The following is a 60,948-nucleotide window of genomic DNA, read 5'->3' on the forward strand; positions in this document are numbered from 1 at the left end:
TTGAATATCTCTAAAAACAACATTTTTGCTTGTTCCAGCTTATTTGGGATCGTGCTCTTGGTTTGCCGCTTGAAAGGCCAAAGAGTGTTACAATGGACTGGCTTGAGAACCACTGCAAGAAGGCAACAGCTTGAAATTCAACAGTTTGAAGCTCAAGTTTAGTTAATTCACACAATTTTTTTTTCCGCAATATAATAATAATTCACTACGGGTTTGATGGGTGGGTTTGATGAAAGGGATGGCATCGGAGAAGCCATCTTTTTGTAAATCCCAAAACAGATAGTTTCTACTTTAAATTTTTTCCAAATTGCGAGTTAAATACAACCATCCATGCTTCAAATGTAGTACTATTTTGAAAAAAGAAAAGAAAATTATCAGTGAGGGTTTTGCGTTCAAGGGCTGCTTGATCTTTCTCAGTTATGTCTTGGCTTCTTTACTGTGTTTTGGAGACCCTAGATAATGATATTCTGAGTAGAACCATTAAAATTGAACACGTATGGCACAATAAAATGCTGTATGAATATAAACTGAAGCTGCAAACTACTAATTAGCTCTCTTTAGGGTGAATGTTATTTTGGATGGTTTAATATTCTGAGTAAAATCAACATTGTCATTGGAACTCAGGGAAGAGAGAGACTTGTGATTGTTTAATAATCTGAAAGCTTGGAAGTGTATGTTGTAAGCTCCCCAGGAACTCCTATTGAAGGAGCTTGATGGAGTCCCAGGAGATTTTGTTTCTGTAAATTTCTGGTTTTTAATCTGGAGTTGAGGACTGTCCTTCGTCAATGAAGTATATCTCATACACCAATGATAAGTTTTATACACAAGCTTTCTGTTATGCACATGATGTACCCACATTTCTCCAATTTTTTGCTGGCAACTCACCGAAAGAGGTAGTTGTGGGTGATGAAGTTGCTAGCCAATGGTAAATTGAACAAGTCAAAGGCGTCATGTGGGAATAACGAAAACTATCCAGAGTATCCATGCCTTTAAAGATTATATACACGAACCTCTTCATACATGCTTGAAGGGTGCATAACATCAAGTAGTTATTTTCAAAAAAATCAAAGTAAAAAGATGGAAGTAGTTGGGTTTAACGTTATTGATTTGACCTTCTTTTAAAAACTTGGAAGTTCTGTATTATTGGTTTTGAATATTATTTTAGAACTTTGAAGTTTAGCGTTATTGCTTTGCAACTCTTTTTTTTAAGAACTTCAAAATTCAGTATTATTGGTTTACAACTTTTTTAGAAGTTTTCTATGCTATTCAAACTCAAAATTGGGATCGGAAATGTTTTGAGACAAATTTACTCAAAATTAAAGGTCAACCTGTTTACATGGATCTTTGAAGTTCTAACAATCAAAGGTGTACATAAAAAAAAATAAGGTTGTTGTTTTGGCCTCCAATTTGTAGTCAACTCATTTCCTCTTTTCTCCTCCACTTCATCTCATCCTTCATACGCCTAATCTCTCCCTCTCTCCACCTCACCCTTCTTCTCTAGCAAGAGGTTGTCCGTCGTTAACCTTTGGAGTTTTGTCGATGACCTTCTATCCTAATTTTTTGAATTTAGTTTTTTCTTCTTCCTCTCTCTTCTCTTTTCTCTCTTCATCTCCCTCTCTAGCCAAGGGGACCTGGAAAGGTCTGATTCCTCCTAGAAACCAGTCCTTGACGAAATCATCTCGTTTCGTCTAGAAACTAGACCTTCAACGTCTTGTTTAGGAACCTCGACAAAACCAGATCTAGAAACTAGGCGTCGGTGAAGATGCCAAGTATTTTAAATTTTAGTTCTTAAATAATCAAGCTTGTTTCAATTTCGGCCATTTACTCTGGTTGACTCAGATTTAACATTAAATCTTTAAAGTTTTGATGATAGTTCCAAGACTTTGAAGTTCTAGTTAACATGTTTTAAAATTTTAAAGTTTCAGAACTTTCATCTTTCAAAACTTTCAAGTTTCAGAACGTTATAGTTTCAGAACATTTTTGTCTAGATCTCTTAAAAGTTTTGAAAACTTGGAGGTTTTGGGACATTGAAGTTCCGGTAAAAAGGTGGCCTGATGAACTTCATAGGCCAATTCCCTGAAATATCCCACATTCAAGTCGATACGATAACATTGAAATATGTCAAGTGTTCTTTAGGTGTTCAAGCGCTCTATTTACTTGGATTTAGATTGCGCATGCGCTCGACACTGGAAAATCTAGTAGTAGTGTTTTTCTTGATGATACTCTGCTCTCATGGACTTTTAAAGAAATAATGCAGGAGCTTAGGACAGGCCAAGCCTATTGCGGTTCCAGGTGTTGTTGATTTCTTATGCTCTCGATGAAGCTGCCCTTATCTTATTTTCTCTTCTGTGGTAATTTCAACGCCAAGCACCTTGCTACTAAGCTTTGCTTCACGCTCGTATCAGGCGCATTGAAGTTGCCAGTCAAGTTGCTACTCATCTTATTCGAGATATTGTAACTAATGGGACTCAAAGCCTTATTATTCCAACTTCTTCCGATGTAAATTTCCTTGTGCATAAACTCATGCATTTTCATAAGCATGGTTCTGATTCGGAGTTAAGACTATGGCATGAAATAGTTGTTCCAAACATTCAGAAGAAAAGAGGTGTAAAAGTAGTGTCATTATATGTGTGAGTGCTCAGAGTCAGCCAATGTCAATATAATAGAATGTTTGTTCTAATAGGCTTACAACAAAATGTTGAAGTTGAATAAATTTCTTTATGAGCAGCTAGCTTGATATCCTTCAAATCCTCAAAATCTCTTTCTATCAAAAAAAGAAAAGAAACTAGCTTGAAATCCTCTCTATATTGGAGATATTAACTGATTGAAAGATATAAGATTGCTACATAATAATCAAAGTTATCATCTCAATAATTTTAAAAAGGTGTACTCTTTATTTTTTGCTAATATGTTAATATGATTTCCAAAAAAAAAAAATTCTATTCCGCACAACGTTTTGGAAGAATGAAGTGGTATTTGACAAGCCCCAGGTAATACTTAATTTGAACAATGCTATTATGACATAAATCTCATCACAAAAATCCCTATTAAAAGTGAATCCATCGTAGATTCGTGATTTCATTTCAGAGAGATACGATCATATTTACTAATATGAAATCGGATCAACTTCATACAACTTTTCCCTATTTACTTTTCACATTTATGTACACAAACAATCTCACCAAAACACAATCCCAAATAAAGTTTCCTTTGCTCATAGTTTCTTTCACCCTCACCCAATTATAAAATCACCATCAACCAGCAAACTCCTTCCACCCCTACCAAGGGACTGAGCCATAACACCAGTCCTAAGTGGGTTAGGATCTGCATCACGTTGAACACACAATGGCATAGATCCTGAACGGCGAGAGTAAGGCTCAAGAACTAGGGATGGTTCGGTATCAATGGGTATTCAACTTGTTATTTGCCCTTAACTATAAACATTGTTAGTAGCCAACTGTTGATGCTATAATCCCCTCCCCTTCTTTCTCTGATCCAATGAAACTAATTCATCAACTTTACAACAACTGAAATAACATTATCTAGGAAGAAATGACTGTCAACATTATCGACTAATAAAATTTTATCAAAATATGAATGACTCCCGTCCTGAGTCGAACCGGAGACCTTCAATGTGTTAGACTGACGTGATAATCAACCACACCACGAAACCATTTTCTTAAATGAGCTCCTTTAAGTGTAAACCTAGCTATAAAAAAATTGAAAAAAGTAATACTTAAGCTTCTCTTTTTATATCATCTATCTCCCACCATTCCACACATTCTATTTACACGAAAGTGTAGAAAATATCGAAGAAATTAAAACATTTTAGTGTGTTAGACTAACGCGATAAGCAACTGTACCATAAAACGATCGAATAATTTCTTTTTCCATTTATTCAAGAAAATGATAAAAGAAATAACATCCTGAAAACAAAAACAAAAAAAATACTTAATTTATCAAATCAATACGGGGATACATCAATTAATTGTATTGTTGATCAACACCAAAATTGAAATCACCATGAAGGAATTCTCCACCAAAATCGAAGACGAAGGAGATGATAATAATATTAGTAACATCAAGATTCATCCTCATTAATTGTATTGTTGATCAAAACCAAAACTCAAATCACCAAGAACATCATAATAATCTTTAAGGTCCAAATCTTGAGGAACATGAACCAATTCTTTACATGATGAATTCTCAACCAAAGTCGAAGACGAAGGAGATGATAACAATCCTCTACTACTATAATCAATAATATTAGTAACATCAAGATTCATCCTCATTAATTCATCAACTCTTTTGTCAACCATTTTCTTCATTCCTTCTCTCAAAAACTTCATCTCTTCCAACTCATTAACTGATTTTTCCCACCAAAACTCATCCTCTGTTCTTCCTTCTTTCATCATCTTCAATTTTCGTATTTTTTCTTCTTTTTTCTTCTCAATTTCTAATTCATTAATTAAATTGTGGTACCTTCTTTTAACAATATCAAGATACCCATTACTTCGAATTGGTTCACTTCCATTAAGAAAAGAATTAATAACAGAATTGACAGAGTGATTACTGAATGAGAAAATTTTACCAGCTGGTGAGAAAACAATAATGGCAATTTCTGCATCACAAAGAACAGAGAGTTCAGAAGCTTTATTGAATAACCCTTTTCTACGTTTGGAAAAAGTGACTTGTTTTGAACTTGTTTTTGTGATTTTCTTGATTTCAATCTTTCTTCTTCCCATCTTTCTTAATTCTTGTTTTTTCAATTATTATTACCAACAAGAATAGTAAGTAGTATTGTAAGAAATAAAGAAAAACTGGGTGAGTATTTATAGGATTTGGTAGTTTCTAATTTTGGATGCTTCTAAACAGACTTAAAGTTAGAGAGAGAGAGAGAGAGAGAGGATAATAGTGAGATTTCATATGCTTCTTTCTGGTATGATTTAGAGAAGTGAGAAGATGGAGAGGAGAGAGATGCCAAGGAGCATTTAAGAAGAAGAGGGGTATTTTGGACATTTTCTGTGAGGGTGAAGGAAAGATTTTTGGAAACTAACCCGAGTCTAATAAATGCCACTGATTTATAGGACCATTAACACTTAAGGGTACGAAACGGGCATTTGGTCTAGTGGTATGATTCTCGCTTTGGGTGCGAGAGGTCCCGAGTTCGATTCTCGGAATGCCCCTTAAGTTTTTCTTTCAACTTCGTTTTTGTTTTCTTTTCATGGTGCGAGACCTTCAACCCCACGACTGGCTAATAAATTGAACCCTAAATCCATCCCTATGAGTCATGCGCGGAGCACTTTTTTCCTCCATGTTTGGCGTTTGTAGAGGAAGGCAAGAGGTAGAAGAGAGGTGGCTTTAGATGGTTGTAGTGGTGGTGTTGATGAAGAAGATGAAGGTGGCGTCGCTAACACTTTGGGGGCACTAATTATTTCCCTATAAAAACCCCTTCTTATGAGGCAGCTATCTCCTTGGAACTCCGCAACAAATTGTACAACGTAAGAGCAGTTCCAATTTGTAAAGTTGATGAGGTTCAGGACCAGTACATCGAAAGAATCACAAGAGAAAGCATGAAGATCTAGTTAAGGCCTCTCAATCAATCTTCTTCATTTCGAAACAATACATCAACGATTGCATTCTTGCAATACGGTTCTGTAATTCACTGACGAAAGCAATCTCCACCGATCATAATTTATGAAGAAAAATAAGCGAAGTTTCAGTAGATGGAGCAAATGTTTTGGCACCTTGAGCAGCCTAATATTCCAGTAGGGTAAAATGAAATGTCTCTTAAGTGTTCCAAGAGCATAATAACATCAATATGAACCAGATAAAAATAAACCAAAATAACAATTTTTCACATAAGCCGGTACAAAGCTCTGCTAATACAAAATGAACGTCTTGAAGTCAACCTTATCCAAACGACTTGTGGTTGAGAGATAGAGGAGAGTTAGATAGATTGTGTTGGTCGCTGGCTGTGGTAAATTAGCAAGTGAAAGGCGATACGTGGGAATTGGTAAATTTAACAAGTCTAAGGCGATATGTGGGAATGACAGAAAACTATGGAGTATCCATGCCTTTAAAGGGTGCATAAGATAAAAGTAGTCATTTTCAATAAGATCAAAGTAGTTGTGTCAACAACCCTTGGTTGGAGTGGTAAGAGGTATAGTCTACGATCCTAGAGGTCAAGGGTTCGAGACACGCTGACTAATTCAAAAAAAAAAAAAAAAAAAAAAAAAAAAGTAGTTGTGTCTCCACTATTGGCTGGCGCCACCAACTTCTGCTACAGGCGCTCCCTTAGAACTAATATTTTGGTGGTTGCTCAGTGGGGGTTATTCGCTCAGAACATTTGTCACATCTTTGAAGTTTTAAGAACTTTGAAGTGTAGCGTTATTGGATTGGACCTTTTAAGAACTTCGAAGTTCCGTGTTATTAGTTGAAAAATTATTTTAGAACTTTGAAGTTTATCGTTAATTTTTGCAAGAACTCGAAAGTTTAGTGTTATTGGTTTACAATTTTTTTAGAAAATTTTCTTTATTGTTCATTTTTTATGAAAAATTAAGAACTTTTAACTCAATATCTGGCCCGTAAATTTGTATCTTCGAAATTCTAACCATCAAGGGTGTACATAAAAAAAATAAGGTTAGCGTCGTTTTGGTCCCCAATTTGCGGTCAACTCATTTCCCCTTTTCTCCTCCACTTCATCTGATCTGTCCCCCCTCTCCGTGTGGTCTGTCATTCTCTCCACCTCACCCTTCTTTTCTAGCAGAAGGGTGTCGGTCGTTAACCTTTAGTCGACAACCTTCTAGCCTTTTTTTTCTTTAATTTTATTTTGTCTTCTTCCACTCTTTTCTCTCTCTAGTGAAGAAGATGAGCCATGTCACTGAAATTTGCTTGGAAACTAGACTTTGACAAAATCAGATCTCGTTTCCTTTAGAAAATAGTTTTTCGACGTCTAGTTCGTATGATTTACATACCTCGACGAAACCAGATCAGGAAACCAGACATCGATGAAGATGCCAAGTAGTTTAAATTTTAGTTATTAAAATAATCTAGCTTGTCAACACTTGTTTTCTAAGTGGTGGAAAGTAATTGACACAAATCCAAAAAACGCTAAGGGTCTCAGGTTCGATTCCCAAAAGATGTGGAGTTCATGGTTATTGAATTTGAGTTGGTATAAATAATATAATTTGTCGGGCTTTAGGCCTCTTTAGTATGTTGTTGGATTTTAGACCTCTTTCGTTCCTAGTTTAACTTTGGCAGTTATCGTGCTTATCACATCTTGATGATGTATCAATGCCATGTAAACGACTAACGACTCAAAATTGAATAAATTTCTTTATGATTTAAGCAGCTAGCTTGAAATCCTTGAAATCCTCAAAATCCCTTTCTATCAAAAAAAAGAAAACTAGTTTGAAAACCTTCCTCTCTATATTGGAGATATTACTCATTGAAAGATATAAGATTGATACATAATAATCAAAGTTATCATGTCACCAATTTTAAAAAGGTGTACTCTTTATTTTTTGCTAATATGTTGATATGATTTCCAAAAAAAAAAATTCTACTGCGCACAACGTTTTGGGAGAACAGAGTGGTATTTGACAAGCCCCAGGTAATACTTGATTTGAACAATCCTATTATGACATAAATCTCATCACAAAAATCCCTATTAAAAGTGAATCCATCGTAGATTCGTGATTTCATTTCAGAGAGATACGATCATATTTACTAATCTAAAATCGGATCAACTTCATACAACTTTTGCCTATTTACTTTCCATCTCTATATGAATTTTCTCCATCTCTACTCATTCAAGGCTTTTTGTTACCTTATGAACACACACAACTACTTTTCACATTTATGTACACAATCTCACCAAAACAGAATCCCAAATAATGAAATAAAGTTTCCTTTGCTCATAGTTTCTTTCACCCCATTATAAAATCACCATCAACCAGCAAACTCCTTCCATCCCTACCAACACCCATCTCTCTCTCAGTCTCTCTCTCTCTCTCTCTCTCTCTCCTTCTCTCTCTGAAGTCATGGATAGACAACAAGGGGAACCAGCTCCAAAAACAGTATATGTCTGTCACAATTGTGGCTTGTTATTCATTGTGCCTCTAGCCTTGATACTCCATATGAAATATCATGAGAATAACCAAGCAGATCTTGGAATTCAACCACTCTCACCAATGACATTGAGAGCTCTCAGTGTCCATGGTGGGTTCTTTAACCAGCAACTTCATTTCGCATTTCAACCTAACTCCCTGAGTAATATCATTTCGTCAAGTAACCAAATAGGATCAACTTCATTGCTCAACCCAGCCAATCATCTGAGTAGAACCCCTGGTTTTAATCTTCCAATGAGTACTCCTTCTGCCAATAATGTACTCCTAAATCCACAGACTCCAACTGAAACTTCTTCGAATTTTTCGGTTAATATGTTCAATCGGATAGTATGTAATATGAAGAGTCCTGATCTCCAAATGGGATCAAATTCTGTTTTTAGTGGTACTAGTTCAAAAATGACTTCTGCTACCAATAGTAAACTCTTCAAACCGATTCCAATAAAACGAGAGGTTAGGTCTATACCAGTAGCAACGGGTAAGACCACCAATCTTACTCGTGGACGTTTCAGCTCCGACAGTGTCGTTTCTACTAGTACCATCAATAAACAGCTGAAGAGAGCGGCCGAACAAGATTCTCCACATCTTACTTTGACGCTTATCAATAAGCGCTTGAAGAATATGATGCCTCCACCAATTGCTGCTGAAAAGGGAATTGAAGTTATAGATTTGACTCTGAAACTTTGATTATAAACTTTTTATTCTATGTGTGTTGTGGTTAGCAAGCTAGTAGTTGAAAATGGTCATGTTGTTTTACTTTTTTTCATGTTCTATGTGAAACTTCATATGTTTATGAAGGAAATATGGATATGTAATCAATAATAAATAAAAATGAAAATTTAAATAAGACAAGGAAACTATTCTGACATTTACTTTTGTCGCTCTAGGATGACACTGTATAGAACTCTTCAAATATCGAAAAATATATACAACAAAAATACCGTTGTTAATATCAATATACATCGTTAATGATAGCAACATATTTTTAATTAAAATTACAAAAAAGATAATGTGATAGAATCACTATGTATTCGGTATATTCCAACTAGTATCTTAGAATTTTGTGCTTCTCTTCTGAGAGAAAGCTAGTGAAATCATTAGACAAGTAAGTGAGAAGTTCATTGTACGTGCCAAATCGAGCTCTGACATGGAGAGTCGTCTTAAAAAATAACAGTGTAGTTAGAGCTGAAATACGTTTCATTCAGCCATCTTTGGAGGCCTATGTAATTTTTGCCTTGGTGTAGAAGACCAGTGATTTCTGCCTTGTTTAATTCAAAGGTGTTACTCGTAGCAGAACCATATTTTTAACATAAAGACTATTAAAATCTTTTAAACTAGAGATCATAAATTATTATAAGTCGACCCAACCTTATTGCTTAACAACTAAAATATAATTGCACCCGGTACAAGAGAACGTAGATAACATCAGTTACAGTTGAATTCAATAATATGTTTCTTAACGAACTATTTTGCTTCTTACAAAGAAAGTAAATACATTATAACAAATTCTTACTTAATTTTATTTAGCTTTTAGTCTTCTTATATAAGTGGGATTAACTCATTCCAATATATAAAATTTTATAAACAAATAAATTTCAAAATTTTCACTTATAGCTTTGACAAGTTGTACCCTCTCTTTTTTGCTAATATATTCATATTATTTTGTACCATTCTATAAAAGTTTATGACGCGCACATTGTTTTTGGAGCACTTAAAACTATTTGACAAGCCCTCGGTAATACTTGATTTGCACATTAAACCTGAAGTTTTACCAAAACAAAAACCCAGATAAAAGTGGATCCATTAGATTCGTGATTTCATTTTACAGAGATTCGTATGCCATTGAAAGATATATAATCGGATCCAACTTCTCCCTATTTGATTCTCCATATTCACCTTTATTCCATCTTTATATGGATTTTCTCCAAGTTTACTACTTTAACATGGTTGGTGTTACCTTATGAACACATATAATATAGATCTACATTTCACATTTATGTACACAATCTCACAAAACAATATCCCAAATTAAGATCCTTTGATCATAGCTAGCCTGTTTCCACCCACTATAAAATCTCCATCAACCAGCAACCATCTCTCATTCCAACCAGCAACCATCTCTCATTTCTTTTCTATCTCTCCTCCTCTTCCCCTCTCTCCATCTCTATCTGAAGTCATGAATGGACAACAAAGGGATGTTGAGTCACCTCCACCAATATACCAATGTCCAGTGTGTGCCTTGTTATTCAGACTACCTCAAACCTTTGAACTCCATTTAAACTTTCACAGCAACAATAAAGTAGCCGCTCCTCTTCGAATTCACCCAGTCAAACAAGTCTCCACAATAACACCAAGACAACCAATTCAATATGCTCAAGGTGTCCATGGTGAGTTCTTTAACCGGTCGCTTCGTTCGGAGACTCAACCCCGTCCCTGTAGTAATATAAGGTCAAATTACGAAATGGGATCAACTTCAGTTCCCATGATGCTTCAAAATCCTCAAACCAATGCCCCAAACACTAGGGGTAAAACCCCTGGTTCTAGCAGAAACATGACTTCTTCTTCTACCAATAATAGTGAACTCATCAAACGACAACATCCAGTTAGACGGGCGATTCAGTCCCCACAAGTAGCAACGAATAAGAACGTAGATCTTACTCGTGAACGTGTTGGATTTAGAAAGGTTGTTCCTACCGCCATTAACAACAGTAGACAGCTGAAAAGGGTGGCTGAACAAGATTCTACACATCTTAATGTGATGCTTGTTAATAAGCGCTTGAAGAATATAATGCCTCCACCAATTGCTGCTAAAGAAGATTTGGATCTGACTCTCAAGCTCTGATAAAACTTTTTATTCTATTTTGTGTTAAGGTTTTAGCAAGCTGAAATGTTTATCTTAATCCAGTTCTGATGTTAAACTTAAATGTAATCATGAAAAAATATATGAATATGTTATCAAATAGAACTGCAAATTTAAATGAAGGAAAATTTTCTATTATGAACGTTTAGGGCGACGGACATAGAAAAAATGGACTAAAGGTCCAAAAACAAGGCCTTAACAGTGCTAATAGTCCACACATCCTTCAAAATGTATCAAAAGTTCAAAAATAAACTATAAACTCACATCTAGTCCAAATGAAGATCCCAATGTACCAAATCCCATCTCTAGGCAATTTTTTTTTCTCTTCTTCCAACTTTATCACTCTATAGATACAAAGTCATTTATGCATTCAACATTTCTAATAGTTCATAACCCAATTTTTCAAATATTTAGAACATAAAGTGACTAACTAGTGCAGATTATACACAAAATATGCATTATACAAACTACAAGATGCAATTTACAAACTTAAAAATGCATTGTACAATATACCACATACAATATACAAACACTGAATTAGAAATGCATTATATCTAAGATTCATACAAATTCATTACTGTACTCATCATTTCTAATAGTTTACAACCTAATTTTTCAGACACTTAGAACTTAAAGTCATTGAATAGTATGAATTACACACTTAAAAATGCATTAGACAAACTACCAAATATAATATACAAACATTGAATTAGAAATGCATTACATCTAAGATTCATACAAAGTCGTTTATGCATAGTTCGTAACCTAATTTTTCAGATGCTAAGAACCTAAATTAACCGACTAAAATGATTTACACATTTGAAAATGTATTGTATAAACTAACAGATGCAATATACAAACTACTAGATGCATTATACAAACTACCAGATGTATAAAATCTTTTGACTGAGGGTGGTTTGGGCATTTTGGACAAAGGACTAAAACCCTATAGATCTTTATGGGTGGCCCTTAGACCCAATTTTCCCTAACTTTTGGACTTCCAACCCATGACCCCGATACAATATGACAGACCGTCTAATCGTTTGATTAATTTGTATGACGATCTTGGATTTAGTGTTTGATGTGCTCAAGATATGAAAATATCACAAGATCCAACTCTCAACCTATAGGCCATAGATGGGTTATATCATGAGCTAGCCACATTTGGTTGCTTAGCCACTTAGAACTCTTTAAATACCGCTTACTAAAAAATAATAGGCCTTGATACTATGCCCAATCATTATTATGGCTGAATCCCATCCAGAGTGTGTGCTCGGATAAGATTTAGATAAAAAATTAAAACACTTTCTCTATGTTAATCTTGTCCTACCACGTACTCCTATCAGAATTCACCTCTCTATCTTTTAACATTTAGCTTCTACACAACTTTTTCTATCTTAATTTTTGAAGTTCACCATTCTATACTTTTGTCTTATACTTTAATTTTGTCGGATAACAGTCGTTGATATACAACCGATCACCCTACTAAAAATAATTGCTCTTTTCTTCTTCTTTCTTCTCCCCGTCGTTCCAATCCTCTGACCACTATCACCACCACTCTCTCTCTCTGTCTCTAACAGATTCGAGATCTATTGGAAAGATGAAGACAAAGGTGCATGGCCCTTCAATCTTCATTAGTGCAGTAGGGCAACAAATTTGTTGTCTTACTGTGAAGACGAAGAGATAAGTTCCCTTTATTTTCCTTCAATCATTAGTGCTGCGTTGACCAAGATAAAAGAGAACATCCTTTCGTCTTATTCTCAGATCTGTTGAATTTTTCGGAAAGGAAAAAGAAGAGAGTGAAAGAAGTAGAGAAGAAAGAGTGAGAAGATGAGATAGATGTCAGTGGTGAAGATGCGGCTGGAGGATGGTGTTGGAAGGCAAGAGAAGGAAGAACAAAGAAATTAAGTAGGGTTGTCAATGGGGAAAACAAAAGGGAAGGATAGAGAGGTGGATACCTCTGAAAATAAAAGGCTAATAACAATATGTCAGAGATTGTAAAAATTTGTCATGGCATTTGACATGAGCCCAAACCCCATAGATATTGAGTTTCCAACCTACCTAAAAACCCTCAAAACTTCTTCAACTTAAACATGCATAATTTTAGATGCTTTTGCAAGTGATGTAGGAACGTCATGGCAAATCGAATAGGAGCTTCCTCTCATTTTGCGAGGCTCTTAGGTTTTCAATTTCAATAGATGCTCTCGAATGAGGGGTCAAATTCAAATTGAAACTCTTTTTGTACGCGTGTAACGTACATGTTTAAAATTTTAATTCATATCATAGTTCCAAATTTAAAAAATGAACTTACAAAATTTGGACAAGAACTAAAAATAAAAAGAAGGGAATAGATCCCCTTTTTTAAGAGATCCAGTCCAAACTAGCCATTGGGTCTTCCTTTGAGTATGGGTCTCCTCTCGAAGCACCCGGGTTGGAACTGGACTCCCAAATATTTGAGTATGGAATCCTAACCCCGACCCTATTGAGTTTGCTCTTAGTAACAGTATCAATTTTGACACCTTTACGTTTAAGTTCTCTTTCAACAAAAAAAAACAATTAACTTCTCAAAATAAATTAAGATGTCTCAGGAATTTCATATATCCAACTCTTGAAGTATTCTTTTTTAGAAAAAGGTAAAATAGCTTCACTAAAGAGAACAGCAAAAACACAACCATGGTGGAAAATCAAGATGGTTAACCAACCAAGGCACCGACACAACAACAACCTAAAGGAAATTACATTAGGCCTAAAGCCTGTTCGAGACATCCCAACCAAGGTGGTTGTTGTTGGACTTCAGGTCCGTTCTTGACCTTTTGACGTTAGTCAACGTCTGGACAATTTATGCATCATCATGAGTCCCGCCACTCCTTAGTTGAAAGTAGGAGACCGAGGAGTAGAAATGACTTTGGGGTCTGGTCTCTAAGTGTTTTAACTGGCCCTGAACACAAGAGGTATGTATACCTGGACCAGAGTTGACTCGTGAAGCTCGATTATTTTTTTGAGTTTCCTGAGCTCTGTCTTCGGAGCTGATTTTAGCGGAACTGTTGATGAAGTTCTTTTTCTTAACTGCACTGGAGGGGCGTCACTCGTCAAGGTTGTTTTGACCAAAACTGATTGGGTAGTGGTTTGTTGGGTTTGTATACACGTACTCTGCTCTGCGTGACACGTTTTCAATTTCTGCCCGAGGAGAGTGATTTCCGCTGCATGCGTGATTTTTGTGCCATAATGGATCCGATTTTCAGATAGCGTGTTTTAAGCGTTGATCTTTTGGGTAACTGCCCTCGGTACCTTCTGCTGCCATGCCTGGCCACGTGGCGCTTCGCGACTGGAGAGGCGAGCGAATTCTGTCGGGTCCTATTAATTCCTTCTGACTTGGTCAGTCTTGAGCGGCACGTTGGCACCTAATCATTATTACTTGGTGCATTACCGAGGCTATTTTTTCCTTTGATTTGATCCTCTTTACCAGTTTGAGAGAAAATTCCTTGCTCTTCTTTTTCTGCTATAAATAGTTTCTTTTGGCTCCTTTCTTCAAAACTTCACTTTTTCCCTAATATCTTTTCTTCAAACATTTTTCTTTATTCTTCTTTAGCCCCCGTTTTGTTGGAGATTTGAAGATGAGGTCTTTGTTCGAGTTCATACTTGGTGTTTTTTTGGTAGACGTTTTTCCGACAATGGAGATAGCTAGGGATGACTTTTCCGATAATGGTGATAGTCACTCTAGATGCCAATTTGGGTCTAACCCCCAAGATGGTAGTGAGCTAGATGTCATTCTAGACTTGGTTTCTGATCGAAGATTTCTTCTTTTCAGCCAAGGTCTTTCCTTCTCTTCTCGATATGGAGATAATTCTGGAGGTCGACCGGTAGCCAACTTTTCGTGAGGCGATGCTCTGAATGGGAGGATTCTCCTCTCGATCGTGTCGTTGGTGTTGTTGGGATGTTTTCAAGTCGTCCCCGCTTCTTGATTTCTTCTTTTCCTTTGCTCTTTTAATCCTTTCTTGCGCTCAACTGTTTTTTCTTTTCTCTTACAATTTCTTCTGTAATAGATATTGGTTATCCAGATCGGCTTGGATGTACTTACTTGTAACTTTCTTTGTAACGGGTGTTGTTTCGGAATAAAGAATTTTTATTTTGAGTGTATCTGTTCTCTCTGCATTTGTTCGGCTGAAGGGCACGCGCCTCTTGCGTCCCGTAACTATTGTTGCCACGTGTTTAGTTTTCATTTGCACACTTATGCGGGCGCAGATCCACAGTTGTTCTCGCCTTTAGAGTTGCTCCATAAATAGCTCAGTACTCAAGATATATGTTTTCCTTTTATTTCTCATATTTTTGTTATTCTCATCGCCGCTCTTGGTTGTTCTTCGAAACCTCTTTCTCTCTTTCTCTTTTTCTTGAAACAAATACAGCTCCTACCTCCTATCCTTCTTATTCAGGTCAGAATCGTCACCCTCGCTCTATGACTCAGAAGGATCTTGATAATCTTCATGCGGAACAATCATTTCTAGCTACTATTGAACTTCTTCTTCCCACTCTTGACGAACGGGTCTGCTTTACTTCCGACCGTCGTGTTGGTGTTTATGAGGTTTTCTTCAAGTTAGGCTTGTTCTTTCCTTTGCCTGCTTTTCTGGTGTACCTGTTTAATCATTATGGCCTCCACCTTTTTCAACTGAGCCCTAACACTGTGATGACGATCATGGCGTTCTACTTATTCTGTAAACATCTGGGCGAAAAGGTCACTCTTTATGCTTTTGATAAGATTTTTTCTATTAGGTCCAGCGATCACTTTTGATATTATTTCTTTTCTCGCTTGGGGTCATTCTTCTCTGCTCCATCTACTCCTAAAGATTATAAAGAGAGGTTCTTCTTCGTCTTTTGCTAATATATTCAAATTTTTTTGTTTTTAACATATACGATTTTATAAATAAATTTTTTCAATATTTTCACTTCTAAGCTTTGACAAGTAGTACTCTCTCCCTATTTTGCTAATATATCATATTTTTTTGTTGGGTTCTATAAAAGTTTATGACGCGCACATTGTTTTTGGAGCACTTAAAACTATTTGACAAGCCCTCGGTAATATTTGATTTGCACATTAAACCGGAAGTTTTACCAAAACAAAATCCAAGATAAAAGTGTATCCATTAGATTCGTGATTTCATTTTACAGAGATTCGTATGCCATTGAAAGATAGGTAACCGGATCCAACTTCTCCCTATTTGATTCTCCATATCCACCTTTATTCGATCTTTATATGATTTTCTCCAAGTTTACTTCTTTAACATTGTTGGTGTTACCTTATGAACACATAATCTAGATCTACATTTCACATTTATGTACACAATCTCACCAAAACACTATCCCAAATTAAGATCCTTAGATCATAGCTAGCCTGTTTCCACCCACTATAAAATCTCCATCAACCAGCAACCATCTCTCATTTCTTTTCTATCTCTTCTTCTCTTTCACTCCCTATCTGAATTCTGAAGTCATGAATGGACAACAAAGGGATGTTGAGTCACCTCCACCACCAATATACCAATGTCCAGTGTGTGGCTTGTTATTCAGATTACCTCAAACCTTTGAACTCCATTTAAACTTTCACAGCAACAATAAAGCAGCCGCTCCTCTTCGAATTCACCCAGCTGTCTCAACAAGACAACCAATTCAATGTGCTCAAGGTGAGTTCTTTAACCGGTCGCTTATTCGTTCTGAAACTCAACCCCGTCCCCGTAGTAATATAATTTCAAATTACCAAATGGGATCGACTTCAGTTCCCATGATGCTTCGAAATCCTAAAACCAATGCCCCAAACACTTGGGGTAAAAACCCTGGTTCTAGCATAAACATGAGTTCTTCTTCTACCAATAATAGTAAACGCATCAAACGACAACATCCAGTTAGACGGGCGATTCAGTCTCTACTAGTAGCGATGAATAAGAAAGTAGATGTTACTCGTGAACGTGTTGGATTTAGAAAGGTTGTTCCTACCATTAACAACAGTACTAGACAGCTGAAAAGGGTGGCTGAACAAGATTCTACACATCTTAATGTGATGCTTGTTAATAAGCGCTTGAAGAATATAATGCCTCCACCAATTGCTGCTAAAGAAGCTTTAGATCTGACTCTCAAGCTCTGATAATTAAACTTTTTATTCTAGTTTGTATTAAGGTTCTAGCAAGCTTTGAAATGTAATTATGAAAAAAATATGAATATGTAATTAATTTGTATGACGATCTTAGATTTAGTGTTTGATGGGCTCAAGATATGAAAATATCACAAGATCCAACTCTTAACCTATAGGCCATAGATGGGTTGTGATATGAAAAAGAACAGGTCTGATACTATGCCCGATCATTATCTTGGCTGAATCCCCGCCAGAGTGTGTGCTCGGATAAGATTTGGAGAGAGAAATAAAAACACCCCTCTCTCTCTCAATCATGTTCTACCACACACTCCAATCAGGATTCAACTCTCTATCTTTTAAAATTTAGCTTCTACTTAATTTTTTCTAATCTTAATTTTTGAAGTAATCACCTTTCTATATTTTTGGCTTTTGTTGAAAAGTTCTATATTTTTGTCTTAGTCTTTACTTCTGTCGGATGATGACAATAGTTGACATTACAACCGACCAACCTACTAAAAATAATTGTTCTTTTCTTCTTCTTTCTTCTCCCCGTCGTTTCAATCCTCCGACCACTATCACCACCATCTCCCTCTCTCTTTCTGTCTCCTCTCTTCTCTCTCCCTCTCTCCTTCTCTAACAAATCTAACAGAGTCGAGATCTATTGGAAAGACGGAGACGAAGGTGCGTCCCCCTTCAATCTTCATTAGGCCTGTAAACGGTAGCTTAGCAGATCAGATATAGGCATATTCGTATCCGATATCTGATAACTATCCGATAATTATTCGATAGATATTATATATCAATATCTGAATCCGACTCCGATGATATTAGCGGATATCAGATAATATCCGAAACAAAAACAAAAAATTATATTCTAAGTTTAAGTTTTTAACCATTAGATCTTAAATAATAAATTTCAACCACACTTTTTATATTATTAAAAAAAATGTATTTTTATTATTTTTTTGTATTACTTATAAGATATGGATATTTATCGAATCGGACAAATTTGTTGTCCTAATATGAAGACAAAGAGATAAGTCCCCTTTATTTTTTTTCAGTACGGAGCAACATAGTTGCTGCTCTGATGAAGACGGAGGAGGACACCCTTTCGTCTTCATTCTCAGATCTGCTGAATTTTTGGAGAGGAAAAAGAAGAGAGTGAAAGGAGTAGAGAGGAAGGAGTGAGAAGATGAGATAAAGATGTCAGTGGTGGTGATGTAGTTGGAGGGCGGTCGTGAAAGGAAAGGGGAAGGAGAGGGAAGAAAGAAATTAAGTATGGTTGTCGGTGACAAAAACAGAAGGGAATGATAGAGATGTGAATGCTTCTGAAAATAAAGGTAAGTCGGTAAAGTAAAACTTTGTTGAGATTGACTAACAGTTATTTCAACAAAAAAAAAGACTAACAGTTGACTAATAATAATATATGAGAGATTGTAACAACCTGTCATCACTTTTGACACTCAACCCAAACCCAATAGGCATAGAGTTGCCAACAACCCTTGGTTTGAGTGGTAAGAGGTATAATCTTCCACCTTAGAAGTCAAGGGTTCGAAGCACACGCTGAACAATAATAAAAAAATAGGCATAGAGTTTCCAACCTACCTAAAAGCCCTTAAAACTTCAAACCGACACAGGAACTTTACAGCAAATCGAACCGGGGCACTCTTTCAATTTGGGAGGCTCTTAGATTTTTCAGTTTCAATAGATGCTCTCAAATAAGGGGTCAACCAATTCAAATTGAAATTCTTTTTATACGCTTGTAACATACATGTGTAGAATTTTAATTCTATATATTTTTTAACTATGTATTATTTGATCCAAATTTAAAATTTGATTCAATTTTCAAAGAGAGATAAAAAAAACGAACTTACAAGATTTGGACAAGAACTAAAAATAAAAAAAATGGAGTGGATCCCCTTTTATAGGAGATCCACTCCAAACTTGCCATTGGGTCTTCCATCTGGGAGACCGAAGAGAGGGCTTCCAATCCCTAGCGGAGCCCAACCCAAACGCCTTCCTCTTTTAGCACCTGAGTTGGAACTGGACTCCCAAATATTTGACTATGGGGCCCCAGCCCGTACCCTATTGAGTTTGCTCTTAGTGACGGTACCAATTTTGATACTTTAAAGTTTAACTTCTCTTGCAACAAAAACTTTTTTTTTAGCTTTTTAAAATGGGAGATGCTAGAGTTACAAAGGATTTTGACAAAAGAAAGTTCCCAGCTGATGTGGCGGTTGTGATATTCGTCTCTCAACGGCCTAGATTTGGTCAAAGTTTCAAAACAAATTAAGGAGTTTGAGGAATTTCATACATTCAACTTTTCAAGTTTTAAATTGGAAGAACAATTCATATTTCATAGTAGTCAAAGAAGAAGAGAAGGAGGACAATTAACTCAAAGAAACCCCACACTCACACGCCAACAACCCTTGGCTCAAGTGGTAAGAGGTAAGTCTTCCAACTTAGAGGTCAAGGGTTCGAGTCACACGCTTACCAATTCAAAAAAAAAAAAACCCACACTCACATTAACATTCTCACCACTGACACCTTTCATACACTACAACTACATGCAAGAAGACTAACAGCCACCACCTTAAAGAACAGACAAACTAATAAAAGAACAAATAAAAGAAAGAGACAGAGCTAACAAGAGGGTGAAAGAGAAACCCTAGAGAGATAATAAACTAGTTCTACATAGAGAAAATTACTTATTTATGCTACTTCTTCTTCATGAGCTGCCCTAATCCAACCTAATTCCCCTGGGGTTAACAGACTACTTTCTTCTTCATCTGGCCCAGGAAAAAAACTATGTTCTATCATTTGATCACCTCTTTCAAGACTACTTTCTTGAGGAGGAAAAAAACTATGTTCCACCATTGGGGAACCCTTTTCTAGGTTATTTTCAGAAGGGAAAAAGTTATATTCCACCACTGAATTATCATCTCTCTCCACATTTTCCTTAGGAGGAAGAGGAAAGAAATTGTATTCCACCATTGGAGAATCTCTTTCTTGATCTTGTGCAGGTGGAAAAAACATGTACTCTACTGGTTCCGGCGCCGGTGATACTTCCAACCCATTACAGTAAGGGCAGAGGAGAGGAGTTTGAATAAACTTGTCATGATTAATAGCATCCAAACTATTAGAGCATAAGGTCGAGATCCGAAGATATCAAAATCAAAGGCCCAAGATATAGAGGATATTATTTGTATTTATCCTAGATAGATTCATAGGATACTAAGATACCCAAGTCACTCTATAAATAGAAGTGACCTCTATGTATTTTATTATTGAGTTGCATTGAGTCTGAGTCTGTAACCAATCAATCCCACGATTGTGGAGATAATATAAAGCAGCCATTAATGGCTTTCTCCGTGGACGTAGGTCGTGATCATCCGACTGAACCACGTAAACTATTGTGTCATTTATCTTAGTTTATATCTTTTATTCTAACATGAAATCTTCACATGGTATCAAGAGCAGGTTTCTCTTCAGCATTCCACAATTTTTTTTAATCGATGACTCAATCTCGAGTCTCTCTCTATCATCAACTCTCTCATCATTTCATATGTATTTATCGACGGCTCAATCTCTTAGCCGAAGGTTGCACTATAATCAAATCAAGAGAATCAGATTAAAAAAAAAGAGAATCAGATTATAAGTCTCTCTCTCGGTTAAACCTCTCTCGCTCTCTCCTTTTTTATCAAAGATTAAGAGGGATTTTCTAAAACCTTTCCTGTCTCACTCGACTTCTCTCTCTCGACTTCCATCAATCCCAGAAGAGGGTTATACTATACTCGGTTAAACTCAACACTTTGAAGTTAAAACCCTAATAATAATTTCATCAATCATCTCCTTCAAGCTTCCGTATTATCCAAGGTACTTTCCTTGCGATTCAATTGTTTTTTTCTCTCGCTTTTGTCTCTCGCTTTTGTGTCAATCTAATATCCACTTGCGAACCATCATCATCATAAACTCTTTCTGAGATTTTCATCAATCAAAATCAAAGTTTCTGGATAGTTCAATCCTAAGGATCTCCATATGATTATGCAGTTTCTTATATATGGTTTCTTACTTTTATTAAAGTATTAAGATCTATAGAAAAGTTCTAATCGACAACCTCTTGGTTGGGACGTTTTTTCAAAACAAAATTATCTTCCGCGATTCTAGGTCGAGATCCAACTCACTTTAAAACCCTAGTTTCCCATCTAATGGATCCTCATTCAGTATTTAATTATACTAATAAAGAGACTCCATCCCCAATTCATCCCGTCTTGACTAAAGGTAACCCGATTTTTCGTCAACAGGTTATCTTAGTTATTGCCTGGATCATCAAACGTGTTAACTATCATGTTTGTCTTTAGCCTCTGATCTTTCCAACACTTTATCCTAATTAATATTGCTCTTTATATTTATGGATGATCTCCATATTAATATGGCTCTTTATATTTGTGAATGTTCTTAAATTTGTTTGAGTTGCAAAGACCCTTTAAGGTTATTTGTTCGTGTTTTTAGTTTCCGCTTTTTTCAACAATTTTTATATTGTTGTGTCAAAATTCCAACTATTTTTTAGTTGTGATTACATTATATCAAATCGCTTTGTCGATTTGTTCAAATATCCCAAGATAATTTTCGCTCGAATTTTCCTGCGTGATTTTCGTACCAATCGTTGCTTCCTTTACTTTGGACCAACGACCAATGATTCCTTTTACATTTGGTGAAGAATTGAGTGTGTTCTTATCAGTTTTTATACCATCGTCGGATTTCTGAACTTGCCGGAACCACTGGTTTCGTGGCCAGTAACAATCATCCGGTGGGTAAATCAATTTTTTATTTTGCCAAATTCTTTGGATTTTCCAAATTATCTCATGGTAATCTTCATCTCCAGATTGACGAGTTTCTCGAATATCATCTCTAGCATATCAGTTCACAAGTTCTTTGCATTCATTATTTGTGAATGTTCTTCAATTTATTTCCCCATTCAATTTGTGAATGTTCTGCAAGTTCTTTGCGTTCATCTCTAGCAGTTTATTGGCCTCTACCTTAACTTCTCCAGCAACGAGAACCTCCACCGCCGAAGACTATCAGATATAGACCCTGTCTATGATAGGGGGAGTTTATGCTCTTCTTGGTTGTTCAACTCTCTGGATGGTTGATACATTCAGACGGCGATAACCTCTATGGTGTGTATATCTACCACTACCATCAGACGACTATTGAAATCGTTCTAGAGCTTTCTCTCTCTAGACATACCACCATTGATGAACCTTAACATTGGTTCAAATCGGTTGGATTTTAATCTATTATAGCAACCCACTATCGATTAGGTATGGGTTTTTTCAATTATCTTCTGATTTGGGAAGCCCTATTTTGAAAAATTTCTCAAGTAAACCCTAATTTAGAATTTTCAATTTTCCCCAAATTCTTTTGTGACAACGACATTATTAGGTCAGTGACAGTTTGCACACTGTCACTGTTTTCCATCCAAAGGAAAGTGACACTATTTGCTGTTGTCACTAATGTTACAGTGTTTTTTTTGCGACGAATTGCTTATTTCAACAATCTGACGCAACTATACATTGTTTTTTTTGCTACAGTTTTGTGTGTAATTTATTTGCCGCAGTTCATCTGTCGGAAATTTATTTTGTGACAGACTTCTAATGTCACCTACATCCAACTTTTTCTAGTTGTGCCACAATTTTTCTGTCACTTTCTCTTCTTTTTTGTGACGCTATGTCTTCATCATCCTCTTATGGATCGTCAAGATAAATCCATTATGTCTACCGATTCCTCTTTTCCATCATTCACTACATGGTCTCGTTTCCTCCTTAGTTTGATGATAAATTTCAAGTTGTCCTCTCTCTCACCAAATGTTATTCAAGCTCCAGAAAGAAAGAAAAGAAGAAAAGAAGAAAAGAAGAAAAGAATGTTATCCAAGCTTACGAAAGAAAAATAAATATTATATCAAGTTTATGTGCTATTACAAGTTCAAGTTGAAGACAAAGAATTCAACACCATAATTGTTCGACATTAAACAGGAAACAAAATGAAGTTCAAGTTTTGAATCCAATCGTATGCGAGCTACAATCACCTTTTCCAAGTTCAATCTTCAAGTTGGATACTTCACATGTTCCGCAGTCCAACTTGAGGGGGAGTATTAGAGCATAAGGTCGAGATCCAAAGATATCAAAATCAAAGGCCCAAGATATAGAGGATATTATTTGTATTTATCCTAGATAGATTCATAGGATACTAAGATACCCAAGTCACTCTATAAATAGAAGTGACCTCTATGTATTTTATTATTGAGTTGCATTGAGTCTGAGTCTGTAACCAATCAATCCCACGATTGTGGAGATAATATAAAGCAGCCATTAATGGCTTTCTCCGTGGACGTAGGTCGTGATCATCCGACTGAACCACGTAAACTATTGTGTCATTTATCTTAGTTTATATCTTTTATTCTAACATGAAATCTTCACACAAACCAACTGCTGCAGAAACAGCAGCTCTGTACCCAGATTTAGGTATTGATTTATACCCATAGCCGGATCTGGACAGAGTTGATGAATTGTTTGGAAGCATGGAAAGTAGTGATGATGAGGTTGAAGAATGCTTGGACGGAGCAACCAGGGAGCTGGATGGAGCCGAGGCTGCAGAGCGATGGTTCAAGCGATATTCACGACTTCGATGATCAGTTAAGGATCGAGAGAAATGAAATGTTTTTAAACAAGTAAGACATAAGTGAAGTTTTTTAGGCCAGTTGCTGACGATTTGTCCCTCCAAGTGATTGTGGTTTGTGTTCACTTCCATGGTGGTGGATTCTACAGACAAGAGAGAGAGAGAGAGAGAGAGAGAGAGAGAGAAAGAGAGAGAGAGGGGTAGGTCTTGAACGTCTGCCAAGGGATACTTATAGACTAGTGGAGTTTAGGGTTTTACCCCTAACTTATGTTAGTTTAGTCCATTAGGACAATGATATATACATTTTAGTCCAATTTTTATGAGATTCACATGTAGACTAGTATCCAGGGGCGGCCCGTGACCAAAGCCACCAAAGCGGCCGCTTTGGACCCCAAATAATCAAGGGCCTCATGTTTCCTATTTCGTATGTAACTTTCGAAAAATTAATTATATTTTAAACCAATTTCAAACGTAATTTAAGGCGTAACTGAGTGGTAAAGAGTTCAAATTTGGATAAGAGGTCAAGGGTTCGATTCCTACCCTTTGCATTGTTTAAATTTTATTTAATTTTTTCTAATATCCAGTGTATGGGCCCCAATTTTATATTTCGCTTGGGGCCTCCGATATACTTGGGCCGGCCCTGCTAGTATCATGTAAATAAAACATAGACTACCTCTATTTATTTTATTTTTTTTGTTGAAAGGACTAGCTCTAACTAAGTGGTCAAAAATCAAGCATCCTAACAAAAATCGGATAGACTCATAGACAACATGTTTAGTTGTAGTTATCCAATACAAAAATCTGGTATCGTGTAATATATAATTCGCCAAAATTGGAGAATAAGTAAACATTTTATTTTCTATCTAATTTGTAAGTATGTTGTGTTCATTTCCTTCCAGCCAGTTTGAACTATGAATAGGAGGCGAGTATGAGTATCAAACATGTTTATTGCAATCTAAGTTGTCCAAACCAACAAATTGGACACACTAATGGAACAGAGATGGAATCTCTTGAGATAATGAACTACCATCCTATTTCTTTTTTTTGGATTTTTATTATGATTTTGAATTTGGCACATTCTTATTCAATAGATTTTTTTTCAATAGGTTGATGACACTATCTTTAAATTCAAATCATAGATGATAAATCTTTTACATTTTAAATACTTGAGATTTAAATGGGTGAGATTTTAAATATTCTTTCAAAAAAGAAGAGATTTTAAATCGTTGATGACACAAATAAGGGTTCTATATCATAATAGTTATGACTTATGAGTACACACTCACTAGAAGTGGTCATATGCACCTTTTTTTTGGAAGAAATAGAATAGTTTCATTGATTAAAAAAACTTACAGAAGTTAGACGAGAAGACTAACTTCACAAAACACAAACAACAACGTGACTAAAGAAGATTACAAATGGCTCAAAGCCTAATTAACGCATCCCAGTTTGTAATTAGGTTCGAGAAGTTCAATTGCTTTCTCCATGGTTGGTTGATGTTCCAATAGAAAATGGAAGTTTTTGTTTGGACAATAATTTCCTCGACTGTAGCTTCTTTCTCATACAAATCATCATCTTGTTTCTTTCAATCCATATATTCTATATGATTGCAGCTGGAATGCATAACATCAAGGAACTTTTTCTATCTATTCCTTCTTTGGTTTCCAATCTTTGATTAGCTGGATGATATCCAAATGACATAAACCATTCCATTCTTGTAGTAGTAATTCTTTCCAAACTTCAGAGGCAAAAGAACAGTGCAAAAGCAAATGGTTTGATGATTCTTCATCTCTTTTACACATAGAGCATCTATTGGGATTGTAGGATCCTTGCTTGGTGAGTCTATCATTAGTGGGCAAAGATTTGTGCAGGACTGACCAAATGAGGAAAGATACTTTAGATGGTATTATCTTGTTCCAGAAATATGTCGGAAAGGGATCGCCAATTGCACTAGATTGTTCCTCGAGGATTCTGTAAAGTGAATTAACAGAGAAACCTTTATTGGAAGGAGATCAATTTCTTGAATCATGAGGGGCTGCAAGATTGTTTGTAGCCATAGTTGCGGTAGAGAGAAGCTCTTTAGCTCCTTCATTTCAGAGTTTCTAATGGGTCTAGAAAGGTGGAGATTCCATCTATCTTCTCTGAATTCACCTCCCATACATTCTTGAACAGAGGCATACTTTTTTTTCGAAACTTTCCAAATCGAATGAAATTTGGAGAAGAAAGTAACTGACTTAGTCCAGTTATCATGCCAGAAATCAGAGTGGTTGCCTTCTTTGATGGTTAATGTGGTAAGCTCTTGAATAACATGAGTGAGAGAAGAGATTTTTCTCCAAGGGCCTTTGCTTTTACTATGATTTTGATTTTGATTTTGAGGGAACCATCTAGTGTTTGTTTAGAAACAATATATCATTAGATAAAGTAATTAGTTTCTCAATTATGTAGAAATCTTTTCGGTCTAAAAGAAATAGAAACAACATCTTCAATACGCTCATGTTAAATTGAATAGACACGTGATGACATTTTACTTGTTGATCAGGATTGACGGTTCCTCGTTGCATTAATTTCCAGTTATACATCTCTTTAGTGATACGGAAGTTGTGGAAGTTTGAAAGGCGGCAAGAAGATATCAGATTTTGATTGAGCTACGTATAGATAAAAAGTCAGTAAGTAAGCCACGTACAGAGTGATGATTGTGAATCTAAATGGAAGTTTCTAACTAAAAATAAAATTAAAAACTCAAGGTTGTGACAACAAGATATACTAAAAAATGTCTATATATATACACACGTTATAGTTTTTCATTTGAAGATCGCCCCAACCCCTAAGTTATAGTTGCAAGTTTGAGATTAATAAGTCTATGGGTCTTTTTGATGCACTTGCAGAATCTAAGGGATGAATAAAACTCATCGTCTTTAGCTTGGAGACGCTGGCAGACAAAAACAGTAACTACACCTGTAGTTGTTTAAGATCTGTTCATCTTCGATGATACCAAAACCAAAGACAACTCATATCCAAAATGGAGATGTGATAGTCCTAGATCACTTCCGAAATCGTTAACACTAAAATTGATTATGGATCTTTTTCATGAGTTTGAGTTTTAACGACACACTCATAAATAAGACTTATTCACTTCATATTCTATTCTTTATTAGGTAGCAAAGTGAAATAATGATATAATGATTTTCATAATAGTTGACCAATAAAAAAAAAAGGCCGTGATTATGAAAGAGTAAATACCCTAAATTCCCCTATAAATACTCGGTTATGGAGTGTCTTTTGGCAGCAGCAGCAGCAGACCCCACCGAAAAACCCTTATTTTTCTCTCCTTGTTTACTACAAAGCCAATCTCAATCAACTCCTCCCCTTACATCAGTTTCATTTCTCTCTCTCTCTCTAGCTAGCTCTAGCTTAGCTAGCTAGTACTTTCTGAGTGCAGAAGCAGGTAATCAGGTATCATGGCGGCGGCTAACAACAAAGTGAGATTGACGGAGGAGGACGAAATTGTAGGTCCAGACGGAAAAGTTTATTCAGAATATCAACTCTACCGATGTAGAAAATGCCCAAAGGTATACACTGTTCCTCAAGCTTATTCAGGTCATATGAGAGGTCATGCCATGGATGAACTGAAACAGATGAAGTGGACGCCCGAACCAGATTCAGGTCATATGAGAGGTCATGTCATGGAAGACATGAACCAGGTGAAGTGGACGGCCGAACAAGATTCTCCACATCTTACTTTGACGCTTATTAAGAAGGGCTTGGAGAATATGATGCCTCCTCCTCCTCCTCCTCCTCCTCAGCCAATTCATCCTCCTCCTCCTCCTCAAGATCAGGGAAATGAAGAAGAATTAGATTTGACTCTCAGACTTTGATTAATTTTAAACTTAATTTTTATTCTATGTTTTTGTTGTGGTTCTAGGCTTCTAGCTAGCTAGTAGTTAAAAATGGTTATGTTGTTTTACTTTGTTTTTTTGTTTTTCCTGTTGTTTTGTGAAACTTCATATGTTTATGAAGGAAATATGGATTTGTTATCGATAATAAAATAGAACTGCAAATTTTAAAAAGAGAAGGAAAATATTCTAACGTGTGCTTTTACCGCTCTAGGATGACACGGTATAGACAATCTAATTGAGTGATTTGTATTATGATTACGATCTTGGGTTGGTTTTGTATTTGATGGATTCACGTATGAAAATATCACAATATCCCTCGGTCATTTAACGTGTCTTTGATGGGTTGTAAGGTGTAGTAGTACTTGTGAAAGCTCACTACATTTGGTTGCTTAGGACGCTTTAAATATCGATAAATATATATTTACAAACGACAGAAATAACGCTATTAATATTAAGGTACCTCGTTATTGATATCAATATACTTTTAATAGAATTACAAAAAAGTAATGTGATAGAATCACTATAAATTGGGTATATTCCAAACTGAGATTTGAAATGGGGAATCGTCTACAAAAATTAAAGTGCAGTTAGAGTTGAAATACGTTTCAGTTAGCCATCTCTAGAGGTCTATGTGATTTTTGTAGAAGACAACTACCTGTACTAGAACCATATTTTTAGCATAGAGACTATTCAAATTATTGAAAGCGTCTTAAATATGAGTTGGATCTAGTTTGTGACCCACGAAGCTTATTTTTAGGACCAAAATTTTGGCCCAACTTGTTTAGCTTATGCTTGCTAAATAATTGGAGGTTTGTAATCAGGGCTGCCAAAGCAGCGCCGATCTTCGTGGATGGTCTGCGAGACAAGGCTATTGTTTAGGGTGATTATCAACGTAATGGGTATGTATGTATATTTCGGAATTAGAAAGAGAGGCGGTGGGATTAGGGCTTGCAATGAGCTATATAAACTGAAACTCTAAAGACATCCTTCTATCGTGTTCGTCATTCATAAAATCATCACGTCATTATTCGCTGCGGAGCAGATCTAATAAACTGAACTATGTTGTAATACTCATGTATTTTGTGTGATTGTTTACATTCTTTACTACTTTTCTTGGTTGCTTGTTCTTCGTCATAACAAGTCATTTAAACCAGAGCTATGAAATTATTAGAAATCGGACCAACCTAAATGTTATAGCACCCTGTGTATGTACCAGAGTAGATAATGTCAGTCACAGTGAAAAGAAAAAAAGGAGGGTGAAAGGAGGAGAGAGAAGCTAGAAGATGAGAAAAAGACGTCGGTGATGATGATTGTGGTCGGAGGGCGGTGGTGGTGGTTGTGGAAGGAGGGAGAAAAAAATTTCCACCTCAAACTAGCACTTGGTGATGCAGTTGAAAACTAATGGAAGCCTTAGGTATTCGTCTAAAGACTATAGAACCGAAATAGGAAGATATACACTAAAATTTGTGAACTTTATTGAATAATCTGAATGAATAAAACAACTATTAGTCCTCCCTTTATATAGCCCTAGGGTTTCCTAACCCTAACCAAATTCAAATAGCAACTCCTAAGAAAATAAAACACTAGAATAAAAGAAATCCTAAACTTGAAACAATTACTCGAAATGGAAAAAAAATATATACTAAAAGTCCGTTTTTGAGGACCTAAACGATGGAATTTGACCATCAAAGTGGGCCGGTTGTGGCGAAGCGACAAAAAATGAGCAGAAGGCTATTTCGCATCATCCCTCAAAAATTCGTTTAATTTCGACGCCCGTAGCTTCGGTTTTGCCCGTTTTAGTTTGTCCTTTTTATATTTGGCCGCATCTATTTCTTCCATGTATTTTTCGGCAAATTCCTCTACATCACTTGGACCTTCCATTTGAGAGCTCGAAGAGAGGGCTCCCAACACCTAGAGGAGCCCAACCCAAAAAATTGTTGTCTTGGAGCATCCGAGCTGGAGTTGGACTCTCAAATATTTGATTATTCACCCCTTATCGACTTTGGTCTTAGTAGTATCAATTTTGGTACTTTAGGGCTTAACTTCTCAAAATAAATTTGATCTTAAAGTTTAACTTTTCAAAATAAATTAAGATCTTTTAGGAATTTCACACATCCAACTCTTGAAGTTTTAAATTAGAAGAACAATTCATACTAGTCAAAGAAGAAGACAAGGAGGACAATTAACTCAAAGAAACCCCACACTCACATTAAGATTCCCACCACTGACACCTTTCATACACTACAACTACATGCAAGAAGACTAACAGCCACCACCTTAAAGAACAGACAAACTGATAAAAGAAAAGGGGAAAGAAAGAGACAGAGCAACAAGAGGGTGAAAGAGAAACCCTAGAGAGATAATAAACTAGTTCTACATAGAGAAAGTAGATTACTACATTATTATGCTACTTCTTCATCTTCATCTTCACTGGAGCTGCCCTAATCCAACCTGATTCCTCTGGGGTTAATTAGTTTCACCCTCAACTCCTCCACAAGGAGGGAAAAACATATATTCCACCATTGAAGAATCTCTTTCTTCTGACTCATTTTCTTTTTCTTCATAAGGTGGAAAAAAACTATATTCCACCATTGGGGCATCATCTCTTTCTCCTAACATACTACTTTCTTCTTCATCTGGCCCAGGAAAAAACCCATGTTCTATCATTTGATCATCTCTTTCAAGACTAATTTCTTGAGGAGGAAAAAAACTATGTTCCACCATTGGGGAACCCTTTTCTAGGTTATTTTCAGAAGGGAAAAAGTTATATTCCACCACTGAATTATCATCTCTATCCACATTTTCCTTAGGAGGAAGAGGAAAGAAATTGTATTCCACCATTGGAGAATCTCTTTCTTGATCTTGTGCAGGTGGAAAAAACATGTACTCTACCGGTTCTGGCGCCGGTGATACTTCCAACCCATTACAGTAAGGGCAGAGGAGAGGAGATTGAATAAGCTTGTCATCATTAATAGCATCCAAACCAACTGCTGCAGAAACAGCAGCTCTGTACCCAGATTTAGGTATTGATTTATACCCATAGCCGGATCCAGAGAGAGTTGATGAATTATTGGGAAGCATGGAAAGTAGTGATAATGAGGTTGAAGGCTTGGACGGAGCAACCGGGCAGGAGGATGATAAAGAATTTAGGGAGGATGAGGGAGAGCGATGGCTGAGGCGATATTCACGACTTCGATGATCAGTTAAGGATCGAGAGAAATGAAATGTTTTTAAACAAGTAAGACATAAGTGAAGTTTTTTAGGCCAGTTGCTGAGGATTTGTCCCTCCAAGTGATTGTGGTCTGTGTTCGCTTCCATGGTGGTCGTTTCTAGAGAAAGAGAGAGAGAGAGAGAGAGAGAGAGAGAGAGAGAGAGAGAGAGAGAGAGAGAGAGAATGGAGGTGGAGGTGGAGGTGGTAGGTCTTGAATGTATGCCAAGGGATGACTGATACTTATAGAAGCCTGTGGTGTTTAGGGTTTTACCCCTTTTATTTTTTTATAAAATAAGGCTTTAAGCAATATTTGTGGCTTTGGGGAATAAAAAAAAATGGGAAATGATAGAGTGTCCAGCAATTTTGCCCATTAAATTGCCCAACTTTCCTTATTTAGAAATAAAAGCGGTCCCCACTGTAGTCAAACTTTGAAAAACCCTTGTCTTTTAGTGATTCCACATCAGCTGGGCAATTTAATGGGCTAAAAACTGGGCACTCTAGCATCTCCCAAAAAAAATTTGGGGGAATAAATTCTCGAGGGAATCCAGATATTGAAAGTTCTCGGGCAATAAATTTTTATGCGGAATACTGAATACATTTTTTTGAAAGTTCTCCTCCATCTCATCTATTCTCTCTGCCACTTCATCTTCTTGCCACCTCATCATCTTCTCCGGCGACCTTCAAAACATAAAAAAAATTAACAATTAAAATAAAAATCTCTCTCTCTCAAATATTTTTTTTCTTTCTTCTCTTTCTCTCTAGAACAGATCTAGAGAGAGGAGAACAGACCAGGTCTGTTCGTGAAACCTCTTTCTCTAGATCTGTTCTAGGGAGAGAGAAGAAAGGGAAAAAATCTGGTATGTTCGTGAAACCTCTTTTTCTAGATCTGTTATAGGGAGAGAGAAGAAAGGGAAAAAATTGAGAAGAAGAGAGGAGGGAGAAAATAATTTATTTTTTTTAAATTTTAAGGTTGCCAGCCGAAAAATTGGTCGGCCGACGACCTTCGCGGGAGAAGATGATGAGATGGCGTGAAGATGAGGTGGTAGAGAGAGGTGATGAGATGGAGGAGCCTTTTTTTATAGCATCTTCTAAAATTAGAAGCCCCTCAGCAATAAAAAAGAAACATAAAAGTCAATCTTATTTGACTAGTTTTAAGAAAAGTCTTTATTCTCCGAAGAATTTTCTTTATTTCCTAAAGCCGCGGCCTATTTTTGTAACTTTTTTTTTTGAATAAATATTTTTTGTTTGTAAGTTTAGTCCAGGAGGACAATGATTTATATGTTTTACTCGATTTTGGTGAGATGTCAGCACGTTTGGGTGTTAGGGAGGCATTTTGGAGTGGGCTTGTGCTCACCCATCCGGGAACAAAACGCACCCGTGTGACTTGTAATTAGGTACCAACAAATTGTTAGACATTTACTCGAATTAGCTCTATTATCACTTACTTTTGTGAGATTCAGATATAGACGAGTATCGCATAAATTAGACTAAACGAACTCTTGAAGATAGGTCTCTCTGACTTCCTACTTTGGGGTGTAAACGAACTCATGCTTATGTCGTGTTTTAATATGATATCAATCCCTCTTTATATATGGTAAGGATTTGATATACAAATAGTGTTTACTATTTGTAGTTATCCAATAAAATATTCACAACACAGTATAATATTTAATTCGGACAATATTGGAGAATTAATAAACATTTTGTTTTTCTGTGTGATTCTATCCTAAATTTTTAAAGTATTTTTTTTTATATGAATAGGGATTGGAAACGGATTTCGGCTATCCAGTGGGCCTACAAAAGTGTATGGAGATGAAATAGTTTTTTTTCTTATACATAAACGTAATTAATGACATTAATGCTTCAATTAGTTCTTAAGAAATTATTGGTATTAAGTGTCAGTTAATTTACTAATTTCCACCCAACCAGTTTGAAATTTGAATTGCAGGGGAGCATGGAGTATCAAACACGTTTTTTGTCATATATGTTGTGCAAAACAACAAATTAGAAGCACTAATGGAATAGAGATGGAACCTCTTCAAATGTTGAACTACCATCCTACTTCTCTTGGATTGTTATTATCATTTCAAATTTGGCTCAGTCTTTCATAATTTGATGATGTATCTATTTTTATTTCAAATCATCGATGATAGGATTTGTACTTCTTATTTTAAATCTTTGAGATTTTAAATCATGGATAACAAATAAGGGTTCTTTACCATAAAAGTTATAAGTAAACCCTCACTATAAGAGGTCATTTGCACCATTTTAGAAAATATATAATTAGAAAACGTAATTAGTTTCCCAATTGTGTAGAAATCTTCATTGATACGACATCTTTAATGCGCTCTAGTTAAATTGACATCTTTGATATGCTCCTGTTAATTTGAATAGACACGTGACAACATGTAACTTGTTGATCACGATGAATGATATCCTCGTTGAGTTCGTTTCCAGTTATACTTCTCTTTAGTGACGCGTAAGTTGTGGAAGTTTGAAAGACTAAGAGAGGATATCAAATTTTGATTGAGATTCGTATAGACGAAAAGTCAGAAAGTAAGCCACGTATACACTGATGATTGCGAATCTACACTAGAAAAATAGAAGTTTTTAACTCAATAAAAAATGAAGTATGTGACAACAAGATATTCTCAAGAATGCCATATATACAATGTATACCTTATACCACATCACTTTAGAGATCGTTTGGAGCATAAGTTATAGTTGAAAGTTTGAGCTTAACAATGCAAGAGGTCTTTTGATGTTGTGACACCCAAAGCTTTAGCAATTGTCGATATTGTCTACGCTTTATACACCTCATGTCTCGCGTTATACATCTCATGTCCAAACCCACAGGTATGGGGTTCTGTTTTTGGTGAAGGAATTATGGTAACCTCACATCGCTCGCGAGAGTGTCTGGAGCCTGAGTTGTAGGTGAACGCTCAAGCATAGTAAGTGTTGAGATTTTTTGGGTGGGTTCGTGGAGTGTTTGCCAAAGCAGAACCCTATACCTGTGGTCTTGGGCCTGAAGTGTCTAAAGCAGGACAATAAGGATAACTACTAAAGTTTCGGGAATCATAACCCTTAACGGTTATCGATATTGTCTCCGCTTTAGACACCTCACGCCTGAGACCACATAAGTATGGGGTTCTGTTTTTTGCGAAGGTTTCATGAGCCCACCCAAAAGGTCTCCACACTTACTAAGCTTGAGCATTCAGTTATAGTCCAGGCTCAAGACACTCTCGAGAGCAATGTGAAACTATCACAGATGCACTCGTAAAATCTTAGCAAGTAACAAAACTCCTTGTCTTTGACCTAGGAGGCAAAACAGTAACAATATCAGTAGTTGTTTAAGATCTGGTCACCTTAGATGAGATCAGAACCAAAGACCGCTCATATCTAAGTGTGGAGATGTGACAGTCATGCATCACTGAAACATCAAGAATTTGGGTTATACGTCTAAACTAATTAATTTTTCTAGGTTTGAGATATTTAATTCATGTTGTATTCTTTAGGGGAATTTAGATACCTCCTCGTCACTAATGTCCAATTAGGGATACTCCCTTTTTTAATTAAATATTAGTGAAATCTTTTTTTTTTCAATTTAAAGTACAAAAATGACCTTAAAATCCCTAATAAATAGGGTTGGCATCACAAGACACAGATCCCACTGAAAACCCTTTTTTTTCTCACTGCAGCAAGTACAAGTACCCCTCTCACATTACTTCCTGTTCTCTGTGTAGTACTTTCTCTCTGCAGCAAGTATCATGGCGGCTAACCAAAGAAACAACAAAGTCAGATTGACGGAGGAAGATATTGTAGGTCGAGTTGGAAGAGCTTGTGCTGAATTTCTAATTTACCGATGTCCCAAATGCCCTAAGGTATATACTGTTCCTCAAGCCTTTTCAGGTCACATGAGAGGTCATGCCATCAAACGACAACCACCACTACCACTGCCGGCACCACCACTACCACCACCACCTCCTCCAAGGAATAATTACTCTGTTGAATCGGATCCAGCAAAGCAGACAAAACAAGCTGCTGAACCTGAAGTCGACGTCCAACTTAGGCTCGGTAGGTCACCGCCTTCAAGGGAACCACCACTTCATCTTACCAGGAGGACAAACATTCAAGCCAGTGGTAAGGGATATAAACTCCCCGCAACAAGTTTCAGTCTTTTGTCTAAACCTATGAAACCACCACTAGCAATACCATTTGCTAAGAATATTCATCTTACTACTAACAATGAAAAATTCATGAAAATGGTAGCTACCCAAGATTCTCTTCTTCATGTTGATAGGTTTGTTCAGAAAAAAAGCCTGGTCAAGGAGAAGATTATGGTTGTAACTGATGCAGGTGGTGAATCCTTAGATTTAACTCTGAAACTTTGATGTTATTGTAATACTGAAGGAGGCAAGATTAGGGTTTACTGTTTTAGCTCTCTCTTTAGATTAAACCCTAAAATTTTCATGTGTTTTGTTTATGTGTTAATATGTTATTGTGAAATATCAGAAACCGTCTGTTTGTTAATTTAAACCTTCATGTTTTTTTTGCTTTGTTTATTCACAAGTAATGCCTGCCTTTCCCAAACAAAAGAAAAAAAAAACTATGCCCAAATTTTACCAACTTAAGTGGGAAAAGATACTAATGGATTTTCATCCCAAAGGTCTTAAATTTTTGATGAATTTAAGCTAAGATCTAAATATGAGCCTGCCATTTTTAAATTAATGGATGTTTAAATTAACAGTAGTGATACAGCCAGGGAAAATCTAGCAGATTTAGGAGAAAAATTCAAACCGATGGCCGGGATTTTCTCTTGACAAATCAACTATGGCCATTGATTTGGGACCTCTCCCTCAGATCAACCTAGGATTTCCCTTACTATTTCGTTTTCTTTAAATAAAAGCCTATATAGCTCGTGAATTAGTACATTTAATGATTTAACTATTAAATATAAACGTTCAAAATGAGTAATGCTAGAATTCTCTCCCAAATCTATCTAGGATTTTCCTTGATATATTTTCTTAAATAAAAGCTTATATAGCTCGTGAATTAGTACATTAAATGATATAAGTATTACGTTTAGACATTGGAAATGAGTAATGCTAGAAGAGGCTACAAGTTAAAATTTACTTAGACCTACACGAAATCAACGGTCTTTATTCTTTTAATCAACTTTTTCTCTCCATTGTGTTCCTTCTCAAATCAGATTTGGAACTCCCTTACCCCATCTTTTATCAAGCTCTCAAATTCGTCAAATCGTTTCAAGGACTTAGTCGACTCAAATACCCTCCCAAAGTCGCTTGATAGGAAAAAATTCTTGAGATATGGAGTTCCTTATGCTATAATTTGGAGCTTATGGGAAGAGAGAAACACAAGGATCTTTGAAGAAAAATGTAAATCGGTAGAAAATCTTATAATTTCGATTAAAGCTCTCCTTTTTTACTGGTCTACAAACCAAGATTGGAAGTCCTCCACCACCTTCTCAGAATTAGTTTTTAGCTGGGATGCTCTAATTAGCATGTAATCTTTTTCTTTTTTTCTTGCTTTCTCTTTGTAGTTGCAACCTTTGCAATTAATGAAATCTATTTTACCCTCTTCAAAAAAAAAAAAAAAAACTTTTTCTCTCTCTTAATGAATTTTTTCATTCGCCATTGAAAGTAAGTTACTATTTAGGTCCGGGATAGGTCTACTTTTGTAGCATCTTTTATTATTTTCAAAATAAAATTAGTTTCATCAATGATGACACAGTTGTACTCTTGTGTTTAATATTTATACGAATCTCCTAAATATATTTAAGTCAATGTAGCACAACTTGCATTTACTAGCCGAATTAGAGTTTGAATTGAAATACAACATTTATTTTGGAATAATAAATTGGACAAATTAATACTGCTAACAACACAATGTGGAGTTTAACAAAAAAAAAAAAAAAAAACAACACAATGTGGATCCCCCACATGTCTCGGACCCAGAAAAAAAATACATAAGATTTGTTGCTCCTTTGTCATTATTCGGAACCTTTTGAAAAAAATAGAGGAATTTTTGAAATAAAGAACAAATCTGCTGCAAATGTTATCATTTCTCCGATTGTTAATGGGCCTTATTAAAGCCTCATTAATGAGCCTTGGTCCTCTTTAATAAGAGGCTCATAAATGTTTTCATTGCAAATGCTATCATTTTTCGGAATTTTGGAGAGAAAAAGGTCTTATGCACTATTAGTCCTCTTCTACCATTTTCTCGGATTAGATTTTCAATTGGAATGTAGTAACTCATATGTAATTTTCTTTCTCTTTTCAGTTCTTTAATTTTTCCCCTTTTCAATTGGGATATTAGCCTTTACAGTGTAATCTCAAATGAATGGTACAATTTCTCCATCTTTTATTTTTTCGGTCACTGATATACACAGAAAGATTACATAGAGATTAAAGCTTGCCAATTGAAAATTAAATCCGAAAAAGAAACTGAAAATTAAATACGAAACGTAACGGTCTTTTTCTAAACCGAATTTGAACCCCAGAAGAAGATAAAGACCTTTATTAAAGAGGATTGAAGCCTGACATCTCAATCTCTAGCAAAATGACCTTAGAGTTCTCAACCCCTTTAACTTGGCAACTTACACTAAGAATTTTGACTACCGTAGCCGTTTGACTTAAGTGACTCATTAGGTGAAATTTCTTTGTACAACCAAGATTAAACTAGCTAGCTTCAATTTGAATTCATCTAGTAGTTGAGTTGAATTGTTGAATAATTAATAACAAAAGCCTTTCAAATTTCAATTGGAAGGATGCTTCATAACCAACAAAAACCCCTAATTAGAAGCGAAATTGACTATGAGGTCCCCTTTAGTTTATGTGTATGTCTCTCCACTACAGAGACTTATAAGGTAAGAGCCTCTTTACTATAGAGACCAAGGTCGAATCTTACGGTGTTAATAAAAAAAACAATGGGTCGGGGACTCAAAGTAGCACACTAGAACCATATGGTAATTTAGATTCTTAACACTGACATATTCCATACACTACTACTTGCATGCAAGCAAGACTAACAACGACAACGCTTTCAAGAACAGGCACCATGACATAAGATGGAAGAGAGAGAAGGAGGACTCAATACAGCTAACGAGACAGACAGACAGATAGACAGACAGACAGACACAAAATACTTGTACACTTATTTAGTCTTATCCATGCAGTACTCTTCTTCTTCTTCTCCTTCTTCCTACTCCTTTTTAGCTTCATTAGAGCTTTAAATTCAGGTCCAACTTTCTCCCAATTTTAAGTTCAACTTCATACTCATCATTATCTGCATCCAACATTATAATTTCAGGTTGATAATAATTCTCATTTCCACTTTCTCCAATTAGAGAACCCCTTTCTCCTAATAGATTTTGTTCATTAGGATGAAAATACTTATTCTCTGGTGTTCCACCTTGATTATGAGTCTGATAACAAGCACAACAATAAGGAAAAGGTGGTGGTTGAATTCGAATTCCTCCACCATTAAAAAACCCATAATTACCTTCTTGATTCCCTACTTGAGGAGGTACTAGTGATGATCCATATCCATAACCAGACAGGTAAAGAGATGAAGCATTGGGAAGAATATTGGGAAGTAGAGATGCTGACCGCGAATAGAGAGGAACGACCGAGGAGTGTCCTGGACGAGCAGCAGAGGCAGCTGCAGCAGCAACTGCGGCACGACGGTTTACAATGAACTCGCGACGGTCGGCTTCACGTTCTCGCCGGTGAGCGTTCTGGTGGCCTCCTAGGGCTTGAGATGAATCAAAAGATTTGGTGCAGTAAGAACAAGGGTGAAGGTTATTAGGCCAAACTTGGGTTTGGATATTGTTAGGGTTTCCATAAGCATTATTAGTTGCTGATGCTTTAGGGTAGTTTGAGGAAGCTGAATTGGAACTTGGGTGTGTTGGCATGGTTGATAGATGGAAAATGGTGAGGAGTTAATTTTGGAGAGAGAAGTTGACAGAGTACTTACAGGGTAAGTCTTAGAAGTCTCCCAAAGTCATTGTATTTGTAGGCAGAGTTTGAGGGGTTTTCTTTGTTAACTTTTGTGAGTTCTTTTTAACTTTTGTGGGGGGCTTCTTTTAACTATGTTAGGGCATCCCTTTCTTTCTTCCTTTTTTTTACTTCATGACATTAACCATGTGACATAAAAAATTACAAATTTAAGAAATTCATTACAAAAATGGAGTAAATTTTATACCATTTGGACACTGCAGTTTTGAGTCACCTTGGGACGATTTGGGTGACTAATTTTATTACGGAGATAACTTACGCGCATTTCTCTCAAAAGATAAAAAGTTTTAACAGTGACCGATTGTCTAATAGAACTATGAAATTAACAAAACAAAGCAATGGTGAATCTTCTAACACAAACAACATTTCTAAGATTTTATCCCCAGACATTATTTGACATTATTTCAAAACATCACTCTATTAGATTAATTTTGTCAAAATTTGGGTCGAAGTTGGAGTTAGACAACAAATTTAAAGACTATTGGGCGATTCAGAAAATAGAGCATCTCCACTCTCAGTAAAGTTATTCTTGTACACTATAACTATTGTCTACTAACTAGTTAACATCTTCTAGCAAACACCGTTATAGCAGCCGTTGGATGTTGATATATAGTTAGTTGGTGATTAGGTATATCAAGTTATAGTATGACTTCGGTAATCCATGTTTTGCATGGAAGCCACGGAAGCAGTTAATATTAGCCGCGTAAATAGAATCCTTGAGCAGTCACACGTGTGTTACTAAATGACAGGTCACACGTACTAACAAAACAGAAGTCAACGCAAAAAGAATAAATCGACGTCAGCACAAGGGGGATGGATGTACACGTGCGACATACGTGTTAATTAGGTGAGAAGGTGTAATTAGTGCTCTTTGTTACTTGATTAGTGGCACGAATTTGAATGGTTAATCAGATGGAAAGAGAGAGAGAGATCTCTGTTAATTCATAAAAGACGAGTTTGAGAGATTTAGAGATCGTACACGGGGTGTACATGCAAATAGAGTCATCAAGTAAGTAGTCAGGAATCGTTCGACTTCATTTTAACTCATAAAAGATGACTTTGAAAGATTTAGAGATTGTACACTGGGTGTACATGCAAATAGAGTCATCAAGTAGGTAGTCAGGAATCGTTCGATTCTGTGTTATTAACTTGCTTTTTTGTGTTGGCGACGTGGTTGGTTAAATTAAATAGTGCGCATTTGATGCGTAATTGGATGGTGGAATAAGGGTTGTTTGAATTTGTGGAGCAGTCAGAATGGACTAATTTTTACGTTGTCTTCTAGGGTAATCCAAAGTAGAGTGTAAAAGGGGTCGGGCCATCCTAGAGCTCGGTCTGGGTCTGGTACAAACCCAGACGGCCTCATAAAGCCCACGTAATGACTGATTCTTGAGCTCGACTGGCTATGCTTGGCCCGTTGACAGACCCATCTAAAGCCATCGAAACTTAAGATTAGCAATCTACTTGGCTCGCCTACTCATGTAACACCCCCAATCATAGGCAACACACTAAAAGTACAAAGTATTGGGGGAAAATCCAAAATAAAAAATGGAGATGCGGGGGATCGAACCCCGTGCCTCTCGCATGCAAAGCGAGCGCTCTACCATTTGAGCTACATCCCCGTCGGTGATATCATTCTCCCAATCACATTATAAAAGCGGTAAACGCACTAGTTTCTCTTAAATATCCACACAAAGAGGGACAATTTAGAAAAGTTACAGATTTTCCCGCCATGGAAGAAGACGCACCGAACAATCTTCAGAGAAAACAGTCTCTTTATCAATCTCTGGTATACTACTACTACTACTACTACTACTACTACTACCCTTTTCCTTTATCAATCCTCTGTTTCTGTTGCTTACCCTAAAAAAGTACAAATATCCTTCTCTTCTTTATGTTTTTCTGCAAAAGAGGGATTTTTCTTTGTTAGGCTAATCTATTTTTTTCTGTTCAAATTCATTTTCAAGGATGAGGGGTTTGAGATTTCAATGGAAAAGTATACGGGTCAACAGTACAGTCAAATTTACTTTGCCCGACTTCACAAAATGAGAACTATTCTTTACCCACTCGTTGGGAAATGGAAGCCTCATTTGCCTGGTAAAATTTCTAAATTTAATTTTGTTAATGTAATCGTGTTCCTTTTTTTTGGGGTTTCGATCTTTTAGGGTTTATTACCGTTTTTTGTAGCTAGTGTGGCCACTAATCAAGCTTAAAGTTTTGATTTTTATGGGTTTACTAGGTTTTAGGGTTTGTTGGTTTTAGGGGTTTAGGTTTGGAGGTTCTAGAATTGGTAAAGGTTATAACTTTTCAAGGTTATGTGTTGAATTAATGAGTTTTTTCTTTGTTGTAACACAGTATGTACTGTTTTGGGGTTGGAGGAAGATAAAGAATGTATAATTGTTGGGACTTTGTATAAACATATGAAACTCAAGCCTTGTATTCTTGATGAATACTCTAAGGAGGTAATAAGTTCATTAACAAGGAGATATCGTTAGGTTAACATTGATTCAGTAATAGAACTATGTTTTGTTCTTAAATTTTGATGTTTGTATTTCGCAGAGATCCACAGTTCCTGTTGTTAAACCCCATAATTTCATGCATCCTGATGACCATCTTGTTTTGGAAGATGAAAGTGGAAGGGTTAAACTTGGTGGGGTTGCTCTTCCACCATCAATGTATGTAACAGGTTAGTATCAATAAGTTACAATATCTTTAGAGATACTTCCTCGTAGATGACGGGATCTCGTATACTTTGTGGGAATGCCCGTCATTGGCTCCAAACTTTAATGAAACAAGAAATTTTTTTCATGAATCTATCTTCCGTTTGAAATAACTTCATATTATCTAATATGTGCATGTTACAGGAGTTGTGGCAGCTCTTCATGGAAAGGAAACTACAGGTGGTGAATTTTTGGTCATAGATATCTTAGATCGTGGTTTGCCTCCACAGATTGAGTTGCTACTCGATTCAAGTAATGCCCTACTTCATCTCTTGTTCTTGTATGCTTTTACTGTTTGGGAGCATTAGCTTTTTAAAAGCAGCTTGTGGAATGTGGACTACAAATGTAGAGCGTCAGAGTTTCATGTCTAATTGCGGTGTCCCATCAAGTTCGCTCCTTTCGTTATTCATCCCTTTGTTTGTGAGATGTTTCAATCATTATCATAAGTCCAAGAGTTTTAGATGTGTTTCTATACCTCTTTTAATTGCTATAGATATTATTCTATACCATCTCGTAAAAGATTGTACCGATTTGCGATTCTCCATTTACTTCTTTGTGTTCATTTGAAACCTGTAGCTGGTTTCATTTCAAGTTATTTAGAAGTTAGAGATACTGTCCAGTTTTCCGAGTTAATTTTTGTTTTCATGCTTCCCCAGGAGAAGATAAGTATGTGGTTTTTGTTTCTGGACTAAGTGTTGGAAACATGAAGTGCAACCCTCTCAACCTCCAGCTTCTAGTTGATCATGTTACAGGGCATTTAGGAGATGACAAGGTCCATAAGTTAATTCTTGATCCTCTCTTTTAGCTACCGATCATGCTTACCACTGTTATGAATGAAAATTGTTAACTGAACAGGAGCAAAACATGGCATCACAAATAGTTCGAGTTGTTATTGCTGGAAATTCAGTTGAAATTCCACTTGGACTTCTTAAGGGACAGGTAACAATGAAGACAGCACAGGAAACAGATAACTGCTCATATTCTTTAATCTCCATCACAAACTTGATTACTGAGAGTCCAATTATGTGATCCTACTTTAGCACTAAATTCTTCTTTACAGAATTTGGCTGCGAAGGACCTCTCAAAGCTGTCTGAGCCAATTAAAGAGCTCGATATCCTGTTAACTCAGGTAGTTGGGTCCTTATTAATTTTTTACTTTTCATATTTTGTTTGTTAAATTGATCTGGTTTCTTTTTTCCTGGTACATCACTGCCAATTGTATTCTAATAGATTCACTTTCCTGTGTAAAGCTCGCATCAGCTGTACCTGTGGATATCATGCCAGGATCTTCTGACCCTGCAAACTTTTCATTGCCTCAGCAGGTTTGCCCTGAATCCTTGGGTTCATCCTGAAACTCGTACTAAAAGCCCCACCTTTATTTTACTCAGACATGTATTTCTGCCTTTCAGCCTTTGCATCGATGTCTTTTCCCTGGTGCATCAGATTATAACACTTTTATGTCTGCTACAAATCCACATTCCTTTGAGCTTGACAACATCAGGTAGGCAAACAATGTCACCTAAGTGCAAGCTATGAAGTGATACTGACATTTGGAACTTGTGGTTTTCAGATTTCTTGGAACATCAGGTCAGAATGTAGATGACCTCGAGAAGTACTCCGAGGCAAATGATAAGCTTGATTTTATGGAGAGGACATTAAGGTGGAGGCATCTTGCACCAACTGCACCTAATACCCTAGGTAGAAACAAAATTTCTTCTCAATTTTCTTTCATATTAGTCATGTGGACAGCTGAACCTCTTTATACAATTCTAATCCTGAAAGTTCCCGATATATTGCTCCTTTCAGGCTGTTACCCTTTCTCTGATAGAGATCCTTTCCTCATTGACAGTTGCCCTCATGTTTATTTTGTTGGTAACCAGAACAAATATGACACTCGTTTACTGAAAGGTATGTTTTCACCTTTTACTTCAGTGCTTCACCGAGAATGGTCTTTTCTTTTACTTAATCTGCTTTTCTATGGTGCAGGATCAGAGGGTCAGTTGGTAAAACTCATTTGCATCCCTAAGTTTGTTGAGACTGGTGTTGCTGTGGTGGTAAAATTTTATTTTTTATTCATCCACTTGAGTTATTCTAATGTAATAAACCAGCTTTTTTGTTTCATAACTGTCCCCGCCTTTACCATGCTAGCCGTTCTAAGTAAAGTATTTAAGTTTAAGTGAACCATTAAATTTCAGAGACCGTCAAAGTATTTTTTTTTTATATATATCGGAGAACACTCCTCTTTTTCTTTTCCAACCTATGTGGGACAACACAAAGCTCTATTAAAAGCTAAGAGATTGCTTCTGACACGCTTTAGTGTGATTGACATGTGCCAAAAGAGTAACAGATAGTTGCTTTGCTTAAAATTAATCCATTTTGGAAAAAATACCGTTGGCCATAACCAAGAGTAGCACGTTAGAAAAGGCGGGTCCTCCAAATGCGTTAGGTGGTTTGTGCTGTGTTAAGACGGTGTGCCGTGTTAGGCTTGCCATGATGGGCCTTTAACTATTCGTTCCCTAATAACAAGCCATTGGGTTGGTGACACGGCAAACCAATGTTTTGTTCCCCCCTAGCATTTTGACAAGTATCAGTCTGTGCATTTAGTTGATAAAGGTATTCTGGGGAAAGTTTGGATTCTTGATATAGTGTGTCCAGGTTCTCTATTTAGTATACTTTCCAGTGATATCCATTCATCTCAAAAAGCAGAAAAAATCTGGTGCATATGCACAACAGCACACTTGTATACGTTACTACTATTTCTTTTTGCAATCTCTCTTTACACATTTTGAGTTTTGGTGTCATGAAAACTTCTGTAGTCTGGTTTCAATTTTGATTTCCCCTTTGATTTTGTTATCTACTTTTTGTAGCTGAACTTGAGGAATCTTGAAAGCCATACTCTCAGTTTCTCAACAAACTTGGACTTATAATATAAGGTATGAAGTAGTAATAATTTTTTAATCCATCATCATTTTCTTGTCTCTATGTTTATAGTTCATTTGTATTTGAGATTTGTGTATAAGAAGCCCTCTCAGTTATAATTCAAAACGTTGTTAATATAATCCTCCGACTCATATGGAGCTTATCACAGCAAGAGTGTTACTGATCTTCTATTTCGAGCAGCTGTAATTACTATCTAACACGTAGGTGTAATATGTGCATTTTCATTTGAAATCCCACTTGGCAGTATTCTTATCTCACCTCAATAGCCGTCTCAGTTTCTTTGGGTACCAATCTTCGTATTAGGTTATACCAGAAGATGGAGGTGAACAATCAGTTGGGATCCTTTACCCTTATCACTACAATGATCAAGCATAGCCACCACTGACTGACGGAGCACTTTCTGACCCCCATGAGTTAGCTTATTGTTCTAATTTTGTCATTCCATAATTTCATTTGCTTGCCCTTTTTTTAATAGATATAGTTTATTCTGATTTTTATGCTCATTTGCTTTCGGACATTGGGAAGCTAGAATGCAGAAGGAAATTCTTGCAAACATAAAGAGATTCTTCATTCTATTTTTCTAGGCCCTACTTCATTAATAAAGTTAATTTAATATGAAACTGAGTATTTAAATCATTTGCGTTTACTGGTTTCAACTTTAGGTCATCGAAAACCACATCTAGAGCCCAAAAAATGGGTTTGTCTGACACGGACTCAACCCCGATTCACCATCCTCTTAGAACGTTGAATGTAGTATATCATTGCATGTTTCTCAGCATCCTCGACTCTTTTATTTGTTTTTTTCCCCTCTGCATTTTTTGTTGACTTGCACCATTTGATTGCAAGAAATATAGTTGCAGGACCTGCCAAACAACGAACAACGAAATGGGGTGTATTTCGGAGTCCTGGACCAAAATCGAACCTTCTCTTATAGCTGCATATGAGTTCAGATTATTATGTAACGCTATGACATAGACGAGGATGCCCAATTCCTGCTCATTTCCTTCTCATATAAAGTCTAGTTCGGAGCAGTTTGCAGCGTTTCGGGAGAGGTGTAACTGAAGTTAGAAGCCTAGTACAAATTTTCTGCTTTTTAGGAGTAAGGTGTTCAAGGGCGATAGTTTGTGTTCAAAAGTGAGGTTTATCGTTATCTTCCTCACAATTGGAATGTGTTTTTTTTTTTGTTGATTTTGTATTTTCCCAGGGTTTAGGTTATGCTCGTCTTTTTTTCTTCTCAATGATAAACAGAGATAGTTTGAATCATAGAATTTAAAGTGAATATTTTCTTCTTCTGCCAGACTTTTCTTTCTTTAAAGTTTGTGACTTGGAGACGACGGGGTTTACTGGATACCAAAATGCAACCTTCTCCAATTTTCATCAATAGAACCCTATATTATACATCATCACAGTAAAAATTTCATCCAAATAGAGTTAACTTCCATGGATCAAGATGAAACGGTTAGTTCTGAACTTAATCGCCTGAAAATTTGGTGAAACTTAGCAGAGACATGGAGGCAAGAACCCTGTGTTCAATCTGTTCACCATTCTCTGATATCTGTTTCAGCCTAAGGACTAGAACTGAGACTGCAGAGAGCTGGAATTCCACGTCCGGAAGTGAAGTAAGAGCTTGACTCATCCATGCCACAGTGATCAGGCATGTTTTCACAAGATCCAAACTTTCAGACCCTAAACATTTGGAAAGGACCTCCAAAAATGACTTCTTGCCATTCACAAGCAGTGATGCTGCTAACTTCTTCCACCAATCTTCTCTTGCCTTTTCTTCTTCCTGAAATAGGTAATCATAAGTAGCAGGGGAGCAAGCTTCATCCAGTTTCATAAGGGAGTGTTTTAGAGGAATTTATACAAGAAAAATGGTTAGAATGTGATGGTATGTTTTCAAATCACTTTATCTTACAAGTATATTTCATGTGTTCACCACTAAAGCAATAATGCATAGGTGTAAACGCAACAATTCATCTTTCAAATGGATTACTAGGAAGAAGCTGCAACCAGTTGTGATGCTAAACTGTTTATGTTGGCCATTTGAAAAAAAAAATGTGTCTTTGAAATATGATATCTTCAAATCATTCGAACTTATAAATAAGTCGAGACCTCTTAGATAGTGAATAACTAATACGATAGTAAAAGGTTGAGAACGTACTGGTGGAACAGTTCTATTCATCGTGGAGGAATCTTCATTTTCAAGATCATTGCTACTGCTTTCTTTATCATAAAATCCTGCTTGCCATAAACACCAATTTTCTAATTCACCGGAATAAGAAAATTGCCCACCTAAAATAAGAAGAGCTCTACAACATTGCTGTCGAACTTTTTCATCTGTTAAACTGCAATCTAGAGCCATTATAATGCTATCAATAGCCTCTTCCCTATATATGCTATAGTTTTGGGGCTCAGCCTGAAAAAACAGATATCACTTATCATATATCTATAAACTTAACTTCTGGGTAGTTTGTCCATTATTAGTATTTCGAAAGAGAATAGAATTGGTAAAAGCAACTAAATGTGAAAGAAAAAGATATGTCAAAGATTGTGAACTGAATAGGATAAAGGTAAATCATTGTTCAAAATATGGAATTGTCATGTCGAATGCATACCAGAAGATCAAAATATAGTAGAAGAACTGCAATGAGAGGTTTTTGCTCGAGCGAGCAGGTCTGAAGGTACACAAGTAGAACATGCATAGCGTTTATTGCCCCCTCCTTCTGCAAGCTACTCAGGAATGACACTATCTCTGTTATCCTGTAAGACCCACAATAAGACAGTTTAGTTCATGAAAGAGCGGACTGATCAATTTTATCACCGAGTAAATAAAACCCATGATATTGTTCTACGAGCGAGGGACGGAGTTACTATAATGATGGGAGGCTGACAAGACAATTGTTTCTTTAGCAACATTGGGTTTGTCGATATCAAAAACTTGGAAGAGAGAAACGAAGCCGTTATAATTGGAAAGTGAAACGTAAAAGCATTTACCTGTTTAGGGAAATCAATTCAATCAGGAGAAGTACCGCATTTATTCTTGACTTAGCTTGCTTATTGTAAAGGAGCTCCAAAAGACAGGTCTTCTTAATGTTTCCGGTCAAGTACTGTTGACAACCTCTCTGTGCTTCAATACAACAGCATAAAAGTGCAGCAATACGAGCTTTCTCGTCCAAATGTCCAAGTTCGAATCTTCGAACAAGAAACTGCAAACCTCCAAGAGAGATAAGGTTTTTGGCATTCATAAATCTTTCTTCTGCTCTAAAACTAAAGAGAAGCTGCTCCAATATCAGAATAGCTCGCTCGTTCTTGGTTTTAGCCGCATGTTCAGATAAGTTTCCTTGAATCTGAGAAGCAAAAGCTAGAAGATTCCTGCAATGTTCGGATTGCCAGCCTTCAATAACGCGTTTTAACACTAAGTTAGTAATTGGAACAGAAAGAGATTCCAATATCTTTCCCGTCACTGGGCACGTTCTGTTGCCTTGATCAAACCACTCTTTAATGGCTACCCTATCAAAGGTCTGGCCAGATTCTAGAGTCACTGGGTCCTCAAACAGCTCTCCTGTTAGAGGACAGATAAAATCTTTTGGCATGGTAGAGAAGAACGATTCATCCTCGAAATAGTTATCACTTGCGTATTGCCCTGCACTGAGAAAACGTAAACATTAGTCATCCTTATCGCTGCAAGTTGTGAGTGTGACTTCCTCACCAAGCTAATTTACAAAGAAAACATGTTTCTATGATTTTTCATGATGTATAAATGGTTCTATGTGATCTCATATTTCCTTTTATCTTACCTTCTATGGAAGAACTACTGTCTCCTAGCTGCATTTGAACAGGAAAAGTAGAAGGAAATGGTTAAAACTTGGAAATTAAATAATTGGGAACAAAAGGAGAGGAAGATATCCATACATTTTGGAAAGAAACTGGCAAGTCCTCCAAGTGTGATACAGGGACAGCAGTGTCGATATCGACAGAATTGTCCGGCTGTTTCTGTTGGAATACAGATTCTGCCAGCATCTTGAGAATAAGCTCATTTGCGTTTTTATGTGGAGAACGAGCAATTTGACTCAACATATGAATGTTCTTGATTTCAGACTTAAGCCCTTCTTCCCCAATAGCACGTGTTCTACCTGATCTCCATCCTCCATTAGTTGTAGATAAAAGCTTCTCAGCAATCTGTCAGGTTTTAGATCATTGTGAACAAAATGTCGTCACCAAAGTTCTATATGTAATCAAGTTCTTCTTATAGGCATATTATTCAAAGTTGTTAATGTTGATATACAATGATGAAATAATTAAGTGTTTCTATTTCTAGGCAGGTTTTTAGATTTAAACCATATGTAACATTGAAGCACCAATCTTACAATATGCTTTTGGAATCTAGAAGCTAGGGAACCTGAGTGAAACTTCCAAATTTGAACCGAAACAAAATAAAACAGCAGCTACTGTAGTCATAAGATACTTACACGAGTACCCGATTGTGCAGCTGTACTCTGAGCAAGAATTTGTTCTCCTGTAAACTTCCGTTGTAGAGGTGAATAACGCATTTTTCTTTCATCTTCTTCAACACTAACGATTGTTGTAGAGCTTTTGAAGCTCTCTTGTTCTCCGTCTTCCACTTCATTAGCATCATTCATTTTACGAGAAACTGAAGAATTCCCAAAAACTGCATCATATAGCTTTTTGCTAATCATTGGCTGTGATGAAATATAACCAACCGGACTACCTGTCTGTGGAGAATTCCCAAGTGACCCTCCCCGAAAAGAAACCGAAGGGATTGGAATACTAGGAAGAGAAGGAGCTTTACCTCCCCCCGTCAGCCAGTCCTTGTAATAAGCCGCGAATAGATAAGTGCCCGAATCCAACTTTTCGTTATATAGTTTTCGAATAAGGTTCTTGTTCTTATACCCACTTGAAGTATCTGGTATAGACTTCTCTTCTTTCTCATACCACACCCTTAAATGTAAAAGTTGAGGTAGAAAAAGTGAGTCCCATAATTCAGGTAACAATGTCTTTCGAGCTTCCGACGGTGAATTAATGAAAACTTGAAGTAGATGTTTTGCTGATACCTTGTCCTTCTTCTGCAGTTTATAAATCACACTAAGGTAAAGATGAGCACAAGCCGACAACGTTGAATTTCGAATACCTGAAGTGTACGGACCCTCGAAATTCTCCGAATTTAAACTCGTAATGAAACTAAATTGTAAGAAAGCTCTCTTTAGTTCTTTTGCATTTTCATGCACCTCAATAACTCTTTTCACTGTTTCCATTGCCTGTTCAAGACTAGCTAAGACTTTGCTCTCAACATTATACTTATCTTCTAGTCGTATCGAATTTAGGCAAGATAAACATTTCCCATGAAGTTTTTCTCGAAAACTCTCATCTTTAACAAAATTTTTGATGTGACCATTTAAGATCGAAACCACGGCATTGATTGCAACCTCATCAAGCGCAGGTCTCGAAACAGGTAGCTCGATGTCTTGAAACTTTCGATTCCTAAAATTTTCAACAATTTTTCCATTATTTGGAGAAGTTCTGTTAGAATTCTTGTAAACGCTCTGAGAATGCTGCAAAAATTCTTCTTCGAATTCGATATAAGTATCGGCCACAAGGTGTTTGGTCGATTTCTCATTACGCTTTTGACGTTCTACCGAACCATTAGAATATCTACTCCCCTCCTTCCCTCTCACCCTCACCCCTTCTAACCCATTAGAATGTTTACCCTTAACCCTATCATTTGCCCTAATGTCACCTCGACGAAGGCGTTCGCTATCTATTTCATTTCCCGAAATATCTTCGCCTAACCTAACATTAAATCTCTCAAACTCTTGAACTTCATTAGAACCCATTTCTTCAAATATCTGAAAGTCCTTATTACTTCTTCTCATGTAGTCTTCTTTAACAATTTTCTCACTTCCAACTAAATCATCCCTAGGGTTTCTACTCTTGTTTCGCTCATCTTTGCTCGATTGGATCCTCAATTTATACCTAGACATGTCTGACCTAATTCTCTCTGTTTTTATTTTAACCTCACTAGACAAAGGAACTGGAAATTTTTTCTCTTTATCAAAATATAATGGCATACTTAGAGCTTTGGGTTCCAAAGAAAACCTAGACCTTGTCTTTATTTTGGTACCTTTGAATCCTTCCTCTGAAAGAAGATCCTCCAGAGAAGATAATTCCATTTTCTCTCCTCAAATTTCAAAATATAAGTTCCTAATTAAGTTTAAAATTTTGAATTTTTAGGTAAAAAAGGGATAATCTTGTACCTTGGAGCTTCTTTGGGAGATTTTAGTGACTAAACTTCAAGGGTTTATCTGAAAGTTTGGGTTTGAAAGTGGGTAAGCTTCTGATTTAGAATTTGATTTGATGAAAGGGGTGAGATGATTTTGGGGGTGGAGTTCAGTGAAAAGTGAAGTGAAGGAGATGACTAATTTAGGGGTAGATAAATGAGAGAATGGAAGAAGGGGTTGCCATTAAGAACAAAAATTCTAGAGAGAGAGAAAGTGGAGAGAGCTAGAGAGAGAGAGAGAGAGGTGAAGAGAAAAACAAAGTTTTTTTTAGTGTCTCTTTTGTTGTTGTCTTTCATACGTTTTTGTAGGCCAAACTTTAACCGTTTCAACTGCCGTCTTTTCTTTCTCTCTCTCTCTCTCTCTCCTCCCGCGATTATTATATTATTATCTGAAATGAGATTAGATTCTACTTATTTAGTTTTGGACGGTGATGATAAAGCCATAAATTTGTGGTTTTTTTACTCCTCTAAATATAATATCTAATGAATCACAAAAACAAATCTACTGAAATCTAAGTTGAGGCAATTCAAACTTCATATAAGATTGCAAAGTAGTAACTATATTTGATCTATGGTAGAACTTCTATGTCTGAGAAGCCCCCACCAGAACTTGCATTTTAGGTGAAGTTCAAACTTAGCAGTAAGATCTTTAGGCGAGTTGAATGAACCCTCGTCGACAAAAATTCCATCTGACAATGCTTTGATATGAGGTAGGTAAAAAAGAAAAGATAACGTTGGTAATTTGGTAACAAAGTGAATTTTAGATTGTGATATATGGTACTAGAGAGTAAGATATACTGTACATGGTTTTTAAGAGTGAGGATGTGATAATCTGGCATTATTCGAATAACTCTCCGAGCTTAATTTATAGATGCAAGCTCAAACTTACCGGTAATTTCTAAGCCGATAGCTTCATCTTGAACGCCCTGCAAATGTAAATCTTAGATCTATCTACCAAGAAAAGCAATAATGTAAGTGATGGGGTTGTGGTAAATTCCAACTTCTTCCAAGAAAGACAGAGTTCATATTAGATGTCCCACAATGTATGTATGTGGCTTAATGTAGAATCCAATTTCAACAAGTTTTGCCAAAATAATCGTACACTTGCATGACACTCGTGACTCTCTCTCTCTCTCTCTCTCTCTCTCTCTCCACATAAAAATCATTGGAATTGTCATTCAGATTTCTCATCATTATCTATTTGATCATTTCATCTGACTTCATCATTCATCACACGTCCAGTAATTACACATTTTTAGTAAATTTTCATAGGTCCCAATCACAATCAGAATTTCTATGCTTTACTCAAAATGACACCAATTTTTATTAGAAACTTACTTAATCAACCATCAATCTCAATGAAATTCAAACTGATCTCTTGTTTCAACTTATTAAATTAATAGAGAAAGCAATTAAAACATAAATTTAGATTTTCTATATCTCTAAAATCCACCTACAACAATTTCAACTTCATTTCAAAAAGAAAGATTACCAGAGTACATATATAAGACATCATCAATTAGGAATTCTTCCCTTGGGTTTTGCAGTTACTTTCTTCAATCGCTGCTGCCGTAAAATTACGCCTTTCATCAGAATTTGCTGTAATTACTGGCATCCATAAATCGGCCGTACTACTTAGAAGAGTCTGAACCTGTGGATCTTCGGCTATTGCAGAGGTTATCATCTCATCTACATTATCCAATTTGGTTGATAATTTGTCCAACTCTGCTGCTATCTCTAACTAAAATGTTTAAAATACAAAAAGAACAAAACAATGATTTAACTAACTCGAAAACTTAAAATGGGTATCTAAGATATTGACAATCCGGGGAGAATTGGCTCAGGATGAACCTTTGAAATACCTCATCAATAGCTTTCGCAGGCTTTGCTGGAACTTTGGTTACCTCCAATCCTAGTGCTTCAATTTTTGCACGTAATTCTACTTCTTCTTGGTTAGTTAGTGCCTCTACCTGCGCCATAAAAAGTGATCAGGGAGCCTTATCAAATCCTCAAAGCTATTCTACCCAAGTCAAGAATAAGCAAAGGAGAGCTTGGAGAGAGACTTGTAAGACATCCACCGAGTAAACTTCACGAACAAATATAACTATCGAACGGAATAACATTAGATGGTGAGCTCATTGTTCCTAAATTCGTCATAATGCTTCCTACTATCAAATAACCGTAAATGTTACATATATCCTCTATCTAGCTATATTTGGTTGACATCGAACCTGAATTAGTCCCATGGATATGTGCCACAATATCGATATTGTCCGGAATCAAATGCTCAAAAATGAAATTTTGTTTCTGTGAAGTCTGTTAAAGAAGAAGATACTGAGAAGCAATCGCCCAAGAGAGGAACTAGTGGAGATAACCGAGATATCAGTGTGGTTTACTAGAATACATAAGCCAGAAGAAGATTTAAACTGTATTCTTCACAGGTTGATGAGGATGGGAATTCTATACTCATGTCATATAACTCAACTAGCCTCATAGTAAAACCTCATCTAACAAACACGACATGTATGTTTAATCACAAACGAGGGGTTCGAGAGTCCTCAAAAACAACGCACATCGGATACAAACAACTGTAAATTAGATCATGAACAAGTTTACTTCTCAAATTCGGACTTGTTTTTTCGGCTGAAACGTGAAATGACGTGCATTGGACAGGAAAGATTGATACGAGATCTAACTCCATCAGAAAGATAAAAGAATGCAAAATGATAAGAAGTACATGATACTCATAACAAGATTTAGATTTCAGATTTTAAAAACAACAAACACAACCAAAAATCACATACTATCCATTAAATAACAAAGCAATAGGTAAACATAATTTCCTCTAGTAGTTCAATTTTTAACCAAAAACCCAATAGGGCAAAGGCCACAAACATAAGACCAATGAACATTATTAGTAACTATCTTGCCAATAAATCATATCTTTTGCCCAAATAATTGAATTTCTGATCAGATATAATTGAAACCCTAATTTTGCCTCTCAAAACACCTTTTGAACCTTCAATTTTGGGAACCCAGACCACCAATTGATAAAAAAAAAAACTGATAACTAATTAATCATCTTTGATTTCACAAACACATGACATAGAATTATAGATCTAAAAACAAGGCAAAAGAAACCCCAAAAAGAGAAGACTTGAATTTTGGATCAAATTCATATAGAATTGGCAATCCAAGTTTAGATTGAAACAATTGAATTGGATGGGTGGGGTGAGAGTACCTGTTGAAGGAGACTGGAGAGAACCTGAAACAATTGGGTATCTGATTTTCCTTCACCCGACATTTTTCTGGGATTCTATTTTTCAGTTTCTCTCTCCTCCGGTGGGGTGGTAGTTACCGTGGGGTTCTATAACTTCTTCTGTAATTGCCTCCGTCTCACGATCAGATTGCTATGGCGAAGATCTACACTATTTCACCCCACAGGCCCACACTTAATTGTTACATTGGTGTCACCGATAGCGTCAGGCCATTATCGTGCTTATCACGTCTTTCTGATTTATCAATGTCTTGTAACGACAAACGTAAATCGTAGTCGATTTCACAAAAAAACAAAGTAAATCTACTCTAGACCTAAATAGAAATCAATGGTATACCAAGAATAAAAAAAAACCTATTAAGAGCTAACAAAATAGCAAAACAGAGACCGTTGATTTCCTATAAGTAGCTTTGACTTGTAGCTTCTTCTAGCATTATTTGGGAGAAAAAATCCCATATCTTATACGCCCATTCGAGTTTGATGAGTTATATGGATGCTTGTGCCAGATGATAGATTACACATGTCCGACAGCTATATTTACACATGTCCGACAGCTATATTTCAATATCTTAATATGCAGACTGAGGAAGTAAACAAGTGTTCTGCCTTGAGTCCAAATGGCATGAGCATAAACCTAATCATCCACCTATATATCTCGTTTCATCTTTATTTCTCTTTCTAATGCTTAAACTAACTAGATTTCGATCTAGACCATTTTAGCAGCATGTGAACTAGTCCCATCTAAAATCCGAGGATGGTTGGGATTTTCAAATAACAACTAGGTTCGCTTGCGTAACTACAAGTCGATATCCATGCATCGAAAGAGACATGGTAACACATATTTAACATAGCTAGGTCCGTTTGATACGCGAGAAAATACATGAATAAGAAAATGACTTTCTTTCCCATTAGAAATAAAAAGGATTTCTTACCTCAAAGTCAAATTTTAGGTGTTTCATAAGATATTGAGAAAAGATGAGGAAAAAATGCCTTTAGACAAATGTTTATTAGTTATGTTTTATTTATTAATTGGGCCTTTAACCAATATATAAGTGTTAGGCACATGCCTTTGGAATTTAAGGGGTGCCTTTAGAACTTAAGGGGTGCCTTTAAACAAATGTTTATTAATTAGGTTTTATTTATTAATTGAGCCTTTAACCAATATATAAATGTAGAATTTAAGAGGGTGCCTTTAGAATTTATGGGGGGTGCCTTTAGAATTTTAGTTTAATTATTAATTGGACAGTGATGAACAGGAGAGTTACAATAGGAAAGAAATAGAGATAGAAAGTTACGGGAGGAGAGAGTTATGGGAGGAGGGAGAGTGAGAAATCAACTTCCTCATCTAAAAGGTGGGAAAAAAAATTAGCCTATTTACACACTTTTTTTTGTTAGGAAATCGATTTTCTTACCCAAAGTGACCAACCAAACAGCAGAAAACTGATTTTCTTGGGAAAACGATTTTCTTACTCACATTTTCACACGTATCAAACGGACTCTAAGCCATTTTACTCTATCCATATGAACTTTTTTTTTTTTTTTTTGTTGAAATCTCTATCCATATGAACTTAACACATGCCTAAGCTAATTCTATAGTGCTTACAGCTGGACCTAGACCTTGAATAGTTACCTCATTCTGAGTTTGTGATCAACCCAAAATGTGCCATGTGTAAACTATTGTTCGAATTGATCAGTCAAGATTTATGAAGTTTAATTTTGTCATCATTTCTTTATGGTTTTTTTTTACGTAGACTACAAGAGTCATTATAATTGCATTAACACGTATCAAAATTTATGAGTTAAATAAGTATTACAACAGTAGATATCTAATCACTTCAACAAGAGGTAATGGACTTTTCTTTTTCGTTATATAGATTCATTTTTATTGGCTTCCTACGATGTAAACAAATTTTGTTTTGATTGTTATATGTGTTGCTTGAGGAGAGTGGTTGCTTAAATACCCTCTAACCAAGCCAATCTATCAATGTATTTTCCCATAATTTGCCTTGAAGTTTCCCAAGCTTATTATACATCCAGCAGGCCCCAGCCACAGACTACTATCACATGCTCTTCTCTTACCCCCCATCATTCACCCATCTTGGACTTCCCAACGGCTATATTCCCCTTTCTCTTCATTATTCAATTAAAGATTCTTCACCATCATCCCAACCCTCTTTCTCTCTCTCTCTATCTATTAACGGTCATCTCCCTTCTCCCTACACAAATAAGGCGGCAACACTCACCTCCATTCTTCTCTCTCTACTTTCTCTCTCTCTCTCTAAACCTGGTAACAATCAGAGTAGTAATGGAGTCTACTACAGCTAAAATCCAGCATGTAAACAAAGCATCTTCAGATCAATTGCTTCGTAAATTTGCTGAACTTGAAGATCTTAATCAACCAGACAACAACCACCACCCAAGAAAGAAACAACAAGAACCCAAACGACAGAAAAGATGCAAACCCATTTCCAAACTTACTGTTAATTCTGAAATTAGTAGTCCTGTTTCAAGAAATGGTACTTCAAAATTAGTTGAAAGAAGATCTCTTCTTTCTCCTATGACTACAACGCCGGTGACAAATCAGAGATCAACATTACTTAGACAACTTGGGATTGGTAGATCAAAGCAGTTTAGATCTAAGAACAAGTCCTTCATTGGAGCTATTGAGAAGGTGTGTGAATTATATACCCAAACTTGATTTTTTTTTTTTTTATCAATATTAATTTTTGTGATTTTTTTTTTAATGTGGAAATTTTGTAGACATGGCGAAGAACAATTGAAGGGGCATCAAGGGTATTTATAGAGAAGAAGAATTATAATCGCCATAAACGTTTGATTAATGATGTTGTTTAAGATAAGAAGCAAATTATGATATAATTTGTGTCTATGTTGCTGGTACATTGGGAACCATGAAGTTCATTTGGGGCCAATTTTGCAAGCTAATGTGGCTAGTTGGTTGTATCATCTACTTTTATTTTATTTGGTTGAATTGTTCTTTTTTTTAACTTCAATAGGGAATTCTCAATCCCCTGTCAACAAAATGTTAATGAACTATGTTATCATTATGTTTCCTTAGCTTAAATAATGTATTCTTTCTATGATGTTCTGTGCGAAGCATATTTGTCACCGAGATTCGTAAAAGAGAAAGTTTTAAATGAGCTATCGTTTAACTATTTCGTGTATCATTTATGTAAACTTATTGATAAACTTATTTTATTTTCCTTGATATATCTATGTATTATGGTGTAATGGTTTTTTTATATAGACTTGAGAGTCATTACATCATTACATTGTATAAATTAAATCGTGAATTGAATAAGCTCAATAACGAACATCTCAAAGACATCTATATGGTCCGAAGGGCCATATAGAGAGATCTTTAAGGCCATCCTATAAGACATGAGAGTCCATTTATTCTTAAATCGAACTTATTTATACCCAAAGTCAATAAATTATGGATTTTCACTCCCAAGATGATCAAAATTTCACATTTTCTCAAGGATCTTGTGTGGATCACCTGCAACTTTATATAGGAGTAAGATGATCACCTGCAACTTATTCTACTACATGTTTGTATTAGTAGCTTTTAGAGTTTATTTTTACTGTTAGTGCACAAACTATGATGCCATGGTAATATCTGATCCTCATTTTCAGGCGGTGTGTCGAATGGTAGTGATTCCTCTTTCACTCTGTAATTTTGCACCTACAAAATTCACAGTTGGTGATTGTTTGGTTTGTCACTTTCTTCCATATTTCAAGTTGAACCTCATTTTTAACACACCGAGTTCATGATCCTAAAATTCCCTATAATAGCTCAATTTACTTTGTCACTGAACGAAGTTCTTCTCATTCCTTTATATTCGTAACGTAAGGAGTTTCTTAATATCATTAATAAGATATCGTAAATTTCAATCTATTCGAGAAACTCTCCTGATGTCCCACGGTTAAACATATCGTGTGCATACAGGTGATGGGTTGCCTAAACTTCACAAAGGCGGGCTAATGTCGCAGATAACCCTATCATACATTTTGGATTTCTTTTTCTCCTTGTTTTACGCCGTGACCAATTCACGAACTTCGCTACTGGTTTTCAAGGAAAAAGTAATGGACTGGAACTCATAGTAACTCGCTCATGAGTAGGTAACTAGGTATATTTATGCTTAGAATGTCGATATCGATCTATCTCTGCACTATTTGTTGGCAGCACTATTTGTTGGCAGATGAGTCTATGAAATTCATAACTACAGTTTCCCAGCTTCCTTATCCTCCCTTAAGATTCTGCTCAACTCCTATGTGAACTTCATTTCTGCTGGTGATGGGATGTTTACTAATTAAATTGGTGTTGGAATCGGTACTTAGCTCAAAAGGAGCTGGACCGGTTTTTCCTTAATTTGAGGTACCTACATTCATCGGAATCTCGATCAAGACGTCTAGTTGGATTCGTCTCGTCGAGCTCTTGAATTTAGACTCAAATTTTGTCCAAATCCGATTCCGTATGAGTGAGTTATTACAAAATTCGTTTGGTATGGGTACCATTAACTCAAAACCGGGATTTTGAGTTAGTACCACATTTATGAAGGAGGAAACGTTTTATTTCCTTATATAGAACCTTCCATATATTTATGGTATGTTCTTTAGAATAGAAAGGTGACTCACGTGGTTTGCACCACGCAAACCACGCACGCGCACGCGCGGCGTGGGCGTTTAGGGCGCTTTTGAGGCGCCCGCACGCACTTTGCACTTTGCACTTTGCACTTTGCACTTCGCGAGGAGCGATTGGAGCCTTGGATTTTACGATCATAGATATGATCTGACGGTCAGGATATTTGGCGCTCTTTAAGATAGATCCGTTGATGATCTAACGGCGGGCGTTCAATGCGCGAGATCTTAATAGATCCGTTAAGATCTGACGGTCAACATGACACCCGAAAACCAACAGACAAATATGACTGTTGGGAAGCATCCATTCTTTTCAAGGCACCTGTCTGAAGTGTCACCAATACTTCTATAAATACCAAACAGAATCCAGCAAACAAAACACGAAAATTTTAGCATTCACAGTTACATAGCATTTAGAGTTTAAGAAGTCGATTCATCTGTCGTTCTTACTACTTGTTCTAAGTTCGCACGCTTTCAGAAAACGAAGTACTCTTAGTCGTCATACTGAAAGGTACAGCCGTTGTATCCTGGGAGACAAACACCTTACTGGTTTTAGTACTAATACCAGGGTGTTCACTGTCTTAAGGAAAGAGACAACTCGACTCGGCTTTCTCTCTCTAATCTTTTATTTAATCCCTGTTTTAAATAATATTGTTTTCCTTTTAATCTGTTTGAGATATAATATTAATTTATTATTCTTGGTTTTTTCATAATACCAGAAGAACAACAATTGGTGCCCCCAAGGCCAAGAACCTAGAGAAAGAAAGAAAAAAGAGAGGTACTGAAGATGCAAATTTCATGTGACATTGAGGAGTATGCTAAATTGAAGATGCACATTTCATGTGACATTCGAGAGTATGCTAAAAGAAGAGAGTATTGAAGATGCACATTTCATGTGCCATCTCTTCACAAGTTTGGTGTTGTATTGCTATTAATCATCAAATTAACCAGAAATTGAGATTACACAAGCAAACAATGAATGCAAACTTTACGTAAAAGTTAACTTAGTTTTGTTGAAAAAATTCTTCCGCCCAATCATTAGTCAATTTACATTACTTTGTTAAGCTTATTTTCAGAAGTATTCACATCTTTTATCTTTCTATTGTTGTGTTTTGCTCTGTGAAAATAGTCTCACATGTAAGAATGGATATCTAGCAACCAAGAAACTTAACATGGTATCAGAGCTAGGCCCACACGTGATGGGTTTAAAAACCACATGTGCTACATGTCATCCGAAAGAAAAAAAAACACACACACACGTGTTAAGCTCAAAGGTCTTTCGTAGAGAACCTGTCAACAACCTGCACTGAAAAAATTTGTCTCCTCTTTCCACCACCACCCCGCCCTCCGACCACTAAAACCACAAAGTCACCAAACCTCTCTTCCTCTCACTCTCTCTTTATTTCCATCTCTTTGTTTCCCAAAAAAATCTCACAAGATCTGAAATACGTTGAGGAAGATGGAGGGTAGTCCTCTCTTCATCGCTCCAGATGGATGATGGTTGATTATGTCGATAATGATGATGATCAGGGGTGGCCCTGGGCCAAAGCGAACAAAGCGTCGCTTCGGGCCACCGGCTTTTAGGGGCCACCGAGACATTAATTTTTGTAAGAAATATATAAGAAGTCCAACTCTCTAACAAAATTATAAGGGCCCCATTTAAAAAACATCAAGTAAAAAAGGGCCACCAAATTTGATGATCTTTAAATAGATGGTGGGCTCAACCGTTTGTTTGATTTATGTGAAAGTAGAGTAAAAAGTGTTGATTCAAAAACTGGTAGAGACAAGTTATGATTACGAGAAGCTTATCCAATTTAAAAAATGTTAAGTAAAAAGGGCCGCCTAGACATTAGGTTTCAAGCTCCGCAATTACGAGAAGCTTTAAAAGAATTGGTGGAGACAAGTGATGGTTCAAAAACAGTTTATGATGCCAAAAATATATTAAAACAAGAGTTTAAAAATTTTGAATTCCTTTTGAGCATATAGTTAATTGGCATAATATATTGTTTGCGGTAAACTCAATTAGCAAAACACTTCAAGCTGAAGATATAGATATTGATGTTGCATTAGAGAAATTGAATGGACTCATTCGTTCTCTTGAAGATTATAGAGAAGTGAGATTTGAAGAA

At 36.3% G+C, this 60,948-nt stretch overlaps 6 protein-coding genes and 2 non-coding genes across 21 annotated transcripts in view; 4 read left to right on the top strand and 4 right to left on the bottom strand.

Annotated features, from left to right (window-relative positions):
* ATCS (Citrate synthase family protein) overlaps nucleotides 1-396 on the top strand; it is a 7,492-nt gene extending 7,096 nt beyond the window's left edge. For all 10 annotated transcript variants that reach the window (XM_086674086.1, XM_086674088.1, XM_086674087.1 and 7 more), the window contains exon 20: nucleotides 39-396. In XM_086674086.1, the coding sequence (XP_086530212.1) occupies nucleotides 39-134 (96 nt within the window). In that variant the 3' untranslated portion in view covers nucleotides 135-396. The remainder of the gene's footprint in view (nucleotides 1-38) is intronic.
* Nucleotides 397-5,114: 4,718 nt separating this feature from the next.
* Nucleotides 5,115-5,186, top strand: TRNAP-UGG (transfer RNA proline (anticodon UGG)). The gene has a single exon. It is a non-coding gene; the product is annotated as a tRNA-Pro (tRNA).
* Nucleotides 5,187-37,860: 32,674 nt separating this feature from the next.
* On the bottom strand, nucleotides 37,861-38,900 carry LOC147545730 (uncharacterized). Its single transcript, XM_086636160.1, has 2 exons — nucleotides 38,417-38,900; nucleotides 37,861-38,200 (listed from the first exon to the last, which is right to left on the bottom strand). Exons 1-2 carry the CDS (start codon nucleotides 38,826-38,828, stop codon nucleotides 38,136-38,138), a joined length of 477 nt encoding a protein of 158 aa, XP_086492286.1. The 5' UTR covers nucleotides 38,829-38,900; the 3' UTR covers nucleotides 37,861-38,135.
* Nucleotides 38,901-40,472: 1,572 nt separating this feature from the next.
* On the top strand, nucleotides 40,473-45,885 carry POLD2 (DNA polymerase delta small subunit). Of its 5 annotated transcripts, none has more exons than XM_086674079.1 (15): nucleotides 40,473-40,717; nucleotides 40,896-41,025; nucleotides 41,284-41,390; nucleotides 41,488-41,614; nucleotides 41,793-41,900; nucleotides 42,305-42,420; nucleotides 42,504-42,587; nucleotides 42,709-42,777; nucleotides 42,899-42,970; nucleotides 43,058-43,149; nucleotides 43,219-43,346; nucleotides 43,455-43,556; nucleotides 43,635-43,702; nucleotides 44,516-44,581; nucleotides 45,443-45,885. In XM_086674079.1, the coding sequence occupies exons 1-14, from the start codon at nucleotides 40,661-40,663 to the stop codon at nucleotides 44,573-44,575; spliced, it is 1,320 nt and encodes a 439-aa protein (XP_086530205.1). In that variant the 5' UTR covers nucleotides 40,473-40,660; the 3' UTR covers nucleotides 44,576-44,581; nucleotides 45,443-45,885. The 5 variants fall into 5 exon arrangements, 4 of the variants coding, with proteins under 4 accessions (XP_086530205.1, XP_086530207.1, XP_086530206.1 ...); XR_015239891.1 differs by having other exon boundaries at nucleotides 40,489-40,717; nucleotides 44,516-44,788; nucleotides 44,892-45,885; XM_086674081.1 differs by having other exon boundaries at nucleotides 40,489-40,717; nucleotides 45,435-45,885.
* Nucleotides 40,478-40,550, bottom strand: TRNAA-UGC (transfer RNA alanine (anticodon UGC)). Its single transcript has one exon. It is a non-coding gene; the product is annotated as a tRNA-Ala (tRNA).
* Nucleotides 45,886-45,959: 74 nt separating the features above from the next.
* On the bottom strand, nucleotides 45,960-51,262 carry LOC147545733 (putative E3 ubiquitin-protein ligase LIN-2). The gene is made up of 8 exons (XM_086674078.1): nucleotides 50,861-51,262; nucleotides 49,058-50,807; nucleotides 48,501-48,767; nucleotides 48,386-48,413; nucleotides 47,583-48,231; nucleotides 47,204-47,348; nucleotides 46,750-47,004; nucleotides 45,960-46,374 (listed from the first exon to the last, which is right to left on the bottom strand). The coding sequence occupies exons 2-8, from the start codon at nucleotides 50,774-50,776 to the stop codon at nucleotides 46,060-46,062; spliced, it is 3,378 nt and encodes a 1,125-aa protein (XP_086530204.1). The 5' UTR covers nucleotides 50,777-50,807; nucleotides 50,861-51,262; the 3' UTR covers nucleotides 45,960-46,059.
* Nucleotides 51,263-52,183: 921 nt separating this feature from the next.
* LOC147545734 (ecotropic viral integration site protein) lies at nucleotides 52,184-54,446 on the bottom strand. Its single transcript, XM_086674083.1, has 3 exons — nucleotides 54,125-54,446; nucleotides 52,746-52,853; nucleotides 52,184-52,624 (listed from the first exon to the last, which is right to left on the bottom strand). The coding sequence occupies exons 1-3, from the start codon at nucleotides 54,185-54,187 to the stop codon at nucleotides 52,403-52,405; spliced, it is 393 nt and encodes a 130-aa protein (XP_086530209.1). The 5' UTR covers nucleotides 54,188-54,446; the 3' UTR covers nucleotides 52,184-52,402.
* Nucleotides 54,447-56,345: 1,899 nt separating this feature from the next.
* LOC147545735 (uncharacterized) lies at nucleotides 56,346-57,406 on the top strand. The gene is made up of 2 exons (XM_086674084.1): nucleotides 56,346-56,831; nucleotides 56,921-57,406. The coding sequence occupies exons 1-2, from the start codon at nucleotides 56,466-56,468 to the stop codon at nucleotides 57,011-57,013; spliced, it is 459 nt and encodes a 152-aa protein (XP_086530210.1). The 5' UTR covers nucleotides 56,346-56,465; the 3' UTR covers nucleotides 57,014-57,406.
* The last annotated feature ends 3,542 nt before the right edge of the window (nucleotides 57,407-60,948 follow it).

This window comes from Eschscholzia californica, unplaced genomic scaffold, assembly GCF_041429995.1.
Source record: "Eschscholzia californica isolate CP2 unplaced genomic scaffold, dmEscCali1.0.p SCAF_4, whole genome shotgun sequence".
NCBI classification, from domain to species: Eukaryota; Viridiplantae; Streptophyta; class Magnoliopsida; order Ranunculales; family Papaveraceae; genus Eschscholzia; species Eschscholzia californica.

What these genes read in the sequence shown, in the direction of transcription:
- LOC147545730 (XM_086636160.1), bottom strand. Translation starts at nt 38,828, where the DNA reads ATGCCAACACACCCAAGTTCCAATTCAGCTTCCTCAAACTACCCTAAA. An exon ending in TCAAGTAGGGAATCAAGAAG is followed by an intron (nt 38,201 to 38,416) that starts GTAATTATGGGT and finishes TGTTGGATGCAG; the next exon opens with ATAATGATGAGTATGAAGTT.
- POLD2 (XM_086674079.1), top strand. Translation starts at nt 40,661, where the DNA reads ATGGAAGAAGACGCACCGAACAATCTTCAGAGAAAACAGTCTCTTTAT. An exon ending in ATGGAAGCCTCATTTGCCTG is followed by an intron (nt 41,026 to 41,283) that starts GTAAAATTTCTA and finishes GTTGTAACACAG; the next exon opens with TATGTACTGTTTTGGGGTTG. An exon ending in TTGATGAATACTCTAAGGAG is followed by an intron (nt 41,391 to 41,487) that starts GTAATAAGTTCA and finishes TGTATTTCGCAG; the next exon opens with AGATCCACAGTTCCTGTTGT.
- LOC147545733 (XM_086674078.1), bottom strand. Translation starts at nt 50,776, where the DNA reads ATGGAATTATCTTCTCTGGAGGATCTTCTTTCAGAGGAAGGATTCAAA. An exon ending in GAATTGATTTCCCTAAACAG is followed by an intron (nt 47,349 to 47,582) that starts GTAAATGCTTTT and finishes TGGGTCTTACAG; the next exon opens with GATAACAGAGATAGTGTCAT. An exon ending in TGAATAGAACTGTTCCACCA is followed by an intron (nt 46,375 to 46,749) that starts GTACGTTCTCAA and finishes TACCTATTTCAG; the next exon opens with GAAGAAGAAAAGGCAAGAGA.
- LOC147545734 (XM_086674083.1), bottom strand. Translation starts at nt 54,187, where the DNA reads ATGTCGGGTGAAGGAAAATCAGATACCCAATTGTTTCAGGTTCTCTCC. An exon ending in TCTCCAGTCTCCTTCAACAG is followed by an intron (nt 52,854 to 54,124) that starts GTACTCTCACCC and finishes TTTATGGCGCAG; the next exon opens with GTAGAGGCACTAACTAACCA. An exon ending in CTGCGAAAGCTATTGATGAG is followed by an intron (nt 52,625 to 52,745) that starts GTATTTCAAAGG and finishes TAAACATTTTAG; the next exon opens with TTAGAGATAGCAGCAGAGTT.
- LOC147545735 (XM_086674084.1), top strand. Translation starts at nt 56,466, where the DNA reads ATGGAGTCTACTACAGCTAAAATCCAGCATGTAAACAAAGCATCTTCA. An exon ending in TCATTGGAGCTATTGAGAAG is followed by an intron (nt 56,832 to 56,920) that starts GTGTGTGAATTA and finishes GAAATTTTGTAG; the next exon opens with ACATGGCGAAGAACAATTGA.